Here is a 72089-nt window from a genome sequence, read left to right as displayed (position 1 = left end):
CAAGATCCGGCAGGGGAGGAAGATCACAACCAGACCACGGGGCCTCTCAGGTCGTCAACACACGAAAACCCCGTGTCGTGGAAATCCACAAGATAGCTACATGGAACGTAACAACTATGTTTGAAGGTGCGAAATTACAAAATATTCAGCTAGAAATGGCCAGACTAGACATTCCTATCCTAGGTATATGCGAGACGAAATGGCTAGGGTCAAACATATTTGAGAGTAATGGATACATTGTATACCACTCGGGAAAGGCAGATGGACCCAGACGTAACGGAGTCGCAATCATTGTCAAAGAAGAAATTCGTAACTGTATCCGAAATTTCGTCCCCTTCAATGATCGTATCATGATGATTCAGCTGCAAAATAAACTACTGAATATTAATATAATACAAGTCTATGCACCAACAGCTGACAAACCTGATGAAGAAATTGAGCAATTCTACAGCCAAATTAAACAAATTCTCCGGAGCACAAAAAAACATGAAGCTACAATTATTATGGGAGACTTCAATTCAAAAGTCGGTGCCGAAATCACACAAGATATAACCGGAAAGTATGGACTTGGAGAAAGGAACGAAAGAGGGCAAAGACTAATACAGTTCTGCCAAGAAGAGAAATGCATTATAGCAAACACTTTGTTTCAGCAACCTAAAAGACGACTATATACCTGGAAATCTCCAGCTGATCAAGAGGGAAAGATAGTCAGAAATCAAATTGACTACATTATCATTAATAGAAGGTTTAGAAACAGTATTACATCTGCAAAAACATACCCAAGTGCAGACGCAGCAACTAACCATAATCTGCTCTGTGCTGGATTCAAACTAAAACTAAAAAGAATAAAAGCCCCCACAACGCAGAAGAAACCTAATGCTCGACTCCTAAGAAATGCCGTAATAGCAGATGAGTTCGGAAATAAGATAAATCGTGAGATTAAAAAACAGTTAGAAAGATCTGAACAAGAAAATATCGGTCAAAATCTAGATATCATGAATTCCGCCATGGTCACCATAGCAAACGAAGTTTTGAAACTAGAAAAAGACCCAATAAAGAAAAAGGATTGGATGACCGATAAAATACTAGACCTTATTCAACAAAGAAGAAATTGGAAAAACAAAGACGAGATTCGGTATAGAGAGATATATCGACAAATAAGATACGAGGTTAAGCGAGCAAAAGAGGACTGGATGGAACAAAGATGTCATGAAATGGAAGAACTGCAAAGAAAACATGACGAGTTTAATATACATAAAAAGCTTAAAGAAATTACCTACACTCAGAGAAAAAGAACTCCTCACTTTATGAGAAACTCCAAAGGTAAAATAATTCTTGACTTGGATGAAAAAAAGGAAGAATGGACTAACTATATAAAAGAGCTCTTCCTGGATACGAGGCCACCACTTAACACCACAAAGTATACGAATACTGCTCCTAGTGTTTTAAAAGCGGAAGTAGAGAAAGCCATCAAACAGAGCAAAAATGGGAAATCTCCAGGCCCTGACCAAATACCATCAGACTGGCTCAAACTTCTGGATGACGACAATGTCTCACAACTAACAAACATTTATAACCATATATACGAGACTGGAATGATGCCACAGATATGGTTAGAGTCTACATTTATTCCACTCCCAAAAAAACCTAATACATCATCATGTAAAGACTTTAGACTCATTAGTCTCATGAGCCACTCTCTCAAACTACTTCTTAAGATAATTCTTAATAGAATCAAGCAGAAATGTGAAGAGACAATGGGAAACAAACAATTCGGTTTCAGAGAAGGATTGGGAACAAGGGAAGCTTTGTTCTCAATGTTAACATTACTTCAACGAGCATGGGAAGTACAGAAACCAATTTACGTCTGCTTTATAGATTTTGAGAAGGCGTTTGATAGGGTTCAACATGATAGGTTGTTTCAATATCTAGAAATTTTTACAACATCTATATTGGAATCAAGAAGCTTCTATTCTGGTAGACGGCAAAGAAACAGACAAAATTTGCATTCAAAGAGGTGTCAGACAGGGTTGTGTGTTATCCCCAACTTTGTTTAACGTATACTCAGAAATAATTTTTAATGAAGCCTTGGAAGACAATGTGGAGTTCGAATCGGGGGTGAAACTATTAACAACATCAGATATGCAGACGACACCGCGATCATGGCTGAAAACATCGAAGATCTTCAATTCCTTATAGATCGAGTCACTAGAGAATGCTCCAATAACGGACTTAACATACCCTAATAGCACAAGGACGTCCAATGGACGTCCATTGGACGACCTTCACGGACTTTAGGGACGTCCATTGGACGTCCGTTTTCGTCCGAGGAACGTCCTTTATACGTCCTATTTTGGTCCAAATGTCGCGCTACCGAACGTCCATTGGACGTCCATCTAAGGTCCGAGGGGACGTATATTGGACCTTAATCGGACGTAATTTGGACCTTGATCGGACGTCCTAGGGGACGTAAATTGGACCTTAATCGGACGTAAATTGGACCTTAATCGGACATAAATTGGACCTTAATCGGACGTAAATTGGACCTTAATCGGACATAAATTGGACCTTAATCGGACGTAAATTGGACCTTAATCGGACGTAAATTGGACCTTAATCGGGCGTAAATTGGACCTTAACCGGACGTAAATTGGACTTTAATAGGACGTAAATTGGACCTTAATCGGACGTAAATGGGACCTTAATCGGACGTAAATTGGACCTTAATCGGACGTAAATTGGACCTTAATCGGACGTAAATTGGACCTTAATCGGACGTAAATTGGACCTTAATAGGACGTAAATTGGACCTTAATCGGACGTAAATGGGACCTTAATCGGACGTAAATTGGACCTTAATCGGAAGTAAATTGGACCTTAACCGGACGTTCTAGGGGACGTGAATTGGACCTTAACAGGACGTCCAATTTTGGTCCAAATGCCACGTTACCAAACGCCCAATGGAGGTCCACTTAACATCCGAAGGGACGTTCGGTGGACGTCAATTGGGCCTTCATAGGACGTCCCAGTTTGGTCCAATGTCTTGCTGCCGAACATCCATCTAATGTCGTGGGAAATAAAAAATATATTTTTTAAGAAACTTATATTACATCTTATATTAAATTACAATTATTGGATATTACATTATTTACATTAAATTACAATACACTTCTCCAAGAAATTAACGCACCACCTTAAATATGGGGTATTTTTTATGTCTCGTATTTCCTAAACCTGTTGTTTCATCTAAGTGATTTTTTTATAATATTATAGCCTAGGCTATAGGTTACCTCCTTAAGCTTGTCATGCACAGGGAGCTATGCTGTAATATATGTACATTATATCATATCGCTCTCTATAGTAATGAGTGAGCCTGCAGACAGAAAACAAATGGTTCCATATGTGCAGGCTCACTCATTACTATAGAGTGTGATGTGATATAATATATATTACAGTATAGCTCCCCGTGCATGACAAGCATAAGGAGGTACTTAACCTATAGCCTAGGGCCTAGGCTAGAATATTATAAAAAAATCACTTAGATGCAACAACAGGTTTAGGAAATTCGAGACATCAAAAATGCCCAATTTTTAAGGTGGTGCGTAATCGGCTGTATATACAGGGTGTAACAAAAATACACGTCATAAATTAAATCACATATTCTGGGACCAAAAATAGTTTGAATGAACCTAACTTACCTTAGTACAAATATGCACATAAAAAAAGTTACAGCCCTTTGAAATTACAAAATGAAAATCGATTTTTTCGATTATATCGAAAACTATTAGCGATTTTTTATTGAAAATGGACATGTGGCAGTATTATGGCAGGAATATCTTAAAGAAAAATTATGGTGAAATTTGTGCACCCCATAAAAATTTTATGGGGGTTTTGATCCCTTAGATCCTCCCAAACTTTTGTGTATGTTCCAATTCAATTTTATTATTGTGGTACCATTAGTTAAATTCAATATTTTTGTTTCTTAGTATTTTTCAGATAAGGCAGTTTTTATCGAGTTGCGACTTCTTTTTTAACATGTCTACATAAAAATTTTATGGCGGTTTTGTTCCTTTAAACCCCCCAAATGTTTGTGTACGTTCCAATTAAACTATTACTGAGGTACCATTAGTTAAACAGAATGTTTTTAAAACTTTTTTGCCTCTTTGTATTTTTTCGATAAGGCACATTTTATCGAGATCTGGCTTCTTTTTTAATATGGTTCAAAATATCCCTAAAAATGTAAAGCATAAATAAGTCTGCATATTATTACCAAGTCTCCATAATCGTACTTAACCATATACAAATATGTGGTGGATTTGACAAATATTCAAAATATTTCGATAAAAATTGACTTTTCGAAAAAGCAATAAGAGGCAAAAAAGTTTTTAAAACGTGTTTAAATGGTACTACAATAATAATTAAATTGAAACGTGCACAAAAGTTTGGGGGGGTTTAAAGGAACAAAACCCCCATAAAATTTTTATGGGGTGTCCAAATTTTACTATAGTTTTTTCGTAAGATACTGCTGCCATAATAATGCCACATGTCCATTTTCAATAAAAAATCTCTAATAGTTTTCGATATATTGGAAAAAATCACTTCATCTTGTAACTTCAAATGAATGATAAAGGCACAGAGACTTAGATGGCGAGGTCACATTGAAAGGATGCCAAACACGAGGACTCCAAAAATGGTACTAAACTACACTACAGCTTCAAGAAAGAGAAGAGGAAGGCCGAAAAATAGATGGAAGCAAGAGGTCGAAAAAGATTTGGAAAGAATGGTGCTACAGGGTCAGAAAAGAAAAATGAATAACAGGAAGGAATGGAGAAAAATCACATATCAAGCCAGAGAAGATCTCAGTACATAAAGAAACGTGAAAATGAAGAAAAAAAACAAACTTTTCAAGCCATGTACCTCTAAGACCCTTGGTGCTATTATATATATATATATAACTTCAAAGGGCTGTAACTTTTCTTGTGTGCACATTTGTACTAAGGTAAGTTAGGTCCAATCAAACTATTTTTGGTCCCAGAATATGTGATTAAATTTATGACCTGTATTTTTGTTACACCCTGTATATATCTACATACTTCATCTAATTTACTAACTGTTGCGCGTCATCCGCGTCGTAGCCTGTGAGGTTGCATGATACCAACACGAAATATTTAGGCGGTAGGTGTGTTCTTTTTTAGAATCACTTTGCCGAGTACACTGGAATTACAGCCACTAGACATATTTTATTATATACGCGTAGAAATAATATTTGAAGATTTCTATTAATGTTAACCTAAAGAAATACACAATAATATGTTTCATTTAATTTGTATAAATGGATTATAAAGCGTTTTTATGAAGCAGATTTGTTCGGATCACACTGTAACTGTAATCGAACGAAGGTGATATTTTAGAATAAATTGGTAACAATTATTTGACAGTTACAGTGATGACACTTCATATTTTGTTAATATTCTTTACTATAAGTATCTGTTTTATTTATTATATTTACTGTTTTTATTATTTACTTTACTATAAAAAGATCCTCTACTATAAAAATATAAATTTCACCTAATTTTATAACGACTTGGAATAATCGAGGTATCTGACAACTTCTTTAGTTGTTATTGTAGACATACTTATACAAAGAAACCTACCGGCTTTTTGCCAAGAGTTCGGAGCCGTTTTTTAATTATTAACAATGCAGTGCAAAAACTCTTGCACTGCAAATCTTAAAAGATTATAACTTAATTCTTGTTCTCTATTTCTTAAGTTTTTACTTATTTACATTGAATATTAATTTGTTTTGTTGTATAATCCACGTTTACAATAATTATGTGACATATTTGATTTAAAATGGATTCAGGATCTTTTTATACTTTGGCAACTATGTCAACTTAGATCTCTGGCGTAGATAATGACGTGCAACAGTAAGTAAATTAGATGGACTGTAGGTTATATTTGGTTCTTGGGACATCAAAGTATATTTTTTAGACATTCTTAGTCACTGATGTGACATACCTCCGATTTGTTTTTTCATGAGTTTTGTAAGAGAGACTAAAAACTTTTTTTATAGTCACCTCCTGTTTTCATATATTTTTTGACATGTTTTGTAGTAAATTCAACTATCTATTTACTACAAAACATGTGAAAGCAGATGATCCTAAAAATGGTTTTTCGTCTCCTACAAAATTCATGAAAAAGCAGATAGGAGAATTATTGTACATTACAATTCTCTGATGTTTGGGAAAAAGGGCTTAAGTCAGAATTGCACATCGATAATGTTTTGATGATTTCTACAGTACTGTAGTAGATTCTACTGTACATACAGTTTTTTTCTGGTCCAGAAATCATCAAAACATTATCAATGTGCAATTCTGACTTAAGTCCTTTTTGCCAAACATAAAAAAACAATCTGGTCATAACTGACCAATGAGCAATTTTAATTTAGCCTAAATTACTACTGTTTCTTAAAATGAAGAGCTTACCCCATAGCTTCTCTTATCTAATCTAACAAGATCGTGCACTATTCTAACATACACAGGCACAGCACACAAGCACTATGCTCCGTTTTTCACTATCACCTATTACTCAAACTAGTTCAAAAGGATTTGTCCTCTTCAATCTTCTAGTTTGCCCAGTAGTATCGAGGAGCTGGATTTCCTCGATATTCTTGAACTCATGAAGTTGATGCTCGTGACCCTGCTATCTTCTTGATATTTGTTGATAATGTAATAACTTATTATGCATGGACAATGTGGACTTTCGTCCAACTAGCCAATACACTTTTTATATCTCTCTTTTGCCTTTCATAGCCACAAGGCTATACATTTCCTTCTTGGTTTTTTTTTGTAGGCCACTTTCAGCTGATTCTAAAAAAAATTAAAATGAACGGTAATTTTTCTATTCTTTACAATTAAAAATCAAAAGAAATAGGTACCTATTTACAGGTAATAATATGCATGTATAAATGATTCGTTTCATAAAGAATAAAGAAAATTGAAAACGGATTTTATAATACTTACAAAATTGTTTAAACAAGAGATCTAGCCAGTGCCCAGAGCAAAAACTAGCAGACAGTACAGCAAAAAAGCCACTAATTTCCATTTCCCACACCCCCTTATCGATGCATTTTTTTCCAATCAAAATTTTTACTTTTTTACTAAATTTTTAGGTTATCGGTTATGTTATGAAAATGAAATGTGATGACCAATGACCACGAGACGCTACATAGATACTCGCGCGGCAAATTTGAAAATGAACGCAAATTGAACAGTACAATAAATGGCCTCTCTTAAAATCTTGTAATGGAAAATTTTACCCCTCCAGGAAGACATTGTACTATGTTCATAGAATATCTTGTGGTAACTTTCCACCCATAATTTAATCAGATAGATGTTCAGGGAATAGAACGGTAGTACCTACATTCCTGGAATGTTTTGTGTTGTTAGGATTAAACTTTTATTTTATTTATTCTTGAATATTTCCTATTGTTAAACATTGTAACCAATAATTTACAAATAAGATTTTCATTACATTACATAAAATCAAAAACATTTTTTGGATATTAAACTATATAGTTTGTTTATAATTGTAATAATTGTATATACAATTTTGAATTAAGATTTAATCTTTTCGATTTAAACTACAGTAAAACCTGTGTTACCGGCCCCCTGCAAACACCGGCCACCTGTACTAACGGTCAGTTTAAAAATTCCCCAAACCAATTACAGTAAAACCTGTCAGTAACGGCCACTAAAAATGAAAAAGCTATTGGCCGATATAGAAAGGTGACCGGTATTGCCAGTTTTTGTAGTCTAGATATAATTGGTTTGGGGAATATTTAAACTGGCCGTTAGTACAGGTGGCCGATTTTATCAGGTGGCCAGTAACACAAGTTTTACTGTATATCTAGACTACAAAAACTGGCAATAACGGCCACCTTTCTATATCGGCCAATAGTTCTTTCATTTTAGTGGCCGTTACTGACAGGTTTGACTGTATTTCATTAACGTAAAGTTAACGAGTAAGTTAATATTTTATTGAATTATTTTGCTATTTGATCCCGTAATTGGTATAATGTGTCCAATATAATATATACGCGTTCATAAAACGTCCGTATTTCGTCCAGTATGGACGTCCAAAGGACGTTCAACGTCGGACGTCCAAAGGACGTCCATATTTATTCCGTCCGAAGGACGTCCATATTTATTCCTTCCGAAGGACGTCCAAAATGGGACGTCCGTTTATAGTCCATGGACGTAAGGACCAAAAATGGACCTATTTTGGACGTCCAACGGACGTCGTGTGCTATTAGGGTAAATGCAACAAAGACAAAGTTACTTGTGGTTAGTAAACAAGACGTCGGCCCTATGCAACTAATTGTCAGTGATGAATCAATAACAAAAGTTAACCATTTTAAATACCTAGGATGTTGGATAAACGAGACACGAAATCCGGATGAAGAAATTAAAACTTGTATAGAAATTGCAAGAGGAGCATTTATGAAACTTAGATCTATTCTGAGCAACTCTCAGCTGAACTTACAACTAAGAATCAAGTTCCTAAAATGTTATGTGTATCCTGTATTACTAATGGATGTGAAACCTGGATCATGAAGGTTAACATGATGAACAAATTAGAAGCCTTTGAGATGTGGTCGTATCGTAGAATGCTCAGAATATCTTGGGTTCAACGCATTTCTAACAGAGAAGTCTTAAACAGAGTAGGTCAAGGTGAAGGTGACTTAATAAAGATGATAAAAAAGAGAAAGCTTGAATATCTGGGGCATATAATGAGAGGTAGCAGATACAGGATGCTGCAGTTAATACTCAATGGAAAGATGGACGGAAAAAGAGGAATTGGTCGAAAGAAATATTCATGGCTCCGAAACCTTCGTCAATGGACTGGCTTATCGGCAGATCAATTGTTACATGCCGCACAAGATCGAGAACGATATCGGCAAATTGTTATGGAAGCTACCCACGCCTAAATTTGGGCACGGTACTTAAAGAAGAAGAAGAACCCATAAAAATTTTATGGGGTTTTGTTCCCTTAAACCCCCCAAACTTTTTTGTACGTTCCAATTAAATTACTATTGGGGAACCATTAGTTAAACACAGTAGCGTACTGATAGACCCGCGGGCCCTGGTTCCAGTTTTGATGCGGGCCCCCGCCCATTAATGCGCCCCCCCCCCCAATTATGCAGGCCCCCCGCCCAATAAAAACACATTGTATATTAAAAGTTTTTATTAAACATTAAATATAAATCATCATATATTTTTTATAAAAACTCAGCTAATTTAAAACAGTAAATTAATATTAATCCTATCGTTTTTCATACCAACGGAAGAGTTCTGATACGTACCTGTTAGTTCAGTTGTCCTTACTTTTGTTTTAGACCAGGGCGCATCTGTAAAAATATTAGTACATTTGGACGTTGAGAGGTGACTCAAACTTTTTGGCAGAAATTGCTTGAAAGTAGCTCAAATAATAACATTTGAGTTATCCTCCCACTCAAAAAGGTCCGGAACATTGTTTAAATAATCAAAATGTCAAAAAATGAAGGAAAAATTCGATTTTTTCTTCATTTTTTGTTCATAACATTAAACATATTCATTTCCATTTCCGAGAAAAGTTGTACTGACATAAAAGTTGCGTAATTAAATTTCCTACAATATAGGATTGGTTAAAAATTTTAAAAATTGTCACCCTTGTTGCAAAATAGCAATAATAGCGAAAAAACCATAAAAAAACAAGTATTTGCATTTCACGTTTTTCAACCATATTATGCTACACTTAGGACCTTCATATTTTACCTAAAAAACTTTATGATATAATAAAATAATACTGTGAATTTCAGTAAGACCGGGTCAATAGATTTTGCAAAATAAATTTTGCAATCCAGCTTTGGCAAAAAAAATTATTTTTTCAAAATGTTACAGGACCAAAAATAAAGCAAACAGCAAGTTGAATTTTCTACTACTTATAGAACAATACTTTACCTTTCATCTGCAATTTGCAAAATTAAAATCGGGTAACTACCAAGGCGTCAGGAATTTTTTTAAATAAACAATAATTTTTGGTGCTACGCGTAGGACAGCGGATAGTTTGCTCTGATTGGGCATTCCAATGACCTTTGATAATTATTGATACATTTTAAATTTTAGTACATTTCGATATAAATAAATGATACCAAAAAAATGATTTTATTAACGTTTCGACGCCCAAGTCATTTTTTTGGTAAAATTGTGACTTATTTCCCATTAAAAGTAATTTATTATAAAAATGCCACAAGAAAATAGCTTCAGAACAATAAATAAATAAATTTGTTTATTGCAAAATAAAAACACATACTCTGTCTTTTGAAATAACACTTTTTTAGCAATTTTTTACCTTTTTTTTGTTCATATATTTTAACTTAGAGAATAAAAGTTTATTATTTTTAAACATATGCAATTGTTTAAACAATATTTCACAAACAATAATCAAATCAGTTTGATTTTTGTGGAATTAAAATATTAAAATACAACAAACTATAGAGGAACAAAATATAGAGGAAGAAAATAATATAATAGATAAAGATTGGAAGAAATTTTGGTGGAAATCAACTTGTGTGAATCGAACACCGCTATCCTGCGTGTAGCACCAAAAATTAATGTTTATTTAAAGAAATTCCTGACGCCGTGGTAGTTAATCGATTTTAATTTTGCAAATTGCAAATGAAAGGTACAGTACTCTTCTATATGTAAAAAAAATTTAACTTGTTATCTCCTTTATTTTCAGTCCTGCGACATTTTGAAAAAATGAATTTTTTTGCGAAAGCTGGATTGCAAAATTTATTTTTCAAAACCTATTGAACCGATCTTAATGAAATTTACAGTAATGTTTTATTATATTATACAGTTTTTCTGAATAAAATATGAAGTGTAGCATAAATGGTTGAAAACGTAAAATGCGAACACTTGTTTTTTTATGGTTTTTTCGCCATTTACTGCTATTTTGCAACAAGAGTGACAATTTTTAAAGTTTTTAACCAATCCTATGCTGTAGGAAATTTAATTACGCAACTTTTATGTCAGTGCAACATTTCTCGAAAATGAATACTTTTAAAGTTATAATCAAAAAACGAAGAAAAAAATCCAATTTTTTCTTAATTTTTTGACATTTTGATTATTTAAACAATGTTCCGGACCTTTTTAAGTGGGAGGATAACTCAAATATTATTATTTGAGTTATTTTAAAGCAAATTCTGCAAAAAAAAATTGAGTCATCTCTCAACGTCCATCTCAAAACAGATGCGCCCTAGACTATTTATATTTATTTCAGTTATCAAGAATTATTAATTAAAAGTAAAAGCTAAAGAATGATGATGCTATAAATACAAACAAAAGAAGCATCTTTCGTCGAGTTTATTGACTGGGGATTAGGCATTTTTATAACCCTGCCAAAAGTATAAAACTTGCAATGACTGTGTCAATTTGCAAAATTTTACAACTTTCTAGTTTACAACTAATCCGTGAAACGTGCAGATATAAATATAAGTTTTTGAGTAAAACTGTACCTACAGGCGGTAATTCTTTACATGTGTTGAAACCAGAACTTGCGTTTTAGTCACTTTGTTTTAGTAGGTAAAACAAGTACAGAACCTTCCAAAAATTAGTTTTCCTTGTGTCTATTATTAATTTTGTTTTCAAATTTTTTGATAAATAGGTATTCTTCGTTTTTATTTATAAATAACTACACAAAAATAAAAATTTATTAAGGAGTTACATTTTCTATTGTGTACTTGAGTAGTGCAAAATGTCCCTATCAAATTAGAAAAAAAAAGCAAACAGCGCGCTAGAGCGGGCCCCTGCGGGACCCCGGCCCTGGTTCCGCGGAACCCTGCTCAGTACGCCACTGGTTAAACACAATGTTTTTAAAACTTTTTTGCCTCTTAGTACTTTTCAAAAAAGCTAGTTTTTATCTAGATATTTTGAATATTTGTCAAATCCACCACATATTTGTATACTGTTACGTACGATTGTAGAGACCTGGTAATATTATGAATTTTTTTTTATAAATTATAGTTTGAGGTATATTTTGAACCAAATTAGAAAAGAAGCCACATCTCGATAAAAGGTGCCTCATCGGAAAAATACTAAGAGACAAAAAAGTTTTAAAAACATCCTGTTTAACTAATGGTACCGCAATAATAGTTTAATTGGAGCGTACACAAACATTTGGGGGGGTTCAAAGGCACAGAACCCCCATAAAATTTTTATGTAAACATATTAAAAAAGAAGCCGTATCTCGATTAAAACTGGTATATCGAAAAAATATTAAGAAACAAAAAAGTTTTAATAACATTGTGTTTAACTAAGGATACCACAATAATAATTTAATTGGAACGTACAAAAAAGTTTGGGGGGGTTTAAGGGATTAAAACCCCCATAAAATTTTTATGGGGTGTACAAATTTAACTATAATTTATTTTTAAAATGTTACTGCCATAAGAATGCCACGTGTTCATTTTCATTAAAAAATCTATAATAGTTTTCGATATATCGGAAAAAATCTATTTTTATCGTGTAACTTCAAAGGGCTGCATATTTGTACTAAGGTAAGTTAGGTTCAATCGAACTATTTTTAGTCCCAGAAGATGTGATTTAATTTATGACCTGTATTTTTGTTACACCCTGTAGTGCTGTCGCCAATAGCAGGACTCGTTATTCCATCAGCGGAATAACGAGCTCCACGATTGGCCGGTGCGCGCGCCGAGAACCTATTTAAACTCGCGCAACTGGAGCACCGGCTCCCCGAACAGGGAGAAGTTGGTTTTCTGCGGTTTCCCAACTTCATTGCACAATTATACCTGTTCGCCCCAAGAAAATAGCCGCAACTATTTTCTAACATTCGAACCACCTCCTGACCGCCGACGAGGGCCGCTGGCTTGCCAGTTGGCGTACAATGGTTTCTAGGGAGACTGGTCGAGGATAAAGCATGGACAGTACACACATATGTCCATAAGAACCACCACCAACGGTCAAACCCCTTTCTCTGACTTCTGATGGCTGGCTGAACCAACACCGTCCGGCATCGCAGAGCGCCACCACACCTTGCCCCAGAGTTTTTTCGGACTGTTTGCTTTTACGGCTCACAAAAAACATCCAACACGAACCCTGAAGAGGACTAACGTCCTAAACGGGGACCATTGTAATATAAATCCTCACGAAATAAACAATCCTTACCCTATCCCAAATATTACATTGATGTATGTATACAAACCACATCGAGAACCGGCATCAGACACTTAGCGATCCTCGGTGCTGACAAACCTTATTGGTGCAATTTACTTTCACTGAGACAATCGTTATCATTTGAGCTCCTAGTCCGATCCTTTCTCTTTCAGGTGTTTTCATGAATGTAAGAAATTGAGAATTGGTCTGGGCATAGCCAAATTTCTCTCGGTGTTTTCACAACGCCATTTACTGACTTGTGTTTTATTTCAGCATATTTAAAACATATTCACATTAACTTGTACTTTATTTCAGCATTTATCTCTCTCGTTGTTTTCACAACGCCATTCTATTAACTTGTGTTTTATTTCAGCGTTTCAAAACATATTTTATTAACTTATGTTTTATTTCAGCATTTTATATATATATATATAGTGACTGTACACTCCGATATGGGGCTAAGTCGCGAAAGCCTTCTAGATCCTATTACTTAGGAGGATCAGTCCCTTTTGCTTATGTTATCTTCTTAACGATTTCTCTCCATTTTTTCCTATCTCTAGTTTTTCCCCGCCATTCTCTGACTCCTGCGTTTTTTAAGTCTTCTTCAACTTCTTGCAACCACTTTGATCTTGGTCTTCCTCTTTTCTTTCTTCCTCCTGGATTCCATTCTATCATAGCATATGTCACTGCTTCATCTCCTGCCCGCCAGATGTGACCTAACCATCTAACTCTGCATTGCTTTATTTTAGTCACGATATCTTCTTTTAGTACTTTCTTAATCTCTGCATTTGTTCGGCTTCGATATTCATTTTGCTCTGTTCTGATTGGTCCCAGTATGGTTCTCATGATCTTTCTCTCCACTATTCTTAAGTTTTCTTCATTTTTTTTTAGTCATCGTCATTGTTTCTGCTGCATATAATAATACTGGTCTAATTATGGTGTTATACATTCTCATCTTGGTTTTAATAGACAGTATTTTGCTTTTAAGTAGTGTTTTATTTGCAAAATAAACTTTATTCGCTGCCAATATTTTTTCTTTTATTTCTGGTATTCTTTCACCCGTTTTGCTTATTGTCACTCCTAGGTATTTGAAATGTTCTACATCTTCAAACTCTGAATTTCCTATTTTGGTTTTTCCTTTTATTGCTGGTTTCCCTAGTCTTAATATTTTCGTCTTCTCTTCATTTAATCTGAGTCCCATTGTCTCCCATTTCTCTTTTATTTCTTCTAGCATTTCTTTACAGACATTTACTAAAAAACAGAGATATAGACAGACGAGATTTACGAATTATCATCAATCTGTATTGGAATCAAAAGGCCAATATAAAGATAGAAGAACAGGAGTCCGAGAATATTGATATAAAGAGAGGAGTAAGACAGGGTTGTGTTCTGTCGCCGCTACTGTTTAACCTGTACAGTGAAGCCATATTTCAGGAAGCGATAGCGGAGCTAAGTGATGGAATCTCTATAAACGGAACAATAGTAAATAACATAAGATTCGCTGATGACACCGTTATAATGGCAGATACCCTGGAATCACTACAAGAATTGCTAAATAGAATTAACGATTATTGCATTCGATACGGACTAAAAATAAACAAGAAAAAAACTAAATTTATGATTGTCTCAAAAACAGAACATGGAAATGAAAGGTTAATGATAGAGCAAACCCAAATAGAAAAAGTTAAGACATACAAATATCTGGGAACCTGGGTTGATGACAAAATTACCAAAGCAAAGAAATCAAAGTCCGAATTGAAACTGCAAGGCAAGCATTTATAAAAATGAAGACACTGCTTACAAACAAAGACCTTCAGTTGCCTCTCAGATTGAGGGCTCTAAGATGCTACATATTTTCTATATTGCTATACGGAATGGAAGCTTGGACATTGAAGAGACAACACATAAGAAGAATAGAAGCGTTCGAAATGTGGTGTTACAGAAGAATATTGAAAATTCAGTGGGTTCAAAGGATTACCAATGTTGAAGTGCTACGACGTTTAAATAAGGAGATAGAAATTATGAAAAGTATAAAAACTAGAAAACTGGAATATTTGGGTCACATTACCAGAGGAGAAAAATATGAGTTGCTGAGAATTATTATGCAAGGAAGGATCCAAGGAAGAAGAGGCATAGGAAGAAGACGCATCTCCTGGCTGAGGAACCTTAGAGAATGGTTTAACTGTAGTTCATTACAACTATTCAGAGCAGCAGCCAACAAAGTGACCATAGCCATTATGATATCCAACCTCCGATAGGAGAGGGAACTTTAAGAAGAAGAAGCATTTCTTTCATTATGTTTCTATTTTTGGCAATAATAACAATGTCGTCTGCATATGCGATTATTTGTCCACCTCTTGTTCTTAGGTTTCCTTTGTTTATATTTCGTAGTACATATTCTAAAGCTAGATTAAACAGTGTCGTGGATAAGGCATCCCCTTGTTTCACTCCTTTATTTATAATGAATTCATCTGTCTCGCCTCTTTGCGTCTTTATGCTAATTTTGGTAGTTCTCATTGTCATATTTATTAATTTTCTGAGTTTATGTGGGATTTTTAATTTTTCCAGGGCAATCATTAGTTGTTTTCTCTTAATCGAATCAAATGCTTGTTTGAAATCGATGAATAGCATTTCTAATTGCAGTTTGTATTCATATGCTTTTTCCATTATTTGTTTTATTGTGTGTATAGCATCTATTGTTGATCTTCCTTCTGTGAATCCACATTGGTACTGTCCCACTCTCTTCTTCGTGATCTTTGACAATCTTTTTTTTATTATTGAAGTCAATATTTTATATGTTATGCTTAGTAGTGTTATTCCTCTATAATTTTCACAAATTTGTTGGTCTCCCTTTTTATGTATTGTTATTACCTGCCCTATCTCCCAGTCCTCTGGCATCTTCTCTTCCTTCCATATATTTTTCAATAGTGATAGTATTTTTTCTTTCAGTTCCTTTCCTCCATATTTTATAAGTTCCATGTTAATTTCGTCTTTTCCTGGAGCTTTTCCATTTTTGCTCTTCTGTATTACTTCCTCGAGTTCATCTATTGTTGGCTCTTTTAAGACTTCAATGTGTATTTCGTCTGCTTCTTCGTCCACCGTTTCCTCTTCTTCGTGCATTTCTTCTCCATTGTATTCCTCCGTCAAGAGTTCTCTGTAATGATCTGCCCATACCTGCCTATATTCATTGTCTTCTACAATGACTATTCCCTCTTTATTTTTTATTCCGTTTGTTTTACCTTTGTATTTTTTGGTTTGTTCTTTAATATTTTTATAGAAATGTTTCGTGTTTCTATTTGTTCTTTCCTGTTCTATTTCTTGCATCTTTTCATCTGCCCATCTTCTTTTATTTTGTCTTATAATTTTCTTAGCATCCTTTCTTAATTTTTCATAACTTTCTCTGTCTTCCTCTTTATCCGTTATCAGCCATTTAATTCTTGCTTGCACCTTTTGTGCTGTTAGCTCTTTACATTCGTTGTTATACCATTCGTTTTTTGTTTTCTTCTGGTGTTTGCCTACCTGCTTTTTTGCAGCTTCTTCTATTGACTTTTTGATCATGTCCCATTCTGATTTGATGTCCTCTGCTTTATATTTCTCTCTTATTTGCACTGTTACTTCTTCTTCATATTTTTTTCTAATATCTGCATTCTACAATTTATTGACATTCCATTTTTTCTGTTGATTTTTCTGTTTAGTTTGGATTTTAACTTTTTGTCTTATGGTGGCTGTGACCATATAGTGGTCTGAATCCGCACACGCACCTCTGAATGTTCTCACGTCCTTCATTGAAGATTGTTTTCTTTTGTTTATTAGTATGTGATCAATTTGGCTATACGTTTTCTGATCAGGTGACCTCCATGTTACTTTATGCATTTTAGGGTGTTCAAATTTTGTTGAGCTTATTATCATGTTTGTTTTTGTTGCTAGGTTACATAGTCTTAGACCATTATCATTAGTGTTTTTGTGTACGGTGTGTTTTCCTGCAATTTGCTATAAAAAATCTTCTTTTCCAACCTGGGCATTGAGGTCTCCTAGTATAATGATAACATCTTCTTTGGGTATTTTTTTCCATCTCTTCTTCTATCTTATCATAAAAATTGTCTTTATCGTCTTCTGTATTGCTTGTTTCTGTAAGTGCGTATAGGTTTAATAGTGATATATTGAAGGGTTTATTAATTATTCTTACATACGCAATTCTTTCACATATCGGTTTAAAGTTTATGACTTTTTCTCTTAGCTGTCCTAGAATCATGAATCCCACTCCTTTTTGTCCTTGCTTCTTTCCTCCTGAGTATAATAGTGTAAAGTCTTGTTTATCAATCTGTCCTTGTCCCTCCCACCGTATCTCTTGCAGTGCTGCAATATCTATTTTATACTTCTTTGATTATTTCTAGCATTTTTCCTGGTGCCAACATCGTTCTTATAATCCATGTGCTTATTTTCAGTTCTTTATGTTTTTTATTTTTTTGTTTTCGTCTTGTATTTTTGTTTCCTTGTCTGCTCTTATTTATTTCTTTTCTGTGATACATCAATTTATCTGCACTCCTTTCCTTTTTATTTGCCTCGTCCGTCACCAAATAAGTATTGTCTTGTATTCTCTCATCAGTTGCTAGTTTTTTGAAACGTTTTGAAAAACCTCATCCAACTGATTCTTGTTCTTATTCCATTTCCTCTCCCGTCCATCTATTATCAATTTGTTGTGCTTAATTTGGACGCGTTTTCCTTTCTTTATTTCATCATTTGCTATTTTGACTATTTCTTTTTGTATTTGTAATTCCTCTTTCGTTAAATCATTGTTTATATATTATATATATATATATATATATATATATATATATATATATATATATATTGTTATATTTCTATTTGATATGAAAATTAAATTTTGATAATTATAAACAAAATTCAATTTAATATAAAATATTTTCAATTTTCTCAACCACGGGCATATAAATTTAAAACAACCTGTATACAACAAATTGTTATATTTAATTTTAAGAAGTGATTAGAATAAGCGTACGAAACTCGGAACAATGTGCTTAGATAAACAAAGTGAATGACGCGTACCATTATCGTTCTTCTCGGAAGGTCGATCATTAGCCTATGCTAAATAAAACTCAGTGAAATAGATGATAGTTCATTATCGTTTTTCGCGGAAGGTTTCGATCATTAGCCTATGCTAAATAAGACTCATTTGAAAGAGAGAATAGGTCATTAAAATTTGTAAATAGTTAGAAAGTATTTTAGAATGGGAATTAAATATTTTCTTTTGAAATCCATTAAGCATATTTAGAAAGATTAAAAATTGGTTTTGAGGAATATTACGAATGAGAGTTGGTGGTGGAAGATTGATTTGTGAATCTGGAAGGGATATTTAGAAAGTAGGGGAATGGATGACAAAGTGAGAGCAGAATGTTTTGAGCTGTGGAGAAGTGAAGTCGAGTAGTAGACGGTAGTGTACGGAGAGTGAGAAAGCCGGTAGTTCCGTGAGTGTGGAGTATCTATCGTGGAACGAGAAGTAGGCCAGGTCGAGAGTAAAAGAACCTCCTTGAGCCAAGAGTGTCCCGGTAGCTGATAGCAGTTTCGAAAAAGGTAGAACACAGCATCACGACCGAAGCAGGAACGAGAGCTATTCGAGCTAGTTTTTCAAAGGAGTACATTACTGGAAGCCAGGACGAGGTTTGATCGCAGCCAAGGATAGCAGGAACGGGTTTTGTGTGAGGACATTTTCAGTTCACCAGGAAAAGGTCAGTCTCATTTGTTTGGACATGAATGTATGGGTTTTTCGTATTAAATTCCACATAAAAAATTGAATAACATAATCAATTATATCAGAAAAGCTTCATCAAACTTGAATAGAGTTGTTCCTAATAACTCCTAATAGTTAAATGTTAATAAAAACTTTCAATTGAAAACCAAAAGGAAATAAGATTCCCATTTGTAAATGTTATGTTTAAGAATAATAAGAAATAGCAAATATTAAGCATTGATTGCCTTTTAAATAAAATAAAAAATATTTTGATTATAATTGTAACCCATATGTGTATTTTTTTTACTCTTTTCTTTTCTATCCCGATTAGGAACCATTAAGAAATATTTAGAAGCCACGAAAGTAAGTAATTAATTTATAATTCGCCCTGAGATTGAAAACATATTGATATGTGATCTGGTTAATTAATTAGATTAGTATTAATACATTGATTAAATTAAGTGACATATAAGAATATTATCTCATATCAATAATCAAGATCACATCAACTGGCGCCCAACGTGGGGCATTGTAAAGTATTTCTAGTGGCAAATTTGAAGGATAGAAAGAGTAAAGCCGGTATTTGAAAATTTATATGCCTGTGGTAAAAAGTGAGATACTTACATTTGATAACATAAAATTTTAGATCTCTTTAGGTACAAATTTTACATAACTGATTTAATATTTTATTTTTACGATATTTACATTTGATATTTATTGACAATTTATAATATTTGGGTGAGAAAAAGTCGTTTTGGTAACATACTAGTAAAATTTCACATTTGGCGGGGATAGTACTTCTTGAAAACAAATGTCTGTGACAAGAAGCCAAAGCAAGGACAACAAAAAACAAAAAGAATATTCAGACCAAGAAGATATTTTAGACACGACAATCATGGCATCAGAACAGCAAGAATTATCAGGAATAGATAAACTATTACAACTGATGCAACTCCAGTCACAAAAAATGGATGAAACACAACAAAAACTGGATGACAATCAAAGAGAAACAAAACAAGCAATAGATGAAACAAAAAGAATAATGCAAGAAAATCAGAAGGAAACAAAACAAGCAATAGAAGAGAACAACAAGAAAATGGAGGAACGCATAGGAAAGTATGAAAAGGAAATAAAAGGATGTTTGACAACAATGAAAAACGAGATGAAAGAACAAGAAATGAAAATTCAAAATAAAATAAAGGAGATAACGAACTGCCAGAAAAAGGAAATAGAAAATTTGGAAAACAAGTTTGAAAACGCTATTCAAGCAATCAGAGAAGAAATGGAAAGAAAGATTGCGGAAATCAATATTCAACAAAATGGAGGAGAAAGAAGAGAAATGGTTATACATAGCACAGATGACGTGAAGATAAGGTTTGGCGGGGATGTAAGAAGATTACACCCAGTGCCGTTCATAAATAGCCTGAAAAAGAAAATACAGCACATCGGAAATTTCGAAACAGCAAAAGAAACTATCAGAAACCATCTAAAAAATGAAGCAAGCCTATGGTTCGATTGCAAAGAAGAAGAATTTGACAGTTGGCAAGAATTTGAACAAAAATTTTTGAATTATTTCTGGGGAAAAGTCCAACAATTGGAAATTAACAAGGAATTGCAAAATGGGAAATACAATGATAGGATGGGTATATCAGAAAGGACATATGCATTACAAATTTACTATAACGCAAAACATTTACAATATAATTGCTCATCGGAACAATTAGTCGAACTGATTGCAAGACATTTCGAAGAAACGCTGGAAGACCATATCACATTGCAAAACTACAAAGACATAGATAGTTTATGCCAATTCCTACAAATAAGAGAATTGCGTTTAAGAGAAAGAAAATCAAGAAGGTCGCGAGAAGATTACAGGCCCCGAGAAACACAGGAGTACAGAGATAGAAATGAAAATAGGAGGGACGATACAAGACGAGATTTTAATCCCAGAAGGGAAAACGAAAATAGAGACAACGGAAGAGGAAATTATGAACAAAGAAATAGGCAATGGAATGAGGACAGAAATCGAGAATACCAGAATAGAAACACCACACGCTCAAATCAAGAAAACAGAAATAATGGTAGACAAAATGAACAGGGATATCGAGAAAACCGAAACAGATCCGACAGACCAAGAGAAAATAGAAGAGAAGTAAATAATACCCAGACAGATGAATATGACGGAGAGAGACATTATGACGAAAATATAAACAACGATGAGCAACCGGCGTTTTTTCACGACGGCGCTCACTAAAAACCAAAAATCAAACAGGAATTTTTTGTAACCCCAAGGAGTTTATTAAATTGGCAAGAAACAACGAAAAGAAAAATGGAGTTAATTTAAAATTTGTGGATGGATTTATCAACGAGAAACCAATTAAAATTATGATAGACACTGGATCTGAAATAACATTGGTCAACAGAAAACTAATAGAAGAAGTTAACTTAACAAATTTAATTTACAAAATACCTAGGGTAAATTTAGTGGGCGCAAACAAACGGACATTGGCAACTATAAATGAAGGCATACGAGTAATGGTACGACTGGGTAAGAAGATGTATGCACTACAATGTGTAATAATGCCAAACATGTCACATGACATGATAGTAGGAGTTGACGAATTGGCAGAAAAACATGTAGTGATAGATTTTAAAAATAATACGATGAATCTAACAGAAGAAAAAGAAGAAGAACAGGACAAGGAACAGGAGAAACAAAATACGGACGAATCAGGTAAAGAACAAACAGTGGAAATGAATTTGGCAACGAAGCAAGGACAAAGAAGAAAAGGGAGAAAAAGTCAGAAAAAGACAAAAGAAAATGAAACCTGTGGCTCCTCAAAAGAAGAGTTGAGCCCAGAAGAAGAAAATTTGAGAGTATCAGAAACAAAGGAAACCTGGGATTCCTCAAAAGAAGAGACGAGCTCAGGAGAAGAAGAAATAAAGCAAAAAAATGAAAGCGAAAAAGATATGATCGAAACAGTGGCATTTGAAGAGGAGGCATATGAAAACGTGGATGCAGAATACACGGTAAAAGTATGTGAAAAATCTGAGGAAAAAGACAGAAGATTAATATGGGAAAAAGGGAAAGACAACATAATAGCCGACACTCTAACACAGGATGAGGACACTGAAAATAAGGAAACAATTACTCTACAGGTGGGACTAATTAGAGTAATACAAGAAGAAGGGGTATAAGACGTAGATTAAAGTAAGGAAATATACAGGGAGTTGGTTTTGCCTCGAGAAAATTTATTTAAAAATGCAGATAAATTTTATCGAATACAAGGCGGGGATTTGTTATATTTCTATTTGATATGAAAATTAAATTTTGATAATTATAAACATAATTCAATTTAATATAAAATATTTTCAATTTTCTCAACCACGGGCATATAAATTTAAAACAACCTGTATACAACAAATTGTTATATTTAATTTTAAGAAGTGATTAGAATAAGCGTACGAAACTCGGAACAATGTGCTTAGATAAACAAAGTGAATGACGCGTACCATTATCGTTCTTCTCGGAAGGTCGATCATTAGCCTATGCTAAATAAAACTCAGTGAAATAGATGATAGTTCATTATCGTTTTTCGCGGAAGGTTTCGATCATTAGCCTATGCTAAATAAGACTCATTTGAAAGAGAGAATAGGTCATTAAAATTTGTAAATAGTTAGAAAGTATTTTAGAATGGGAATTAAATATTTTCTTTTGAAATCCATTAAGCATATTTAGAAAGATTAAAAATTGGTTTTGAGGAATATTACGAATGAGAGTTGGTGGTGGAAGATTGATTTGTGAATCTGGAAGGGATATTTAGAAAGTAGGGGAATGGATGACAAAGTGAGAGCAGAATGTTTTGAGCTGTGGAGAAGTGAAGTCGAGTAGTAGACGGTAGTGTACGGAGAGTGAGAAAGCCGGTAGTTCCGTGAGTGTGGAGTATCTATCGTGGAACGAGAAGTAGGCCAGGTCGAGAGTAAAAGAACCTCCTTGAGCCAAGAGTGTCCCGGTAGCTGATAGCAGTTTCGAAAAAGGTAGAACACAGCATCACGACCGAAGCAGGAACGAGAGCTATTCGAGCTAGTTTTTCAAAGGAGTACATTACTGGAAGCCAGGACGAGGTTTGATCGCAGCCAAGGATAGCAGGAACGGGTTTTGTGTGAGGACATTTTCAGTTCACCAGGAAAAGGTCAGTCTCATTTGTTTGGACATGAATGTATGGGTTTTTCGTATTAAATTCCACATAAAAAATTGAATAACATAATCAATTATATCAGAAAAGCTTCATCAAACTTGAATAGAGTTGTTCCTAATAACTCCTAATAGTTAAATGTTAATAAAAACTTTCAATTGAAAACCAAAAGGAAATAAGATTCCCATTTGTAAATGTTATGTTTAAGAATAATAAGAAATAGCAAATATTAAGCATTGATTGCCTTTTAAATAAAATAAAAAATATTTTGATTATAATTGTAACCCATATGTGTATTTTTTTTACTCTTTTCTTTTCTATCCCGATTAGGAACCATTAAGAAATATTTAGAAGCCACGAAAGTAAGTAATTAATTTATAATTCGCCCTGAGATTGAAAACATATTGATATGTGATCTGGTTAATTAATTAGATTAGTATTAATACATTGATTAAATTAAGTGACATATAAGAATATTATCTCATATCAATAATCAAGATCACATCAATATATGCAACCATAGACACGTGTTTCTGACTTATTAGTCGTCATCAGTATGATATAGCTAAACAGGAGCAATGCAATTGCTCCTGTTTAGCTATATCATACTGATGACGACTAATAAGTCAGAAACACGTGTCTATGGTTGCATTCCACCTTGTGCATATTTTGTTTTTCATACTTATTGCGAGCCATGCCGATATTTATTAACTCGCGCTAACCTCTCCTTGTTATATATATATATGTTACACTTGAAGTTTCCGCGGGAGCTATATGTGCTTTGTTCTTTTCCGGGTTTGACTCCGCGTTGAATAATTTTGGTTTTGAGAAAAACCATTATTTTGACGACGTTTCGGCAAGATCTCACTTGCCATTGTCAAGTCAGGTGGTTCCGCTTCTCGCTGCTGCTTGAAGTAAACTTCAAGTAGTAATAACTGTACTTCTAGTAAACTTCAAGTAGTAGTAAACTTCAAGTAGTCAAACTGCAGTTTACTTCAAGCAGCAGCGAGAAGCGGAACCACCTGACTTGACAATGGCAAGTGAGATCTTGCCGAAACGTCGTCAAAATAATGGTTTTTCTCAAAACCAAAATTATTCAACGCGGAGTCAAACCCGGAAAAGAATAGAAAGCATATATATATATATATATATATATATATATATATATATATATTCTTTCTTCTTTTACTTCTTTAAGTTTTCTTTTATTTTCCATTACTTTTATTTTTTCCTCTTTGTTTGGCAATCTGACTAAACATGTTTTGTTTCCTAATTTCACAGCTTCTTCTATTTTTATATAATTATCCAGTTCTTTTTTCATAAAGTTCTCCATTGTTTCTTTTAGTAATCTTCTATCTCCCGTATCTATTGTCATTCCCTGTACTATAACATTATTTTCTTTTCTTGCTCTATCGAGTCTTTCAAGGCGCACTTTTACATCTTCCAGTTCCTTTTTCATATGTTCATTTTCTCTTCGCACTTCACTATTCTTTTGTCTTAATTCTTCTAATTCAATTCGTAGTTCCCTCATTTCTTCTCTGTATTGCCTTTGCTCCTCTTTAATTTCATTTACGTGAATTTTCAGATCTTGTGTCTCTTTCGTTAAGTTTGCCATCATATTTAATATTTGGTCTATTTTGTCTTCCTCTGTGTTCCTTTTATCTGGAGTTCTTGATACTTTTTTGCTTTTCGAAAAAGACTGCTCTTCATTTTCTCTATATCTTTTCCGATTATCGTCGGATTTGTAATCGTCGAGGTTCATTTTCTTACCGAAATTGCTCGCGATAAAATCACCCTTCCCACCTATCGCGTCGGAGGAAGATGATTTTCTCAAGCAATATGTTTCTCTTTCGAATGTGTTACCCCTAAATTGAATTAAATTAAATTAAATTATTTTACGTTATTTTGGAGCAGTTTGATTCAACAGTTCCCACCTTTAACTTTCAAAATTCCAGTTTCTGGAGCTTGTAATCAACGTTCTAATGATCTACTTTTTTAGGCTTGATGTTGAATTAAATTTTATTTGTTTTTTTAAGTTTATGTATTGTATTTAATATTATTGTACTTACAGTCTGTTTCAAAAGTTTATTTCTATAACTTCACTTAACACTGATCGACTTTGACACACTGTAACTAAAATCACTTTAGAAACTATTTCTTATTCGCCAAAAAATTGAATTTTTAGAGAGCCTGATTTTTCACGTGTGGCTCTGCCCACACTAGAGATGGGAATCCTTTCAGCATTTTAGTATATCTTTATTAACTTGTCTTTTATTTCAGCATATGTTGCTTGTCAGCATGTTCTGTCGACACAGAAGCACGTTGATTCTATTTAATAGGTGTATTACTTGATATTATTTGCTTTCTTCCTAGGTAGAATAATTGATAACTTTTATTTCTGAATTTTTGAACATATTTTATTTTACTTTCTTTATGTTGATACACCCATACCTTGCTTTACGGCCTAGATACGTTCCACAAAACTTGGCCGCAAAGCGAAAAGCCGTATAACGAATCAATTATTCTAATACAAATTCATATAAATTCAATGGGATCGGTTCCAAATTTGTTAAATATGTTAAATGTAACATACTCCAAAAACCAACAAAAATCTATGAACAAAAATGAAACAACTTCATGTTACATAAAATGTGTATGTATGCACACATTTTTTTTAAATGGCTTTAATCTGAAGAACGATGAAGAAATGGTAACCTGCAGATGACTGCCGTCGTCATTTTTCACTGGTAAAGGTGGACCTGGCTTAAAAAAACTGTCCAACATTATTTGTGTTGACATGTTGTCTATTTCGTTCTTCAGTGGTTTATAACAGCTAATTCCTAGAGAAACTTTCGCGATACATTCGACGTCAGGGCCCAGAGCACGCCAAATAGAATTCTATTTTGCTGACGTCACAAAATAGAATTTTATAATGGGAGAAACGTGACAACACTAAAATAGAATTATATTTTAGTGACGTCACGTTCCCTAGCAACCGTCGATTCTCCCAATATGAAATTCTATTTTGTGACGTCAGCAAAATAAAATTCTATTTCCCAGGCAACCAAGAGACGTCATATAACGTTGAGGAAACGTCAGTTTATGGTTGAATATACACACGTGGTTGAACATTACGTCATATTGACGTCTTTTGTAGGTGATTTTAAATACGTAAGATTAATGACGTTAAAATACGTCTAAAAGACGTTTTCATTTCAGACAGCCGAAGTCTGACGTCACGAAATTGGTAGAAGCTTAACTTCATTCAAACAAAAAAAGAAGAAAAGAAGGTTATAGAGGTTATGTTTGTATTTGTATCTTAGACAAGGAAAAAAGAGAGGACGGGTAACACTCATTTAAAACACACGTTCCAAAAGTGAAGCCAGTTTTTGGTTTGTTTGTCACCAGAAACATGGCGGTCACGTCAAAAATAACAATGGGTTGCCAGTGGTGGGTGTTCGTTGAAGGTTAAAATTTCATAAAAAATAAAGTAAATCATCATCTAAAATTCGTAATAAAAACATATGTATGTATTGAAACATATGTACGTAATATGAGCAACTTAATAAAACATTTACCGTACACAAATTCTTCATTTTAAATACATTTCATGTTTTTATTTTAAATACTCAATGCATAACAATACCCCAAAGATACGTCGATGATCAAAATCTCTGGTGTCAGTTTGGCTTCACTTTTGGTCAAGGATTACTCGTCCTCTCTCTTTCCTTGTCTAAGATTTGTATCGTCGTTTCATTTCATTGTTTTGTTTGATGTCGCATTTTTTATTTTGGATTCATTTGGATTTTGTTGGCTGTGTTTTTGTGTATTTTTTAAAACTTTTGTTTGTCATTTGTGAATTTTATTAATTTACCACAATGCAAAGTGATTATTTAAGGAAATTATTATTGGAAACTCCAAATGTTGGAGAAAAAGGTAGGTGAAACAATTTTTATTTACTGTTCATTTTTCCCTGATATTTATCAATAATGATGAATTTTGCAAGCAATTTATTTCTTTTATTGTTTTAGATATTCATATTGAAGCTGAAAATAATTGGAGATTTAGATCCATATACAATTCAGTCATCATATCTGGTAGAGTCTCACAGTTACTACTTTAAGCAGCAGATGAAAGCATACAAAAGCCTTTAGGCACATAAAAGCCTTCACAACTGAATCTGTTTTGAAAGTTGGAGTAAAAATTGTTAATGATTTCTATATTATTGTTGGAAAGGTATGCCTTTATTTTATTTATTCACCATGAAGAAATATAATAACAGTATTAGTGTCTTTTGGATAAATTGGTTTTAAATATTAGATTTATTTACGTTTATATATCTGTATGAAACCAGACATATTGTCGTCCTAATTTGTAAACTGTGTAACTCCATATTTCTATGAAAATGAGTTATTACTACCATTTATTTGAAAAAATCCCTACTCGTTTAAAAAACGATGCACATGCATATTTGTACCAGAAGATTAAATAGTGACCTCTTCATATACACCATATCTCCCTTGCGGCAAATTTATTACGAAAAATATGTTCTAAAATTATATTATATGAATGTCTGATTTTAAAATATTCTCAATCGTTGTAAAGAATGCAAATATGTACTCTAATAAAAATAAATTTGTGTAGTTGAAGCATTACCACAAAGATAAAATATTTTTTTAGGTGAAGCATTCTCAAAAAGCTGATGCTAAACCACTAGATGCTTGGGTGATAGCCAGTTCCAATGGCATAGAAAATGCACATTGTATGTGTATGGCCGGTAATAGTGAAGTTTGCAGCCATATTGCAGCAATCTTATTTGCAGATGAGTATGCCCACAGCAAGACAGAAGACGAAGAACCCAATGCATGTACAGATGTTATAGCTATGTACATTATCTGATGAAAAACTAATGAGTTTTGAAACTGTTTGCTCAGAGTGCTTGTTGCGCTCTCTAAACCAACAGAAATATAAGACGGTTTTGGCTTGATGTTGCAGCGATATGAAAATGGTTATTCATTTTTAATTATAATGTACTTCTTCATCATGAGTATTTATGTATTAGTCTTTTAAGTGTGTATTATCAGATATAACGTGTAAGTTGTTTTTATCATTTTAATTTGGTCATTACAGTCCCTTAATCAAAAAATATATTTTTCAGGTGTCTGTAGATCTTTTTGTATGCAAAAATGTATAATAATTATTTGAAATCAATTTGAGGATTATAAGAGTATGGAAATATATGTGAGAACACAGACTATTATAGTTTTGTCCTATGTTTTATCATTCAATCGTCTTCCTTAAAATTTATAAATATAAAGCAGATAGTTTTCATTGAAATTCGATATATTGGGACTAAAGGTACAATTCGTATCTTTGATTCGTACGATTCGTAATTGATGTTTGCAACTGCAAACATCAGTTGCAGTTGTCAGCGTTACGGACGTTATTACTTTGCACTATTTATTTGTATGAGACTGATTCCGACATCTGACTGCAACTGCTGTCCGGCAGAATGTCAGTTGCTAATAATTATGCAAAATAATAGTACAAAATAATGACGTCTGTCATGGTGACAACTGTAACTGCCATCTGCAGTCGTTGTCGGAATCGTACCTTTAAAGTGTGTGGTATAATTATATATATTATATAACTTAAATGGTTTAAACTTCAGTTTGTTATTAAATTGTGACTTAAATGTTTAATTTGTTAATAAATGATTTATTAGTTTATATGTCGTTTCAGTTTTGACATAGTAAATTTAATTAGTGATGAGCGAGACTGGTCTTGGTCTTGGTCTTGCAGCAAGACCAAGACCAAGACCAAGATCGCCTTTTGGTTGCAAGACCAAGACCAAGACTAAGCTTGCAAGAACAAGACCAAGACTGAACCTTGCAAGACCACGCAAGACCAAGACCAACCTGCAACACTCTTGCACTTTTTTGAGAAAAATTGGTTTTTATTATTTAACTTTATTTTTTTAGTTCAATAATATATACTGACATTGTAAGATACCTTAAACAATATCGCATTTTTAAAATACATAATATTTTGGTTATATTTTTAAGTCGTTTTGATTCAAACGGTTTGCATTTTCTCAACCTTCAAAGTGTCCAGAAGGCAAGTCTTCAAACGGCGACAGTTCAAGTACAATTGAAATTACTTGTAAGACAAAAAAATGTAATTATAGATAGGGTAACCCATTAAAAAAAAATGCAATTAAAAACGGTTTTTATGTACTAGTAGTTTTCGCTTTTTTGTCTAATAAAAATACTGACACTTATTTCAATTCTTTTCGCATAATCGAGGAAAAATGTAGGTCGTTAAATTTAAAATGAATACAAAAAATATCATAATAGATTTTGAAAAGGGATTCACAATGCTGTGAAAGCATTGTGGCCTGAATAAAAAATAACTGGTTGTCTATTGTAATGTGTCAAGCTTGGTATCGCAAAATCCAAAGCTTAGGTTCAGTTTCTGAATATAATGACAAAAATTCCGATACAGGGAAATTTTTAAAATTATTTTTTGGATTATTTTTTACAATCAACGAAAGTTGGAAGTTGAATTATTTATGAAAATCCAGGATGACAAACGTGTAAAGAATTTTACTGATTTCATAGTTGAAAACTATTTGGAAGAATCTAGGTTTTCCCCAGAAAGGGCCAGTGGTACAAATAGTATGTGCCGCACTTGAAATGCATGCGCATCATTTCAGTGTGTTTTAAATTCTAGTTTTTACTACACACATCCGAATATTTTCAACTTTTTAAATGTCATAATGGGTATTCAATCCAAAAATATGTGAAAATAAAAAGTGCGAATAACTCGTGTTACGAGAGCAATGTAGTTTAAATAAAATTAAAGAACTGCAAGATAACAAATTACAGAATTAAGCGTTTAAAACTCCCCATTAGGTTTAGTTATTATGTTATAGTATTAGGTCTATAAATAGGTATGGTAAATATGTACGTATTTACTAAAAAGTATGTTTTAGTTAGTTTATAAAAAAATTAATTATATTAATGATTAAATAGATTAAAAAATATTTGATTTTTGTGTTCTCCTAAAAAAATTTAATTTATGTTCTTAAATTTGACCCTCGTAGGATAAATACTACAGTGTTCGAGTGAAAGGAGCAGATCATTATCTGTTAACAACTATAAACCGTTTATCCCTTTTCGTAAAATCCGTGAATTGAAGGTCCCCGACCATTTGTGGCACCTTAAATAAGATCTTTTTCTTTAACATTTTATTAAACTACAGGGGAAATAAACAATAATCCAGACTCAAGACGTGGTCTGAAGTCAGGCGGCAGGTATCGACAGCCTGCAAAACACAACGTGACACAACCTAAGGCCGGCAATTGCAACAAGGGTTGTAAATGCAGGTTTTTCCTACTGATAAACATTACCATTATAAAAATATACTCTAATCTCTTTATATAGAGAGAAATAATTAGGTCATTAGGTGAATGTATAATGTTAAAATTGGTATCCGTTTGAAACTACATTTTACATTCTGTTAAAATTTTAAAGCAAAAAATATAGTTTCATTCTTCACATCTTTATTTATTTCAATGTACATTTTATTCGAAATTGTTTGGTTCAAATTATTACTACCAAAAAAGCAAGACTCTTGCAGCAAGATCAAGACCAAGAACAAGACCGGCTAGTGCAAGACCAAGACCAAGACCAAGACTGCCTTTTAGCTGCAAGACCAAGACCAAGCTTGCAAGAACAAGAACAAGACCAAGACTAGCCTGGTCTTGGTCTTGTTCTTGTTTTGCTCATCACTAAATATAATATAAAAAGCGAAAATTCTATGTAAGTTATATATGTTGCATTGAGGATATTGTAACTCTATGCATTTTAACGAGACTTCCATTTGGTTTTATATACCAACAATGCCCATACCTTAATTCAGGAGTGGTGGCACTTAGATCACTTAAAGAATTTTTATTCTTTTAAGGAATATTTCAGAGACTGAAATGACAACATCTGAGAAATTTAGGAATCTAAAATTTTATCGTTATTATAGATCACTTCATCATTCAAGTCAGAGGCTTTCTGCATATGAATCCATTCATTCCAATTTTGGATTTTTACATTATTTGGAAAATTTAACTCCCAATGAAATTAGAGCTCACTCACTAAAGGTGACCGACATTTATAGCAATGATTTAGATGAAAACCTAGGTGTCGAACTGGTACAATTTGTAGAAATTTTCAGTTCATCTAAAGGGGAAATTGGCTCATGAAATATAACTAAAGAAGACTAAGTTTTCACTCTAATGGCATATAAAACAACATAATGCTATTCTACACCCCACCAGAATGGAAACAATGGGAACCTTCTCTGGTGGGGTGTAGAATAGCATTATGTTGTTTTATATGCCATTAGAGTGAAAACTTAGTCTTGTTGTAGCAGTTGCAATCCGGGACTGCACGCTGGGGTTTGTTTTGGTTGGATCGGGGAGAGCAGCATATGTGCCTCCTGATGAGAGACTAATAAGTTTCGAAACCGGTAGGGGTGCTTGCTGCACTTTCTGATTGGACTGGAATATGGCTCGGCTGTATTTTCGTTTTGCAACGAAATTGGAAATGGTTATTCATTTTTGATAACTAAAGAACTTCAAATATACCGACTGCTAAAAGAAAAGAATGTGAATGATGCGTTTCCAAACGTTGTGGTGACACTTCGTTTATATTTAGTTCTGATTCCAGCTAACTACAGTGGAGAGAGATCATTCTCAAAATTTAAGTTAATTAAAAATCGACTTCGGTCTATGATGGGCCAAGAGCGTTTAAATCATCTCTCTATAAGGACCATTGAACACGATGTCTTAAAGCAACTAGACATGTCCGACATAATCAATGAATTTTCAATTAAAAAATCTCGAAAGGTACCCGGACTTTAACCATACATTTTACTATGTTTATTTTGAATATTTAACTGTAACAAGATAAAGCTTTTGTATTTTATTATTTAAAAATATATTTATAAAAGTAGATCAATATTTTTTTTATTTCTAAAAGGAAAAACCCTGTAGTTGGCTGTATACCATAGTTACAACATTTTTTTAATGGTAGAAGGTAGGGCCCCACACCAATTTTGCCCAGGGGCCACCACTGCCTTAAATCCGGCTCTGAGTGGCACCATCTATTGGTAATGTCTCGAACTACAGATTAATCTCCGTTTATACAATTTGCTTTTCGTTTTAAAATTTAGAAACACGTCCGTTGCATATGCCCACCCGCCCTACTCTTAGCTCATATTTTCTAAACATTACTTAAGCAACTTATCAGTTGAAGCACATTGTAATTTGAAATGGGCGTATCACTTACTTTCCTAGACTGCTTACGTCAGACCCACGTGACTCCCTGCTTAAAATTGATTTGAATGAAGTAGGGAGTGCGACCGACAATTCGATCTTTACTCAGTGGCGCCGGCGGACAAGTATTTTATGACAACAAAATGCATTATTCTCCATTCAAATTAGTTTTGTCGGGAATACCTTTTTAGATTGATTTTATGGTAGATAATATTTTAAAAAGAATTATCACATTTTTAATTTATATCTTAGCTAAATATAGTACAGTGGAACCTCGATAACTCGGATTAATCGGGACCGCGGCCGATCCGGGTTATCGAAAATCCGGGTTATCCGGAGAGTATGGTAAAAATTAATAAAATACGGTATACTTATAGATAAAGTCAGTTATAATTGAAATAACATGAAATATATATATGCAGAGTACACATATCTAACTTACCTATAGTTGTATAGAGTGTAGTATAGACAATATAGAATAGAGTATTGTTCATTTCTAGGTAAAAAAACTAAGTCAGTTTCGGTTGTGTCAATTTCATCTGCCATGGAACGATGTTATGTTATTTAAGAACAGTGGCTCTTTCATTTTTTAAATGACCATTGTTTGAAAAATAATTTTTTATATAGTCTTTTTCTTTAAACAATGCTAAGACAATTGGAAATAAATAAAGGAATAACAGGTGCCTGTTGTTTTTGATAGCCTGAGATAATATACGTCGCTCTGCCGCCGCGTGCCATAAGACATTTTTACTATCGTACAGTTCAAATTACACAAATACCCATTATCTCTCAAATATTATATTATGGTCGAAGCGAAGGTGGGATATTTTATCAATGAAATTCGATATTTTTAAGACATTCCAGAAGCAGCTACAGATAAAATGTTTTAACATAATACATACATTTTTATTGTTGAAATGTTTGTCTGATGAAAATCGGTCCGGATTAGCCGGACTTCCGGGTTATCGGGGCCGACTTATCGGGGTTCCACTGTATTGAATAAAAATTTGTGAAACGTGAGTCCAAAAAACATCATGGTGTTGATTTATAATAAATTCAAAATAACATAAAAATATCATTATAAAAAAATTACAATTTGTTGTCACAAACAAATAACCAATTTTGCAGTTATAGGTTGAAAATGATCTCAAGAAGTTATTTATTTGTTAGAGAAAACTGATATTAGCCTAGTAAAAATTAAAATATTTTTATTTATCTATAAAAAATTGGTACCTGCCAAACCATCATAATAGTAAATGTATTTATCTGGCAAGTATTTCGAGGCGACGCGACGCACTGTGAGGAAAAAGTCCTCTGAATGGAATATGTATATGTTACCGGCCAAACCCGATTTCAGGACAAACTAGTTTGGCCTGGCCAAACCCGATTTCAGGACAAACTAGTTTGGCCTAGGCCAAACTAGATTGTCCTAACCGCGTTATTATAAACTAGTATGGCCTAGGCCAAACTAGTTTGTCCTAACCGCGTTATGATGTGAGAAATTTGAGCTAGGCTGTCGGTCCGTCCGACCGCGAAAATAACTACTCCGTCACTATACCAGGTAGAATGAAAAATGAGGTGTCAAATATATGCTTTTAATCCAAAGATGTTATTAAAGGTGAGAAATCTTAGCGAGGCTGTCTGTCCGTCTTTCCGTCCGATCGGGAATGTAATTCTTCCGTCAATATACCAGATATAATGACAAATGAGGTGTCAAATGAAAGCTTATAATTCAAGGCTGGTACTAAAGGTGAGAAAGGACCCCGCAGAAACCTTATGGGAAATGGATCTCTGTCAAATACTCTGATACTTTGGATTCTGGTAGTCCTTGATATGTAGAACAAAAGACTTCATGGGCGCGTAGATCCAAAAAATTATAGTTCTAAGATATAAGCCTCTGAAGTTATAGGTACAATGAGGACGTTTGAGTTGAAATAAATTCATTTTCTCGAGAATGGGAGACTCTGGAGATAAATTACGAATCAGCTCGATTTTTATTTTTAAATAATAATTTTTTGGCATATATATCATACTAGTGACGTCATCCATCTGGGCGTGATGACGCAATGGGTGATTTTTTTTAAATAGGAATAGGGGTCGTGTGATAGCTCATTTGAAAGGTAATTCTCTATTCACTAATGTAAACGTTAACATAATTATTTATACAGGGTGGCCAAAACTTTTTTTTAATTAAATTAATTGAGACAAAAAGAAGAATGTATATAATTTATTTATTTCGAAATACATTTTACTGCTATCAGAAAACAGAAAAAAATGGTAATTTGAAAAATAAACATTGCCTTTCGCTTAAATCAAATGTTCAAACTGCTAAGAGGCAGGTGGGTGGCAGCTTTAATATTGAATTTAAGCGAAAAACAATATTTATTTATCAAATAAACATTTTTTCTGTTTTCTGACAGCAGTAAAATGTATTTCGAATTAAATAAATTATATACATTCTTCTTTTTGTCTCAATTCATTTAATTAAAAAAAAAATGGGCACCCAGTATAAATGATTATGTTGATGTTTATATTATTGAATAGAGAATTAAATAGCCTTTCAAATGAGCTATCACACGACCCCTATTCCTATTTAAAAATATCATCGATTGCGTCATCACGCCCAGATGGATGACGTCACTAGTATGATATATATGCCAAAAAATTATAATTTAAAAATAAAAATTGACCTGATTCGTACTTATCTCCAGAGTCGCCCATTCTCGAAAAAATGAATTTATTCCAACTCAAACATCCTCACTATACCTATATCTTCAGAGGCTTATATCTTAGAACTATGATTTTTGGAGCTACGCGTCCATGGAGTCTTTTGTTCTACACATCAAGAACTACCAGAATCCAAAGTTTCAGAGCATTTGACAGAGAGCCATTTCCCATAAAGTTTCTGCGGGGTCCTTTGTTCTAGGACTTCCGGTTCTAGACGCTCACTTCAGGCCAAACTAGTTTGGGCTTATTAACATCCTTGGATTATAAGCTTTTATTTGACACCTCATTTTTCATTCTACCTGGTATAGTGACAGAACAGTTATATTCGTGGTCGGACGGACCGACAGACAGACAGCCTAGGTCAATTTTTTTACTTTTAGTACCATCCTTGGATTATAAGCTTTCATTTGACACCTCATTTGTCATTCTACCTGGTATAGTGACGGAGCAGTTATATTCGCGGTCGGACAGACCGACAGACAGACAGCCTAGGTCAAATCCCTAACTTTTAGTACCATCCTTGGATTATAAGCTTTTATTTAACACCTGGCTGAAAAATCTACGTACGTGGTTCAACACAACCACTACAAGTCTTTTCAGAGCAGCAGTGTGAAAAGTAGAGATTGCCATGATGGTCGCCAACATCCGAAACGGATAGGCACTACAAGAAGAATAAGAAGAAGGCCGTACTAGTTTATCCTGAAGTGTGAATCTTTATTATATCAGGATAAACTAGTTTGGCCTGAAGTGTCCGTCTTTATATCAGGATAAACTAGTTTGGCCTGAAGTGTGCGTCTTTATATCAGGATAAACTAGTTTGGCCTAGGCTAAACTAGTTTGGCCTGAAGTGTGTTTATTTATATCAGGATAAACTAGTTTAGCCTACGCGTGATAGGATAAACTAGTTTGACCTAGGTCATACTAGTTTATCCTGGGCGGTTAGGACAAAGTAGTTTGGCCTAGGCCAAACTAGTTTGACCTGAAAGCGGGTTTGGCCGGTAACAAATACATTATTTTAATATATTTATAGGTTGCAGTTACATAACAAAAGTATCCAATTGATGAATAAAACACAAATCGTGGATAGTAGTATAATTTTCTGTCTTATTTTAAAACACCCTGGACTCATTTCTAATCTTGTCAACTTATGTCACTAAACTAATGTAATACTTAAAAATACGCGAAACTAAAGAACTTGTAACTTATACCACTAAACTAATAATATATTACTTAAAAATACCCGTAAACTAAAGAAGTTTAATGTTTTCAAAATAACTAAGAATACTGTAAAATGTAAACACTAAGCAAGTTGATGAAGAATATACAAGAATGAATAACTGGAAATGGATTCTGATTCAAGCGAACTGACCGACTGACCGTACGTTCATGAGATTTGACGTCACGAAGGCGATAACGATGAAACTAAGCGCCAATGATGAGTAACACGTTTCATTATTAGATTTCAATATTTTTAGCAATTTTCTTCAAAGTTGGAACACGCTTTTCTCGATTATTACTGGACACAGAAAGGTTAAAAAAATCAACGATTACAGAAAAAAAACTTTTTCAAGTGATGGGAGTAAAAAGTTTGGTTATAATAGAACGTTAAACACTATAATCTAATTTTTCAACAGAATTTTCAAAAAAATAAAAAAAAGTAAAACCATCATTTTAAAGGCAACATAATTTCGAATAACGTGTCCACATTTCGAGACATTCTGTCGGTAAATAACCGAGAAAACACTGTCCCTAGGTTTTGGTGCACCGATAAAACAGCCTTAAGTAATTCGCTACCCCCTTCCAACTCGTAAGTGGCACAATCTATTGGTAATGTCTCGAACTACAGATTAATTTCCGTTAATACAATTTGCTTTTCATTTTAAAATTTTGAAACACGTCCGTTGCATATGACCACCCTTCCTATCCTTAGCCCATATTTTCTAGACATCATCATCATCATCCGCCTCTCTCAATCCACTGCTGGACGTAGGTCTCCCCTGTTTGTCTCCAAAGTGTTCTATCTTGTGCTTTCTGCATCCAGTTTTTTGTTTTCTTTCGTAAGTCGTCTTGCCATCGTGTTGGTGGTCTTCCTCTGCTACGTTTATCGGCTCTTGGTCTCCATTCAACTAGTTTGCGAGTCCATCTTCCGTCCTTCATTCTGGCAACGTGTCCAGCCCATTTCCACTTTAAGTTACAACTTCTTTCAATGACGTCTATGACTTTGGTCTTAGCTCGTAGATCTTCGTTTCTAATCCTGTCTCGCAGAGTGGCCCCTATCATTGATCGCTCCATTCTTTGCGCTACTCTTAGTTTTTGTGCGTTTTTCTTTGTGAGTGATAATGTTTCTGCACCATAGGTCATCACCGGTAGCACGCATTGGTCGAAAACTTTTTTCTACATGTTAGTTGGAATGTCGTCACTCTTAAAAATGTTCCTAAGAGCTCCGTATGCTGCGCATCTTTGTATTATTCTTCTGGATACTTCGGTTTTTTTATTGTCCTTACCTATCTTAATTTCGTGACCCAGATATATATATTTGTCTACCAGTTCTATTTGTTCATTTTGTATTTCAAGGTGTTTACTTGGTACTAAGTTCTTCATATATTTTGTTTTTGATATATTATTCATTTTAAACCTATTTTATGACATGCTGTACTAAGATCTTCCAACATTTTCTTTAGTTGTCCCAAATCGTCTGCAATCAGGACTATATCGTCTGCGTAGCTTAGGTGGTGTAGCATCTCTCCGTCCACATTTATTCCTTTATCACCCCATTCGAGGGTTTTGATCGCTTTTTCTAGAGCCGATATGAAAAGTTTAGATGACAATGTATCCCCTTGACGGATACCTCTTTGGATTTTTATTTGGTTGCTGTTAGCGTGTAGTTGTATCGAGCTTGTCGCATTTTTATATATATTACATATTAGCTTCGAATATCGGCTATCAATGCGGGTCTCGTATAGTGCTTCTATAACACTGTCGAGTTCTACTGAGTCGAATGCTTTGTGGAAATCTACGAATGCTAAAACTAAGGGCTTGTTATATCCTATGGATTTTTCGATGAGTTGTTTTATTGTTTGGAGATGATCGTTGATTCCAAAGTTTGCTCTGAATCCAGCTTGTTCTCTACTTCGATATAGGTCTAATTTCTTGTCTAATCTTGTGGTGATTACCCTCGTGAAAAGTTTATAAAGATGGTTTAACAGACTGATTGGTCGGTAATTTTCAAGATCAGTTTTTTCTTCTTTTTTGTGCAGAAGAATTGTTTTGGCTCTATTCCATTCAGATGGTATGGATTTCTTTGTCAAACATAGATTAAAGAGATCTTTTGTTTTTCTCATTAGAGGTTCACCGCCATTCTTAACAGCCTCGATCACTATTCCATCGTCTCCTGGTGATTTATTGGATTTTATTTTATTCATCGCTTGTCTAATTTCACTAAGGCCGTCCGCACATGGGTCGATCGAAGACACGTCTCTAAGTTCGCGCGTCTTGCTCGTCTTGTACGAACCCTGCGGCACAAGCGATTGCTCTCCGCACACTTGTCGATTCAGTTTGCTCACATCTTTCAACCAGGAAGAACGCATTTTTATATATTAACCAAAACGACTATTTCGATCTGAAAAAAGTACGGTATTGTTACATTTTTAGTACAATTTGTATACAATAAGCATTATACAATTGAGGGTATTTTTCTACTTCCCCAACGAATTTTATATTAAACACCTAGAAACAGAAGTTCAATGTTTTCAGAATTTTACATTACAAACAATATATTTATATACTTCCACAAAGCTAATAATAGTATTACAATCAACGAACATAACATGCACCGATCTTTAAATAAAAGTAAAATTTCATTCAGCGCAAAAAACAACAAAAAACGAAGGAAACAAATAAGATAAACTACCTATTATCACTAAAAACGTTCGTCTCACTCGAACTTTCTCGTGCACTACGGATCGTATGCGACGAGAGCCGTACAAGACGAGGAGATTTGCAATCCTAAACGCTGCGTGTACGGAGCTCAATGCCACAACGAAGGAACTTTACTGGCGGGGAGAGACCTACGTGACTGGAATCGAGTCGAGTAGTTCGAGCGTCGCCCCATGTGCGGACGGTCTAAGAGTTATTTCTGGCATGAGTTCAGAGCCTTGATTTAATATTGTTTTGCTTATTGCATCTTTTAGCTGTGTTTGGTTCATTCGTCTGCTTTTATAAAGTTCTCCATAGAAATCTTCCACTATTGTTAAAAGCTCCTCTCTATTTGTTGTTATTTCGCCCTTTTTGTTTTTTAATTTAATAATCTGACTTTTTCCATTATTTAGTTTTCTTCGCAGACTTTTTAGGCCTTTATGATTTTCTATGGTTTCTTCGATTTTTAGTGTATTATACTTTCTCAAGTCTTTTCTTATTGCTTTCTTGACTTCTCTGTTTATCTCTCTCTTTTGCTCTCCATTTGGATCATTTCTTTCTGTAATAAGATTTCTTTGAAAAAAGTAAGAAATTTTCTAGACATTACTTCGCGACCCCCTTCCAACTCGTAGGTGGCACCATCTATTGGTAATGTCTCGAACTACAGATTAATTTCCGTTTAATACAATTTGCTTTTCGTTTTAAAATTTAGAAACATGTCCATTGCATATGCCCGCCCCCCTACTCTTAACCCATATTTTCTAGACATTACTTAAGTAATTCGCAACCCCCTTTCAACTCATAAGTTGCACCGTCCATTGGTAATATCTCGAACTACAGATTAATTTCCGTTTAATACAATTTCTAACCTCGTACAATACCTCGACACCGTAAGGTACAAGAGGACGGCTTAAGTAAGTACAATTTGCTTTTCGTTTTAAATTTTAGAAACACGTCCGTTGCATAAGATTAGCACAGACAAGAACATGTATCAAAACAAATGAACGGGGTACTGTGGGATAGATAGATTACCAGAAATACAAAGAAGAGAATGTAACACCTTGAGACGTAGTGTAATGACCTATGGAGCAGAGAACTGAGTAATAAATAAACGAAATACAGTATGCGGCAAAATAAACAGTACTGAAATGAATATTGAAATGTTTATGATTATTTATATATCTATATTACATGATATAGCCTTGTAAACATCATTGACGACGACAAGCATTCCCGATAAAACAGATGTTAAAGATGCCCTCTGGCCAGTGGCGGATCTACGGGGAGGTAAAATGAGGAAATTTCCACCCTAACAAGGTTCAAAATTAAAGAAAAAAAATTGTTCAAACATAAAAATATATTAGCTCACATGAAACCGAAACCACAGAAAGACAAATTCAACCCAATAAACATGCTAGTTAGGAAAATGAAGGGAACTTAATGCCTATAAGTTAATATTTATGTCCTTTATTTCATTTCAAATTTTGGTTTTTCATTGGAAGTTCCCCCTAAGGCAAATTTCTAGATTCGCCACTGCCTCTGGCACGAAAAAAATCTTTAATTCTAGACCTCAATTCCGAAGTGGCAGAAAGTGACCCCTTCAGCATTCTCCATATGTACGCAACTGGTGGCGTTAGTTCTGATGGGTGGCAGCTCCAAAAATGATCGCACAGTATTCGAAGAGACTCCCTGGCAGTGTGGCAGGTTATCCCGTTCTGCTAAAACTATTGTTGATTTTAAGCTTGGACCGTTTTCGTGACCTTTTCCGTATGACCGAAAATAGTACTCCACTATACAAATTTTTTCTGCAAAACTGAGAATCATCCTGAAGGAGCTATCATTAACATGATATAGATAAACGTTATTACAACGTTCAGAAACCACTCATACGTTTCGGCACATGACACATATAAATTTGAGGCATACGAATTTCAGTACTGTTTATTTTGCCGCATACCGTAGGTCAAAAATTATAGAAACTGAAATGGAGTTCATGAGAACAAGCTGCAGAGTTACAAGAATTAATAGATCGCATTAGAAATGAGGAGATAAAACGAAGAATGGCACGTAGAACAAGACATACTCAGCTATATCGAAGAAAAACGTTTAATTTGGTATGGACACGTGAGAAGAGCAGATCGTACAAGGTGGATATCAAAGATTACGGATTGGAGACCAATAGGAAAGAGAAGAAGAGGTAGATCCCGAAGATCATGGAGGGGTAAAGTGGACGAGGCCATGAAAAGACGAGACCTTAGAGATGGAGAATGACAGAACAGAAAGACTTACAAAGGACTGGAGACGTTGGCTGAAAGAAGGAAGGCGTCGACAGCTATAAAATCCTTATATAGAAAGGTCGCTACCCACATCTGCTGAGTTGAGGCATCTTACGTTGCTTATTTTTGATGGCAGTATATCCCTATAGATTATAACATAATCTAACATAGATCTTTGTCCAATGGTGTTATTAAATGTATATTTTTGTGTTGATGTTTTGTTTTAAATAAATGTGTTGTTTAATCTAAGTTCGTTATTCGTGCAGAAGTTTATCATCAGTTGTTCATTTTCGTTTTTAATATTCTAATTATAGTTTTTCTTAATTTTAAGTGGTAAAAAAACGCAAAGAAGTAAAATAATTTTATTCATTTAAATATCGTTAACAATTATTTCACTTAAGGACAGTTATCATAATTTAATAATGACCATAATTTCATGAGTATAGAAAAAATTGTTAATTAATTCGAAACAATCTCACTAATGGGTAACAACGTTATCGAGGTTTACACGTGTTTCTAAATTATTGTGTTTATACGTGTTTCATTATTAATTGGAAATATTTTAACTGTAAATTGCTGAATATTACAAGACCCCACGATGGCGTCTTGCAATTAGTTTTTTTTTAATAACTCCAGAACGCTTCTATTTAGAAGAACGAAAACTGGTACGCCATTTTATCTTCCAGAGATAAATCGATTTCATAAATTTCGAATTTCTAGCACCGATCATAGGCGTCCGTTTTGGGTAGGGCAACGGTTATTTTATCGCATAACTTTTTTGTCTTCAACTTTTAAGCATATTTGACACTGGAATATTACATTTTTAAGTATTCTGGTACTATATGGCACTCTTGAAGTCGGTAGGATACACCGTTTTCCAGAAAACTTGATTTGAAAATTTAGCATTTTTGGAATTTGAAAAAAATTTGCAAAAAAACACTATTTAGAAAAACGAAAACTTGTACGTGTATGAGAGATGAATCGATTTCATCAATTTCAAATTTATATTACCGGTCACATGCGTCCGCTTTGGGTAAGTCAACGGTTATTTTATCGCATTATTTTTGTGTCTTTAATTCTTAAGCATTTTTGATACTAGACTATTTAATTATGAGGTATTCTAGTACTTAAAGTTATTCTTGCTCTTTAAATCAGTAAAATACACTGTTTTTTTTTTGAAAATTTTTTCAAATTTTGCTCAAATCAAAAAAACTAAAAATTTTCAAATCGATTTTTCTAGAAAACTGTGTATCGTACTGACTTAAAGCAAGAGTACCTTTTAGTACAACAATATCTCATAATTTAATAATCCAGTGTCAAAAATTCTTAAAAGATGCGATAAAATAACCGTTGCCCTACCCAAAAGGGACACCTATGAGCGGTACTAGAAATTCGCAATTTATGGAACGGAATTATAACTGGAAGATAAATAGACGTACCAGTTTTCGTTTTTCTAAATAGAAGCAGTCTAGAGGTATTTAAAAAAAACTAATTAAAAGACGCCATCTTCAAAGAGCTCTATCTCCCTTAGGAAGCATTTTCGGACTAGGTAATTTGGGTTAAACCTCAATATTTTTAGTCCAGGAATCTATAGTTAAAATATTTCTAATTATTAATTAAACCCCCTGTATGTTATTGAAGTTTTGACTTCAACTTCAGTAGATATTCTCAAAGGCGCTTCGGGAGCGGGCGTAGACGAAATCTCATATCGTTCACCTCAACCATTAATTAATAAGATCAAATACACCACTTCGATAACCATGTTCCTTTACCAATCACTGGCTGTGCAAGCCTACACTCCTTCATGATCACTGATACAAATAACGCTGTAGTTACACCTATAAAACTTAATGGTACGTAGAAAACAGTTATAACAATCACGAAATTCTAAAACGTAACAGTGAGAACAGTTCATAAAGTAGGTATATAATTCTGTAAAAAGCTCATCTATTGAATCGATATGTAAAAAGTTCAATTAAAATCAGCTAATTTTGTTTGTTCAAAGTTTAGGTTGGACTGGTACTACTTGCAGATTGGCATTGGCTTTTTGCCTTTACACTATTATAAATAGCTTCGAGTTGGGGTTGTACGTAACCTAACAAAGGTCTGTCTACAGGATCTGCCGCCCAGCACTGTTCCATGAGACTCCAGCATTCTTCCTCAAAGTTTGGCAAAAATTCAGGCCGAATCCCTACAACATTTTACAACATAAAATATAGATTATTACAAAAAAAATTAGTTGGGTCAATCCAAGCCAAGTGGTCCGCTTGACTATTTTTAATATTTTTTATTTTTCTACCTTTTAAACTTCAGTCTATAGAGAGTACAAAATTGTATTCATTTTATTTTTAAAAAACATATTTTGCCTATGACGGCCATTTTTGTTAAAGCGTATCAATCATTTTCACGAAAAATATGTTCAGCCAATATTTTCACTGAGGCTTGTCCTAGAACAATAAATCAAAAACCAAACTTTTTAACCAAAAGTAATTTTTTTATATTTGGCAATAGTTACCTATTAGACTTTAAGAAAATGCCGAAATAGGTCCATTTTTATTTTTAAATTGCAATTTATTAGCATATATTTCATACTACGTAACGTCATCCATTAGAGCGTGATGACGTAATCGATGATTTTTTTTTTAAATGGGAATAGGGGTCGTGTGTAGCTCATTTGAAAGCGTGTTCAATTCTCTATTCAGTAATATAAACATTACTATCATTATTTATACAAAGTGACAAAAAAAATATTTTTTGAATTAAATTAGGTAATTGGCAAAAAAGAAGAATGTGTGTAATTTATTTAACTCAAAATACATTGTACTGCTGTCAGAAAATAGAAAAAATGTTTATTTCACAAATAAACATTTCTTTTCGCTTAAAATAAATCACAAACAGCCTCCCACCTACCTATCGACAGTTTGAACATTGAATTTAAGCGAAAAGCAATGTTTATTTGCCAAATAATTTTTAATAGTATAATTAATTTGATTTCTATATTTTGAGTTAAATAAATTACATACATTCTTCTTTTTGCATCAATTAATTTATTTCAAAAATGACTTTTTTGGCCACCCTGTATAAATAATGATATTATTGCTTATATTACTGAACAGAGAATTGAACACTCTTTCAAATGAGGTAACACACGACCCCTATTCCCATTTAAAAAAATCATCGATTACGTCATCACGCCCAGATGGATGACGTCACTAGTATGAAATATATTTAAAACAATAATTGTAATTTAAAAATAAAAATCGACCTGTTTCGGCATTACCTTAAAATCTAATAACTGCCAAATATCAAGGTGAACTCTATTCTTTCACCACCCTGTATAAATTTGTATTCATTGTGAAATCTGGTGAAAATAGATTAATTTTTGATAGGTTATACTTCTTTAGGCACGAGAGATTTTTATGGAGATTATATATAAACAAATGTTGTGTATATTAGTATTTATTGTTGTGATGGCAGAGAAAAAAGCAAGTTTATAATTATTGTAGTGACTTTTAAATAGTTTTTAAAAGCGACAGGTACGTAATAATTGTAAATGTTTCAGTATCCTAATAAAAAATTACATAGGTACCTACCTATTTGGAAAATTTAAAATGAACCTACCAAAATAGTATGTAATGCTTTGATTTACATAATTTGATTACCATCAAAATTTCTACCAATATTCACCTAATATATTGTTATTCCACAAAATATTCCTTTAATTCCACAAAAATCAAACTAATTTGATTATTCATGTAAGTAATACACAACTGTCAAAAGTTTATGGTGTAAACGTTCAGTTGGTGTATATTCCCACATGACAGATACGTGAAGGTGGCGCAATGGGAAGCACTTTGATTTTCGATCGACGGGAAGTGGGTTCGATCCCCAATGCAAGTTACTATGTTTTTTATTTTTTTTTATACATTGTATTGTAAGTATATTATTATATAATTTTTTTCAGAAAATACGTATTTAGTTAAAATTTTTGGCAACAATTATTGCTCAGAAATCATTTCTTTGTGACATTTTTCAATGTGTTTGTGTGTGTTTTATTCTTTTATTTTTTTAATTTTTGGTATTGTTTTAATGGAAAATTTTTGAAAAGTAGTAAGTATTAAAATTAGTTTAATACTTAAATTAAACATAAATAAACTGTTTAAGGGCACCCAAAGTCCGAAAATTGAATTTTTTAAGTTTGTTTGGGTTATGATTGAAAATGATTCTCTGAAATCTTCTCTTTTCAACGATATATAACACATTATAGTATAAAATATCCATGGTTACAAAATTATTTGTTTTTTGGACGGCCGCACTCAACTTACCGTGAACTGGTAGCTTTATAGCGTATTAGAGTGTTTTATGTTTTTGCGATTTCCCGAATACTAGTTTTTTAATTTTTGATGTCAAATATCTCTGGATCCTTAGAAGATAGAAGGTTTAAATTTTTACAGTAGTTGTAGATGGACAATATCAAGTGCCGCGTAAAGTTTTATTGAAAAATATACAAAAACAAGTAAAATAAAATCTGAACTTTTTTGGGTTTTTTTGTAAGAGTATTTTAAAAAATTTTAAAATAAATGTTTCTTTCACTCTAACTTTACAAAAATCTACGAGGCACTAAAAAATACATCTAATTTCAAAATAAAACAAAAATTAGGTCTCTAAATGCTTTGGTTACAGAGCTATGTGACATAATGTTAACATTGTCGTTAAATGGGACTTCGGGGGCCCTTAAAGTATATTGATTTCGTTGAAATCATATAATAGAAGTATAACTTGTTACGTGCGTACAAAGTACACCCATACCTCGCTTTACGGCCTAGATACGTTCCACGAAACATGGCCGCAAAGCGAAATGCCGTATAACGAATAAATTATTCTAATACAAATTCATAAAAATTTAATTGGATCGGTTCCAAATTTGTTAAATATGTTACATGGTTTGTCGTTAAAAATGCATTTTATCTGTTTATTTTATTTAAATCAAAAATACATACAAAAAAAGCACATACACTGGTATATAAAATAATAATAGATTCCAAAATCCAAAAATAATCTACAAACTCCAAGCTTTCTTGTTGTATTTCCATATAACGGGTAAATGATTTTTATTTAGTCCTGTAATAGGCCTTGGATTTTTGGACAAATTAGAAGTGGTTTTAGCTTAAAATCGCCAGTGGCATTTGCACCAAGTAGCAAAGTTAATCGTTCTTTAGACCATTTATAACCAGGCGCAGATTTTTCGGTTTTTAAAATGTACGTGCGATCAGACATTTGCTTCCAACAAAGTCCTGTTTTGTCTACGTCAAACACTTGTTCAAGTTTATAACCACCTTTTTCTATAATTCCCTTTAAAATGATAAGATATTCCTTAGATGCGGCCTCATCTCATTTTATTTTGAAATTATGCATAAACAAGTGGAAATAGAAAAGAGTGTGCATCGAGATTGTATTTGCTCGAGAATGACAACATGGGGCCGTAATAGTGAAACATTTTAGGCCGTAAATCGAAACCGTGCCGTAATTGAACAGAGCCGTTATAGCGAAATGCCGTATACAGAGCGGCCGTATAGCGAGGTATGGGTGTACACACATTTTTTTTTATTTTATTAGACAGTTTATTTGAATTTTAATTGTCCTCCCACAAACGCTCAAATTAATGATTTTTGAGCATTTTCTCAGGCCTGTCACTCCTATATGACGTAAGTCTACAACTCCAAATTTTTACTCCTTATTCTACTTGCTAGGGGCTAAAATTCAGCAAAATTTCAATTTTTTCCATGCGTACCCATTAGAGATATAAGGGGTCAAACTTTGAGATTTTTCAAAAAATTACATTTTTGAGATTTTTTTTGAAAAAATTTATTTAAGTCTCAAAGCTCAAACTTTTTTTATTTAAAGTATGTACGTATGTTTTTTCCAGAAAAAAATTACAAACCATTATCGGCTTGCCTTATGCTGTTAAAAAAATGCTGAAAATGGAATTTTATCAGATTTTTATCAGTTTATAGTTGTATCGCTAAAGATCGAAGTCATGTTTTCCGTGAAAATGATCGATACGCATTAACAAAAATGGCCGTCATCGGCAAAATAAATTTTTTAAAAACAAAATGAGTGCAATTTTGTACTCTCTATAGACTGAAGTTTATTATTTATATATTGGACCACTTGGCATGGATTGACCCTGGTGCATTAATATACACTTTCGAGCAAAAAAACGACTCGAAAGTAAAATAAATTATATTTTTTTACAACGCTTTTTGGCAACTTCTTCTTCTTGTAGTGCCTATCCGTGTCGGATGTTGGCGACCATCATGGCAATCTGTACTTTGCACACTGCTGCTCTAAAAAGATTTGTGGTTGTTGTGTTGAAACACGTACGTAGATTTTTCAGCCAGGAAATCCTTCGCCTTCCTGGTCCTCATTTTCTTTCTACTTTTCCTTGCAAGATTAGTTGCAGCATTCCATGTCTTTCACTGTTCCTCATGATGTGACCGAGGTATTCGGTTTTGGCTGTTTTTATTGTGATTAACAGCTCTTTTTCTTTTTGCATTCTCAGCAAAACACCCTGCTTCGATAAAGCCACATTTCAAAAGCCTCAATTTTCTTGCAGGTGGCGTCTGTGAGAGTCCACGACTCAACTCCGTACAACAGTATAGTAAAGATATAACATCCTAGTATCCTGATTTTTATGGGTATCGACAACTGATGTTTGGCAACTAGGAACGTTTTTATAATCAGATTGTCAAAATCGTTCCTAGTTGGACTCGATTAAAAATTATTGTTGTGAAATTTAAAAAGTGACCAAATCAAGTTTCAAACCCCTTCTTCAAGGTGTCATAAATATGTGTGATGTTAATGCCGTCTGCTCCCAATTAATTAAAACTCACTTTATTCGATAACATATTTAAATCGAACTCTCGGTGATTTAACCATAAGTTATTTACAATAAAAACGCGACCTGTCGTAACCGTGAATATTTGTTAAATACAACAATAATCATAATATCTTTCTCACCCGAGTTAATGTTTATATACACCTTTAAATAATAACAAACATGACAATCCAATGTTACTCGCAGTTATTGAATCCAAGAACAGATACTACATCGAGTAATGACTTTGAATGAGTTTTAAACATATGTTATACAGAATGTCCTACTTTATAATACATGCCCGCCGTTTTTTTTTTAAATCTTAAGAAGAGAAGAAGAATATCTGACGATATATTCCTCTTTCCCTTTTACAAAATGTTTATGGTTACCTAATACTAACTATGTATAGACCTTTTTACCGTTTACTAACTACAGACCGTTTCTTTTCCTAACTATAGACCTAACTAAATGAAAACTTGGAAAAGGGATTCTGTAAGCTAACTGTAATCCTAATATATACAAAATATAATCGCAAAATATTTACATTTTTCCCTATTTAAATAAACTGTCTTTTCTAAAACTCTCACTAATTCACGTACTTCCACGTCGTGTCTTTTCATCTTTTTTTCGTTCACTAATTCACTTCATCAAAACAGTGTCCACAATGAATAAAATTAATTCTAACTTTTACATAGTCTTTAAGTGCATATAAGTCGTAAATACTCTAATTGTACTAATAATAAAATTTCGAATCTAATACTTCCTATCCTAAACTAAGCTAAATATTACCTAAACCTCTATTAAGTGATATATATAAAAAATTAACGTTACTTTACTAGTTCATCTTATTATTTCAGTCTTATTTTGATTTATTTATATTCGCCTTACTAACTTTAAAGTATTGTACCTATAATAAATATTTAATCTCTCTAAAAACTTCACTTTTTGTGTCTCTTTGCTTACTATCTACTAACACTTATTGTAAGATATTGTCGATCCTTAATTCAAACACTTCCATTATTTCCCGCGAAAATTTAACCTGAATTCATTATCTACATTTAAAATTTTTGAGTTATTTATAATAATCCTGAAGAGATTTTTGTTATTATTTTATTACAAAGCTGCTATTTTTAATTATTAACAATTAGCGCTACAACTGTATCGTCGCCCCCGTTAGCGAAACTATTTCGATTAGATTTTTTTGCACAAACTTACTCAAAAAGAGGTCCTTATAACACATCCACATGATGCCGGGCGGTGTCGTGGTCGAAAAATTGTTTAAACAATTTTCTTTAAACAAATTCACAAAAATAATTTTTTCATTGCGAACGATTTTTTTTAGATAATTTGGATTATTCTGAGCAAAAAATGTCTCTTGTGATTTTTCTCTAAAATTGATTGTTGTCGAGTTATATGGCCATTTTCGCATTTTTCAAATTTAAAATCGCGAAAAACTCGACAACAATCAATTTTAGAGAAAACTCACAAGAGACCTTTTTTGCTCATAATGTCCCAAATTATCTTAAAAAAAATTGTTCGAAGTGAAAAAATTATTTTTGTGAATTTGTTTAAAAAAATTGTTTAAACAATTTTTCCACCACGGCACCGCCCGGCACCCTGTTGATATGTTATAAGAACTTGTTTTTGAGTAAGTTTGTGCCTGTGCAAAAAAATCGAATCGGAATAATTTCACTAACGGGGGCGACGATACATCTTGGACTATAGCGCTAATTGTTAATAATTAAAAATAACAGCTGTGTAATAAAATAATGACAAAAATCTCTTCGGGACCTTAAAGAAGGAGTTTGAAACTTGATTTGGTTACTTTTTGAATTTTATAATAATAATTTTTAATCGAGTTATTAAAATGGCCATTTTCGCATTTTTCAAATTTTTAATCGCATATAACTCGACAACAATCAATTTTAGAGAAAAATGACAAGATCCCTTTTTTGCTCAGAATGACCCAAATTATCGAAAAAAAAATTGTTCGAAATGAAAAAATTATTTTCGTGAATTTGTTTAAAATAATTGTTTAAACAAATTTTTCGACCACGGCACCCTGTGGATATATTATAAGGACCTCTTTTTGAGTAAGTTTTTGCAAAAAAATCGAATCGGAATAATTTCGCTAGCGGGGGGCGACGATACTGCTTGGTCTATTATGAATGAGATATATGTAATGAACACAAAGCAAATTAACATAATAAAAAGCAAAATTAATAGTGAGTATCTCCTCCTCTGAGTTGTGTTACATTTTTCATGCGAGATCTTAAGGGCCTTATTAAGTTTCTGACTGATTGCCGAAGAATCACTTCCCACTCTTTATCTAATGCAGTTTTAGCTCCGCCACTGTCGTTGGTGCTGGATTACGGACCCGAACCTTGCGACTGAGCTCATCCCATATGTGTTCGATAGGATTCATGTCCGGACTCAATGGAAACCAGTCCATTATTGTTATATTGGTGTTAGCCATAAACGTTAGTAATCCGCCTTGTGTGACATCGAGCGTTATCATGCATTAGCATGAAGCCGTCGCCTATATAGACGGCGTAAGGAACAACAAGGTCTTGGAGAATACAAGTAGTATAACGATCCGCTGTCAAATCCCCTCCGCGACCACCACTGGGCACGAGCACACGCTCTGTTTTTCCTTGTAACGTTACAAACGTCACATCTTTGATATTTTATTTTTAAATAATTATTTTGTTCTATTTTCTTTAATATTTCATTAATAATTATCTTCTATTCGTTTTAACTTGCTTTTTCGTTAAAAACTTGTTTGGCGCCCTCTTTTATTATCCTTTTTTATTATTTTATATTTAATATATCTCTTTTCATCTAAAATCTAAATCATCATACTGAACGTACCCCGTATATTCTTACTCTGTAAGTATCTGTCTTAATACGGAACATGCCTGCTACTGCCTACGTCGCACTGTCATGAAAGTGACACTTCATCCCTACCCGCTGACACAAAATGAAAATGGAAGGGAAAAATGAATCTATTTAAAGAGATGAGCCCATAAGGCCCCATCTACTTCCAGACTTAATATTCTCTTGGGGTAAGAATACATATTATCATATTTTAATTACATTTCTACATCTAGCAGTTTTTCTAATATTTTTTATATCTAACCTAACCTCCCATCTAAAAGCATGGTTTCTGATATTTTAGTTTTAAATATATCTTTTTAATTTACATATATGCACGTTTAGTAATCAAATTTTAACTAGTAATAGTCCAGAGAAATAAGGTTTTTGTCGGGACACTTGAGCAGCCAGGTTGCAAATGTGATTTTTGGGTACTATATACCTAATACATTATAAATACAAAAATGCCCGTCACAGTTCGCACGAGAATTTTAGTTATTAACAAATAAGTGTCAATAATGGCAGTTTTTTCGTTTAAATCGCTACAGGTAAAAATAGGGTAATTAAATATCTTATATAGAGTATTTATATTTTAGTAGGTGAGTAAAGGTTCAAAATGGCAGTTTTCGAATTTTGGTCCGATCATTTGTTGCTTCGCTAATTGCAAAATAAAACTAAAATTTCGAAAATAAAAAATTTGCTATAACTTTTGCGAAAATGAACTTAAGACTTTGATATTGCATGAAAAGTTGAGACAACCAGTATGTATCATGCACAAAAAATTTCAAGACAATTCGTTAATTAGTTTAAATTTTATTCAATTTGTTTATCCCAAAGAGTTTTTTTTGCAATGTTATTGTTCAGAAAATAATAACGATACAGCAATTATGTGGAAACCACATGAAAGAAAAACAATTTAATATTTAAATTATTTAAAAAAATTAATAAGAAGTTATTTTTATCATTCCGAAAACATTTTACTAAAGTAGTCATTTTTTACTTAAAAACAATTTGAATAAATAGCTTTGTTAATATTGACTATAGAGTAAATCTACTTTGGGATTTCAAAAGCTGGTATTTTAACACGAATTTTCAAAAAAAAACTTTTTGCCTAGGTTAATTGCGGTCAAAGTTAGCCACTTTTATTATTTAATTCACAGTTACTTCTATATACATAAAATTCTCATATAACAGTGTTAGTTACCATAATCCTCCGAAACGGCTTGACCGATTTTTATGAAATTTTACACGTATATCCTGTAGGACTGAGAATAGGTTTTAATCTATTTTTCATACCCATAAATTATAAGGGGGGTTGCACCCCTGACATTTTTTTTTATTTTCTTGGACAAAATTATCTACCTTAATTTTATATGGTGTATAATTAAAAAATACATACAACCCTTAATTTTCACTCTTCTATCACCAACCCCTATTTTTTAATAGCCATCTATATATTTACATCTACAAAATTCTTCTGTCACAGTGTTAGTTGCAGTACTTCTCCGAGACCGCTTGACCGATTTTTATGAAATTATATATGTATATTCGCTAGATCTTAGGATCGGTCTTAATGTATTTTTTATATCCCTGAGTGATAAGGGGGGTTCCCCCTAACATTTTGTAATGTTAGGTGGGGATATGTGTACATAACGTACTCTACAAGACTACGAGTACATACAAATTAAAAAAATTATGATCAAAATCCATCAACAAGCTCTGGAGATATTAATCGCAGCATATGTTTGAAGAATCAATTTCATGTTTTGAGTGCACGGTTTTTAATAATTCCCCTCCACCGACCACGAATCGATTTCGTTAGGCCGTCATTTTTAAAGCTTTATTAACCACTTCATTGAAGTTCAAAGTTTACTCAAACTTTTACACATAAACTATATACCTTGAACTTCAAAGTGGCGCTAGTTAAGTTGCTTAATTATTATACACAAAGTAGCTGTGAATTAAATAAAAAAAGTGGCTAACTTTGACTATAATTAACCTAGGCGAATAGTTTTTTTTTGAAAATTCGTGTAAAAATACCAGCTTTGCAAATCCCAAAGTAGTTTTAGTCTAGAGTTAATATTAACAAAGTTATTCAAATTGTTTATAAGCCAAAAATGACTCTACTTTAGTAAAATGTTTTCGGAATGGTAAAACTGACTTTTAAATGATTTTTTGTATATACTTTAAAAACATAACTATTCTTCTTTCACGCAGTTTCCACAGAATAGCTATATCATTATTATTTTCTGAACAATAACATTGCAAAAAATTGCTCTTTGGGATAAACAAATTTAATAAAATTTAAACTAATTGACGAATCGCCTTAAAAAATTTTTTGTGCATTATATAAACTGCTTGACTCAACTTTTCGTGTAATATGAAAGTCTTTAGGTCATTTTCGCAAAAGTTATATCAAATTTTTTATTTTCGAAATTTGTTTTATTTTGAAATTTCTGAAGCAACAAATGATCAGACCAAAATTCAAAAACTGCCATTTTAAACATTTGCTCATCTACTAAAAGAAGGATACTATAAATAAGATTATTAATTACCCTATTTTTACCTGTGGCGATTTAAACGAAAAAACTGCCATTTTTGACACTTATTTGTTAATAACCAAAATTCTCGTGCGAACTGTGACGGGCATTTTTGTATTTATAATGTATTAGGTATATAGTACCCAAAAAACCCATTTGCAACCTGGCTGCTGAAGTGTCCCGAACATGGTATATTTTTATCTTATTTCCCTGGCGTATAATATTCAATCTTAATTCCATTTAATTATTCCTTTGCCAATAACTACTTTTTACGATTGTTTGGCAAAGGCTCGTTTTTGGTTTTTCTTATTGATGATTGATATGTGTCTTTATCTTATAGTTTTTGGGAATAAAAATCAACTTTTCTCCCTTCGGGAGCCACCAGCTTCCATCACCAGTGATGCAACTTTAAGGCGAAGAATGAGACCATGACATCCAGACTACAGCACCCAACATCTTCAGCTGCAGGGGCCTAGGGCCACAACATCTGCCCAGATCTACAAGTCTACAGCTGTACCATTTGACATCAAGAAGTTACCATCGAACCAGATACCAAAACCATAAGTATAATCTACAAATTGTTAGTTTTTGGCAAGAATTTGAATATATTTGTTAATGCACTTAATAAGTCACAGTTTTATTATATTTTTATGAACAATAAACATGATTGGTTAAAAATACTGTTTTGTTTGCTTCCATTCCGAATTTTCATAGTTCATTTCTAAGATTAGGACAAGACGAACACACACCTTGAGAGACTGAGCTAAGCTAAGGGTGTAGCGATGGCTATCTTGGATGATTGAGGTAACATTTTCGAATATTATTTCAATTAGATGGGGTAGTCTATCGCCTTTTTTCGTCTTATCCTTATAAATATATACCACCCCAAACCATACATGAACCACCTCCATAGCTCACTGTTTTGATACTGCAGTACTGGGCAAATGGTTCTCCGGGCCTTCGATAGACGCGTAGATGACCAAAACATCTTAACCTATGCTCTCTCTTAATTTTATCCTTTTTTGTCACTTCATTCCTCCACCTAAACATTCTCATTTCGACCTCTTCATTCCTTGTTCCTCTTTATTTTTAACTGTCAAACGTTCAGTTCCGTACAACATACCTGGTCTTTTGGGTATTTTATAGAATTTTCTCTTCAGTCTCATTGGAACTTTTCTGTCACAGAACACTCCACTCGCTTCCTTCCACTTCATCCATCCAACCCTAATTCTACTGCTTGCATCTCCACCTACTTCTCCATTACTCTATAATACCTGTACTAGGTACTTAAAACCATTACTTTTTACAGCATACATTAAGCCCCAAGGAATGTTACTCTGTAGTTCTTAATTTTTTTTTTATTTTATGTTCTTGTGGTGGTCCCCAGTAACTACGAAATTTAGAAAAATCATAAAGAACTTAACGATCATGTGTTTTTTCTTTACGTTTCACAAATATATAATCTTCACCGCGCCATCAAAACGCGTGTTGTAGATCTTTCAAGAAGCAAAAATAATTAAATAGTAAACTCACCTCTTCTAACACTGTTCCACAACTGTTCCTTGTTCTGAAATTGATCAAAATGTGTTGGAAGTTTAACTTGTCCGGCACAAATGTACCAAAAGAGTATTCCAAATGCGTATACGTCTACTTTGGAGTCATATCGTCCACTTAGTAATTCTGGAGCCATGTGAACTGGAGTGCCAACTATACTTCCAGACATCATTGCTTCTGGTATACAGAATCCAAAGTCTGTTAGTTTTGCTCTATCTTTTGAATCCAACTGAAAAAGTTTAAACGGTAATAAGTCAAAGACAAGTATGTTTTTAATTGACTATAAATATAAAAAAATATATATACAGGTGAGCTTTTAGTGCGACATTGGTCGATAATTTCATTATGGTATAAAATATCCTAATATCAACGTTTGTAACCCTTCCAAAAAATAATAATGCCAAGAGTTGCTCTGATTATTATCGTACAATAAGTGTGATGAGCCACGCACTGAAAATCCTGCTAAAAGTGATTCACAATACAATATGCAGGAAACTAGATATAGACATAGCGATTCACTATTTGGATTCTGTAGAGGCCTAGGAACAAGGGAGGCACTATTCGCATTTAACGTCGTGTCGCAAAGATGTCTAGATATGAACCAAGAATTGTACGTTTGTTTTATAGACTTAACAGACTATAATAAGGCTTTTGATAGGGTTAAACAAGACATAATTAAAAAGTTAGAATGGAAAACATAATGGAATAAGAATAAATGGAGAGCTCTTGAACCACTTGAGATATGCAGACGACATAGTCCTGATCACAGAGAAGAGGGAAGAATATGCATTTACAGAAGATGGTTGAGGAACTAGATAGAACAGCGATAGAGGTAGGTCTAGAGATGAACTATAGTAAAACCAAGACTATGACAAACTAAGAAGACAAATTAGAAATAGTAGTCAAACATATTCCCAGTTATAACATATGGCTCACAAACATGGACTTTCACAAAGGAGAACATCGACAGGATATCCAAAGCACAAAGAGCAATAGAAAGACAGATGCTGGGTATCGATCTTAAAGACAGGTAAAGAAACTCATGGATCAGAGAAAAAACAAAGGTGAACGATGTATCAAGACAGGTTGCAAAACTTAGATGGAACTTCGCCGGTCACATTCTGCAGCAAAAAGATGAAAGATAGAATAAGCGAATTCTACACTGGCGACCATGGGAACAGAAAAAACAGGAAGACCACAGGTGGGATGGACGGAGAGACCAATGGAGATCAGCAGGCGAGGCATATGCCCAGAAACGGGCGTTTAAGGCTGATTAGATAGATATATGTAGATAAGAATAACTGTCTGAAGCATTAGAAAAAAAAAGTTTAGACATCAGAGATATAAAAATAATTTCAAACTGGCCAAAAAGCAGTAATGAGAATAGAAATAACATCAGAAGAAATATAAATACAAAGAGGTGTTCGACAAGGGTGTATACTTTCACCAATAATATTTAATATATACTCGGAAGACATATTAAGGAAGGCAGTAGATGGAGAAAACATAAGCATTAGAATTAATGGCATGATCATAAATAACCTGAGATACGCTGATAATACAGTCCTTTTTATCAGAATACATAATACAGAATACATAATAGTCATACAGTTTTTTAAAAAGTAACTTGCGTTGTTTTCATGCGAAATGGTTAATTATAATCTTAAAATCATCATGGCGTCAAAAAGTAATTTTACCCCAAATATGGACTTGTGTTGTTTTCGAAATAACACGGATTCAATTATAATAAAATTATTAGGCAGAGTTTCTGATATCAGGATACAGATAAAATAGAAAAAGCAAGGATATCTCAAAGAATTTAAAAAATCTAGTATTACTCACAAGAACGTTTTTCAATTTGATGTCTCTATGAACCAAACCCTGTGAATGAAGATATCGAATTCCTTCGATAACGTCAATAGCAATTCGAAGTCTTGCAAGCCATGTAAGTCCACTACGAAGTCCACAATACAGATCTCTTGTCATCCGTTCCATAATTAATAACACAGCCGGTGAGCTACCTCCTCCATAAGTATAATCTATCACAGACCCACGAAGTTTTACTATCCTTGGATGCCCGGGAATCGTCCTGATAACAAACATTATTGAAGAATTATTGAATATTATAAACGTGCACATAAACCTGCATCAAAAGATTGTGTGAATATCACAAAATTAATATTTTTCATATGTTGGCTACAGTTAGGTCAAGCCTACTACCAAAATCCACATATTTTTGGCACAATTTGACTTTTTCCATCAACCTAGTCTTCTTCCAGACTGATAAGTTGATTCCAATACTTCCCTAACAATTAGATGTATTTTTTGTAAAACGATTTATGATTAGTCTCAATATACGTCTCAGTTTCCGTATTAGCCAGCAAATTTTATACAAATCTATTTCATTGAAGCATCCTTCTCAGGTCAGCAAAGATTCAGTGGTCACTAAGAGTCCATGCAGAATAAAAAGGGGAGCAGAGCCAATTCTAAATTAAAATTCAACTATTTTCTCATTTCTCATTGCACGATCTACCTATGACATATTGTAGATTATATAAAAGGAAGAGAAGTTTTGTCGTCTCCATGTGTGGCTCTTCGCAATGTCTTCCTTCAAATGTACAAATACCGTAGCACGTGGTATTCATGGCTGTTGCTTTCTCAAGGTAATCTATCAACAAAATATCTTGCGTACTTCATAATATGTACACCAAAGCTTCCAACCTGTTGTCAATTCTCATATACCCACAATCTTTTGAAGCCCGACCTTTGCACATATTATAAGAAGACTCAAAGTAACGTCAGACACCTACCTAGTGTAAAAGAATTCCATGGCGAGATCATTCCAATGCCTATCATCTGGTGGCACAACAGACTTAAATGCACATGGATTGATCCCAGCCCAAGGCTCACACGATGATACAACACCATATTGACCCCTGCCTATCTCCTTAATCTGCTTTGGCATACCATATCTAATTAAATCACACAAAGACGTACTCTCTAGAGCTAACCTCGCAAACTTTGGAGCATGCCTCTTGCGTATAGCTATTCTTTGTTCTTCAGTTTGTTCTAATTGGTCAGAAAGCTGATGGTCCAACGAACGAATGGCTGACAGGAAGGACTCGTGTGATGATTTTATGTGTTCTTTGCACTAGATAAAAAAAAAACAAGAAATATTAACTATTATTTATTATAAATTATTAAAAAAAATTATAAAGTAAAATTATTTATTGCACATACATATATCTGTCATATAATAGACATATACAATACGTTTAGTTTTCTATTACGTATAGGCGACTGAAGGAAGCGCTAAAATCGGCAACATTGCTTAGTCCACCATCGTTGCTTAATGCGGAGGACGAAGTTAAATCGGCGAGAATATTTTTTTGTGTCTTTTTGGGTAATTTTAAAATACGCACTTTGAAAACTCATAGTATATAAATTACTATTTTTGAGGTTGCCAAGTGTCTAAATTGAAGTTTAAACATTCAATTTCACGATTCTGACGAGTAATCGGGACTTATTTCAATTTAGACCGTTGTTTTTTAATTTTTAATTATGCGCGTCCACTCGACGCCCAACAAATACATTTATTAAAATTTTATAATTTATTAACATATTTTTTTAATTAGTTCTCTATTCAATTAATTATTTTCAACGTGCTAATTAAATACGCCAATCATATAGCGCAACAAAGATGCACCATATAGTGTGACGCGTGACTGGGCGGGCGGCGTTAAATAGTCGAGTGGATGTGCTTAATTAACAATTTAAAAATAACGATATAAATTAAAATAACATCCGATTATAGTTCATAATATTGAAATTGAGTGTTTAAACTTCAATTTAGGCACTTAGCAATAAGAAAAATAATAAAATTCACATATCAGTTTTCGAGCCTCGAAAATGTGTATTCTCGCATTTTTCAGATTTAAATTTGCTTATAACTCGAAAACTACCAACTTTTGAAAAAAATGAGAAGTGGTCCTTTTTGTTAAAAATGACCCAAAAAATGTAAAAAAAATATTTTTCCGTAGCCAAATGATAATCTTTTGAATTTATTTAAAAAAACTTTTTTAAAGAATTTTTGCTCAAAAATTTTGCCCGGCGTCCTTCTGATTTGTTTAAAATTTTTAAACAGGAATCCGCAAAGACACCGAATCAGAAAATTTTCCAAACGGGAGCGACCTTACAACATAAACTACTAGGCAAAACTAGAATAAATTCTTGCCTTGTGTTGTGCCTTCCTCAACAAAAACAAAAAGATAAATACAAATATCGAATGTGATACGAAAGAATACAGACAGGAGTCAATGGTGCGTTGAAGCATTTAGATTTTATTAATTTAGATAAAGAAATGAAATGTGTGTAGGGGTTAAATGAATTTGTTTAGAGGCGTTTACAAGCCTGTACAAAAAATTTACTATTTTACTTGTGAAATAAGCTACATTTTAAGCTGGAAATTAAATTAATTGAAATTATTCAGAACAATATGTACAAGAAAATACAAAAAATACGAATATCTTAATTTAACTCTGTGTATGTATACATAGGTATAAGTACATAAGTATATGTACATAGTTTTCTGAAAAAATTTCCATTATTACGTTTTATTTAATAGTATTTTTTTTATTTTTATATTTTTTGATATTTAGCAGTGCCTAATTATTATGGTATCTACTAAATACGGAAACGGATAATAATGCTTGCTAACAAAGCATAGTTCTCTCTGTCGCAGGTATTTGGATCCAAAGACATCATGGGAAGTAAAGTTTAAAATACACCACTATAAGAAATTAACCCACCACCTTAAAAATGGGTCATTTTTGATGTCTCGAATTTCCTAAACCTGTTGTCCGATTTAAGTAATTTTTTTAATATGTTATAACCTTATTCTTTAATAATATCGCTGTAATAATATTGTTGCTAGACAGGTAAATTGTCATTGTATACCGGACCGGGAGTACCAATCAAATTGCTATTTTTTCTCAAAGTTCGCGTGACCCTGTGGAATATTGTAGCATTCATAAAATACTGAAATTAAAACCTAATTATAGCATCATGTTTTCCTAACATTTTGTTTTTTGATTCATTCGCTTATGTTGGATAATAAAAAAGTTAGGTAGTAGGTAAACAATTAAACATTAAGAATACAAACGTACCCGGTAATTTCGCCAAACTTTCAAAAAAAATCTGAAATTTTTAAAAGTTTGGCGAAGGTGCCGGGCAAGTTTGTATTCTTGATGGGAATTATTAATTTTGTGTCTCTCCTTTCAATTTTTAATGGTTTGCTGAATGACCCCGATTGTTTAATACAATTTATTAAATATTTTATCTTATTTTATCTGATTTTTAAAAGCTTGGTGAATGTGTCGAATCAATATTTGAATCATTAAGACGATTAATTAAATTATTTAGATTATTCCTTCGATTTTTAAAAAATTTACAAAGGTGTGGAATCAAAGGTCAGGTGTTTTTACACCAAAAAGTATTTTCAAATCTCTAAGTCAGAACTTAGAGATTTCAATGAATAAAAAGCGTCTTTTCGATTGAAAATTAGACTGCTTTTTGATATTATATCGAAATCATAAATAGTGTGTTTGAAGGTACGTATCCATACGTTGGTGTTCCGTGCTCCGTGTAGCATCTCCACATAGTGGATACGTTGGTGCTCGCCGCTCACCCTCTTCGATTCAACCGGTTTGCGATTTATATGAAGAGCATGTCATATCCATTTGAGCAGCTACACGGAGCACTGAGAACCAACGTATGGATACGTACCTTGAATCATACCGATGTGTGTGACCGATAAGTGGACATGTGAGTTTTACATTCATCACCTGTCTACTTATCTACACTTTTCCAAGAAATTAACGCACCACCTTAAAAATTGGACATTTTTAATGTCTCGAATTTCCTAAACCTGTTGTACGATTTAAGTGATTTTTTTTAAATGTTATAGCCTTATTCTTTAACAATATCGCTGTAATAAAATTGTTGCTAGACAGGTAAATTGTCACTATATACGTGATGTACCAATCAAACTGTGTTTTTTTCAAATTTGGAGTAGAGTATTTAGAATCAACAATAACATGATCCATCATGCTTACTGTGACAAGAGAAAGAAGCAGAGAAACAAAATCAAACTGTAGAACTTACAAGAACAATACGAATGACTTGGGTAGCAGTAGGTAGATCCCAATTAAGTTAAAACGAAAGTTTTTCGACACATGTATTTTTACACTTACTAATCAATCTCTCAATAGACTTAAAACAAGTCAGAGATATTGAGAATAGTAAACTAAAGAAATACTATGTGAAACGAAGATCTAAGAAGAAAACCCAAAGTAGAAGTTTTTATCGAAGCTAACGCAAAATCTAAATGGAAATGGGCAGGATATATATGGCAAGAGAGAGCGAAGAGAAGTGGACAAATAGACTAATACAATGATGACCAAGAGCTCATAAAAGAACATGGAGAAAAGATGGATCGACGGCACTAAAGAAAAGGTAGGGAGAAACTGACACCAGATAGTTCAAGACGGACGAACATGGAAAAGACCAGAGGATGTCTATTTCCAGGAGTGGACCAAAAGAAGAATAAAGAATATGAAGAACAACAAATCCTGTAGGGGATGTAGGACTAATAGGACTTGTTTATATCGCTGATAGAACAGCATCACATAAATATATAAAAAATAGAGAAGTAAAACAGAATGAGACTTACTTGCACGCCTATGGTTCTAGCCAACTTGGAAGCACTCAGTTTTTCTATCATATTCGTAGCAACCTGCAGTTGCCACTGAAAGTTGCTGCACTGGATCTGGGAAGATGAAGACCAAGGAGGCGCAAATGACGAAAGAAGTTGCCTCAATCGATCCATTAATGTAGATACAATCGAAAAAGAAGAAGAATGATTCAAATCTATGTTGTAGGCGGCACTAACGATTTGTCGAACTGCATCAGAAGCGGAAAGGTTGTGTTCTTGTTCATGGCAGCTTTTTTCTAGGTTTTCTAAACACCTTTGGAGGGTTCCGGTGAAGCTTTCTTGCAGACAACCTACTGACTGAACAATTTGAGTGGCTACTGATGTGTTTAACCTCTTTAGTACAAGCTGTTGGATCTCCATCGTCGCTGTTTTGGAGGTACGCTGATGACCAATGTCTATAAAACAAATTAAATAATCATTCATTATTCATAAAAAAGCATCAGAAGCTATCAAAACGGGTAATAGAATATGCAGTCCATTTAAGACGACAATGGGACTACTGCAGGGCTGCTCCATGTCCCCTACGGTGTTCAAAATATTCCTGGAAAAAACTCCGAAACCATGGAAAAGAAAGTGCGAAGGAATGGGTATACCAGTAAGGAACGAATATATAGAAATATTACCATAACCACGCTACTGAACCCTTTATCAAGAGGACTTGGACCACGGTCATTAAGATAATGTAAACTTATAAAAAGACATTTTAGTTAGTAAACAAGCATTCATGTTTTAGTCATCATTTACTTTTCATTGTATCAAAGTTAATATTTTGTTGTAAAAGTTTTATTTTGTATTATAAAAGTAATTTTTTAAAAAGTGCTTTGTGATCAAGATCACAAAGCTCAAAGATCAAAAAGTGCTTTGTGATCAGTCTGCACAGAATCTTTCGCAATTTCTGGTCAATCTCAATTGTTTAGCAGAGTATCCACCTGTTAGAGAAGAACAACAGATGTTATCAACAGTGATCATCATACTGTAAGTCTTTCCATTTTTTCACATTTTCCTTATCACTTATGAGCACATATTTTGATACGGTCGAAGAAATTAACGCAATTCTCTCTCAGCCACCTTCAAATGATTTTCGCGACAGAAGTCCTATTAGTAGATCTGAAAGAACAATGCCCATTACCAATGCCGACATTTCTAGCCTCTATGCTACGCTTCCAGAATTTACTGCTGGACAAAATCTTTCTTCTTTTATTAAATCCGTAGATAATCTATTAATATTTTTGCAACAACAGAATACTACTGCACCGCAAGAATTTATTATTAACGCTTACATTTTATCACGTATTAAAGGTGAACCACGAGATTTTCTAAATTACTCCAATAAAACTAACTGGACAGATGTACGTCCAGCTTTACTTACGAAATACGGCGACAGGAGATCTGAAGAGATCCTTGTTACCCAATTAACGACAACGGTACAGAAAACTTCCGAAAGTTATGACGACTATCACCATCGAATCATAGATAATTTAAACGATTTATTACAGCATATATCGCTACATAATACTCCAGAAAATTTAAATTTTAAAACCCCTTACTTTAGAAAATTAGCACTAAAAACCTTTTGTACTGGTCTTAACAATCCTTACTGCGAACACCTGTCGCACTTTCAGTTAGATTCGTTAGACGAGGCCCTACAAAAATGTATAGCTTTAGACAATCATAAAAATCAAGTATCTTATATGAATTTCTTAAAATCCCAACAAAAACGGAAAAACCAAAAACAAATTATTCTTTTCCAACCGCGTTCAAATCGAATTTTAACGCTAGAGCCCCAAATAATTTTAGTAATAATCAATTTAGACCTTATGCACAAAATAATTATAATTTTAGTAACCAAAGAAATCAATTTATTCCACAAAATCCTAATTTTCATAATGTAAGACCTGTCTTTAATCAAAACAATTCAAGACCCGTCTTCACTCAGAATAATTCAAGACCTGCTTTCACTTCGAATAATTCTCATAATAGGGATGTTCACTAATTTTTAAATATAGTTAAATTCAATAGATTACAAGGTATATAAAAACGTAACAATCATAAAACTGTTTAAAAATGTATATTTTTAAAGATAAATGAGTTCATAATGTTGATTTTCTTGGAGGCTAGAAAAACGGTACTCTGCAGCGAGGCTACGGTCTGTGACGTCAGCAGTCGTAACGTCTTTGATCGACGACTAGTTTTGTATAATTATTTACTCAGTGTATTTGAATGTGCGCAGTTTTTTACGTATTTAATTATTAAAAATAAAGCCAAATAAGTGGTTTTTTGTTCCTGGGTGTGTAAATACATCAAAAAACAGTTCTGACAAGATTTTTATTACCGTTCCAGCCAATTTAAAACAGAAAAAGAAATGGTTTGTTGCAGCTAGAACTTAAAATAACTAACTTAAAGGACTAACTTAATAAAATAAACATTATAGAAGTTTTCCAGAGACTTTCGGCCCTTGGTAATAATGTATTTGTTCTTTCTGCATTTACATTTTTCAAAAATACTTCTTAGTTTTCTCAGGATTCGAAAAAAATGAATGAATTTAAATAGCATTGGACCAAGATCTTGCACCTACCCCCTTAAAGAGTAAATTAAAAAGTTTCGGGACCTCAAATTTGTATTCCTTAAACTGGGATATTCCTAAAAACGGGATTCTCATAATACATACAGTAAAAGTAAACCTTGAAATAACTACATGTGTATGTAGGTATGACTTTATATTATATTAAAATCATTAATAATTTAGTGAAAAGATTGGTTGAAATGAAAATGTATAATACCCAAGTTCAAAAATATTTTTTACCTTGGAACAGTTGTCAACTCGAAATACGAAAGAACCGAAATAAGATCTAGAGTTGAAAAGGACATAGCAACATTTAACAACATGCATGAGAAATATTTTCACCAATTGCGACATAATATCTCTCCCACTAAAAATGCGGCTGCTAAAATGTTATTATTTCCGGTCTTGCTATATGGCGCAGAGGCCTGGAAAATAATGGAAACATTAATGAAAAAGCTAGAGGCATTCGAGATGTGGGTGCACCCACGTATCCTCAAAATATCCTGGGCGACCCACACCAACGTACAGGTATTGCGTCGAATGGGAAAACATAAAGAAATCTCTTTTACAATTAAGAAACGAAATCTTAAATATTTCGGTCATATCATGAGGCATGATAAATATCGTATACTCCAACTGATAACGCAAGGTAAAATAGAGAGCAAACGCGGACCCGGAAGAAAAGAAACTCATGACTTAAAAACTTACACGCCAATGATTTGGACAAAAATCGATCGAGTTATTCAGAAACGCCTCAAATGAAATTAAAATTGCCATGATGATAGCCAACGTCCACAACGGACAAGGCACATGAAGAAGAATAAAAATATTTTTAATACACCTAACCAAGGTAAAGTAATAACCAGCCAATGTATGTATACAATATGCATGCGTACAATGCATGCATACAACTTTCTCTATTTTTTTTTTGTCGAGTATTAAGCATTTATTTTTTTAGCTTAAAGAAGACATGGAAAATTATATGGAATATACACTCAGTAAAGCTGTGGTAGATTTATTTTTTTACAAGATGCCAATAAATCATACACCATTGTTACATCTACACTACAGTCGGTAGTTTATACGAATCGGCTTTCTGAAAACCTTCTTCCATTTTATTTGTTTATTTTTGTAAAACCCAAAATATGTCCTTACAAACAGTCTATCCACTTTAAACTAAACAAATTCACTATAAAACTCCACTTTAACCCTGATAAAACAAGAAGAGAACAAAATAAAAGGACCTGAAACGTCAAACAGGTAAACAGTAACACTATGAGAATGGCGCGCGCGCTTGGGGTATGCAACTAGTGACGTCAGGCCAATAGAAAAGCGTTCTTGAAATTTAAAATAATGCTAGATTTCTAATAAAGATTTTTTATAGAAAGGCTTTTTCGATTTTGTTGAAATTTTGGACAATTATTCCTAGGGTGTTTCTTAATCGTTTTACATGTCTGACTTTTTAATTTTTTGTGAACATCCCTATTATAGGAACAATTTCGCTAATAATAAAACCCCTTATAGAAGCCCTATGCTAAGACACCAACAGATTAATACCCCTACGCCTATGAGTGGTGTGCAATCTATAAATACGGAAACGAGACCTATGACAATTTCAACACAAAATTTTAATGTAGAAACCGATTATTATAACGAGCCGCATACACAACATAATAATGTAGAGGAAGAATTTACAGACAATTTAGTGTCTGATGAAGCTTCAGAATATGTCGAGCAAAATTTTCACGACCTCGCATTAGACGAACACCCCCCTCCTCTGTAGTATTAAATAATTTACGAAGTGATCCAAAACTTCCGTTTTTCATCCTACCAAAAAGTCGACTTAAGGTATTAATCGACACTGGAGGATCGGATACAATTATTACGCCTAATGCCGCAAAATATTTCAATTCACAACATGTTTATAAAAAAGATTTCACTTTAGTCAAAGTCAAAGTCAAATTTATTCATCACATGCGACATTATACAAAGTTGTACATGTATGAGACAAGTCAAAGTTACAGACATATAATGTACATATTAAAAGAATATAAATTAATAAATACGACAAAACATACTTAAAAGTTATTTTTAGAATATGGCTCTAGCTCACAAATGTATTGATGTACACACCTCCGAAAGTTTGTCTGATGTAAATTCATTCGTATATATATTGGCAATTTGTTAAAGAAACTTATGGCTGCATAATGTGTGCTACCTTCCAACAAAACAGAACGATGTTGTGGAAGCATAAAGTGATTGTCTCTGAATCTTGTTGAATAAACATGGTTAAATTGAAATTTATTGAATTCATAAATTTTGCAATGTAAATATATTATACACGAAAATATATACAGACCAGGAATTGTAAGAATATTATTTTGTCTAAAGATACCTCTACAAGAATCTCTAAATTTCATTTTATATATTATCCTAATAGCTCTTTTCTGAAGTACGAATATCTGCTCTAATTCAGAGGTACAACCCCAGACTTCAATGCCATATTTGGCTATTGAGTAAAAATGGGCAAAGTATACTGTTTTTAATATTGATGTATTAAAGAGACGTGAAAGAATTCTCAATGCATAACATGCGCTACTTAATCTGGATTTCAAATTAGAAATGTGGTTTGACCATTTAAAATTACTGTCTAACAGGACCCCCAGCAACTTCGTGCAGTCTGTTTTATCTATTGCTGCTTGTATAGTGGCTTGATGGTTTAATAAATTATTTGACGTGAAAATCATATACTTTGATTTCTCTTCATTTAAAACTAGTTTGTTGGATAAGAAATAACTGTTGATGGTGGATAGTATCTGTGTAGTTTTATTTTGCAAATTTTGATCGGATGTTGCTGTGACTAGAATGTTGGTATCATCCGCATAACTGATGATGTTAACTCCACTCAGTGAATTAGTTATCAAAGCTATATCATTAATATATACTATAAAAAGTGGAGGACCCAATACACTACCCTGAGGGACACCATAATGGATATCCAACGTGTTTGATTCGTATTTAAGTCCATTAGATGTTATCCTTACTTTTTGTCTTCTATTTTCTAGGTAGGAAGTAAACCATTTTAGAACTACACCACGAATACCAATCCCCTCAAGTTTTATTAGCAACAAATTATGATCCAAAGTATCAAAAGCCTTGGACAAATCGAGAAATAAACCACATGCTTTCTCTCGTCTGTCCAAAGCATCCAACACTAAGCTGACGAAATTTGCAAGAGCTGTAGTTGTAGACTTAGAGGATGTAAAACCATGTTGAAAATTATACAAGACACTATGCTTTTTTAGGAATGCGTTTATTCTAGTATAAACCAGAGTTTCAATTATCTTTGAAAACACAGATAAGAGACTTATGGGACGGTAGTTGTTAAGGTCATCTTTATCACCACTTTTGAATAAAAGGATTACAATAGATAGTTTAAACATACTAGGAAATATTCCTTGTTGAAAAGAGGCATTACAAATATCCGTCAGTGGATCTGCGAAAGCGTGAATGCATTGTTTTAATAACTTAGGGGAAATCTGATCAAAACCACAACTGTGTTTGGATTTAAAACTTCCGACTACACTAGTTATTTCCTGTGGGTTAGTTGGATATAAAAACATAGAACAACTATTACGGTTTTTTGATGCTGATGTAAACCCACCTATTTTAGTAGGATCCAAAGCAGCAAGTAACTTTGGAGCCATTTCAACAAAATGGTGGTTAAATTTGTCTGCTAAATTATTATTATTATCACTAGGTACTTTTGAGTTGTTTTGTTTCCCGACTGTTAAGTTTACTAAATGCCAAATACATTTCATTTTATTTGATGATTCGTTTAACTGTCTCATGAAGTGACTACTTTTAGCTGCTTTTAATTTAATTGAATATTCTGTCTTTGCCAAATGAAGGACTGGCCTAAGATTACTATTTTGCTGACAGATCGTTTCTAAAAGTTTTAGCTGATCCCTTAAATTGTACAGTTCCTGCGTAAACCAATTCGAACGTGTACATTTTTTAGGTTTACATTGAAGTTGTGGAAAATGGGACCGAAAGTAATTTTGGATAGTATTTAAAAAAGCTAATGATTTATCCTCAGCAGAAATTGTATTAAATACCTCTGACCAATTTGTTGACTCAAGGGTTTGAACAAAACGATTTATGTTCCTTTCACTATATGAACGGATGAATATATAGGCATCATTGTCTGTGTTAATGCTACATTGGAACAATTGCGCACGATGATCAGAGATAAAACCTTCCACAACCATTGTTTTATGTTGGTGATTTATGTTTGTAGCAATATAATCAATTTGAGTTTTACTAGTTGCAGTTACTCTTGTATAATCATTTACAGTTACGGTTAAGCCATAAGAATCTAAAACATTTACCAAGTTCTGCTTACTTAGTGAATTTGATTTGAAATCTATATTAAAATCACCTGTTAATATTATAGCCTTACCTTCGGAGACTAGCACATCAAGTATTAGATCCAGTTTTGACATAAAAACATCAATAGAGCCACGTCCAGGCAGATAAATACACAACACAACACAATTAAAAAGGCAATAGTCTATTTCAACAGCACTCACTTCAAAATTATATTTCTCAGATTGAGAACATATATTAGTACGTTCCTTCCAAACCACACCCTCTTTCACATAGATTGAAGACCCTCCATGTTCCCCTTGGTCACGGCAGAAAGATGAAGCCAGAGAAAATCCATTTATATGGTGTAGTTCTAGTTGTTCTTTAGATTTCCAGTGCTCAGTTAAACAGACACATACATTATGTAGACCTTCGCACTGCAGGAAGAACTCTAGTTTTTCAATGCTTGTTGATACACATTGTATATTTTGATGAAGCAAGCCAAAACTTTTTTGATTGATAGTTGAAGAATTTTTACCAACTGTGTCAAAATTAGGAGAATTGAATACTTCTAACTTATCCAATTTAAAACCAGTCTTCTGACTAACACTTGGGATATTTAATAATGGAATATCTGGATCAAAAACTAAGCTTCTTCTGTCTGTTTCTTCTTGTGGTAAAAAAAACGGCTTACAACAGCTCCGTGAGGCCAAACTTCGGGATTCATGGCCTTGTTGAAGTTCCCTGAACATATATTTACTTTGAACGATGAGTAAATTGTTGGATGTTTCGATTGAATCATTTCACATGTTGCTTCAGGAAAATTCACTTTAATTAACTCGGTTAGAGAGTCAGTTGTAGTTTCTTTATTAATTCTTGTAACATGTAGAGTTGAAATTTTTGGAACACCCTTAACCTCATCGCTATTTCAATTGCTACCTACTATAATTTTTCTTCGTCCGTTAAACTGATGTCGCCTACGCCTAATAGTTTTCCATTCTTGATCATTTTCTGCTTCATTTATAGGTATTTCATCGTTAGTAGGTTTTTCGTCCTCTACTAAATTAATGAACTGATCCATTTTTAATCTGCTTTGTTCAAAAAGCAGTCCTTTCGAAACATCTGTTTTTGTTATTGTTTGGGAATTCCCTTGTTTATTTACGTCAGGTTTTTTCTGAGTAATTACCAGTTCACTTTTTGCTGCTCTGTCCATAAAATTTTGTTTGTGTTCTTCTTTCTTTTTTTCGGCAATATTTAAATTGGTCTTATAATGTGTTTTGGAGTTCGCAATAGTACTAGTAGATGGCGTTGTATGTATCTTTGGTGAATCTGAATTCTCTTTTAATTGTTTTAGGAGAAAAATTAGATCTTCTTGTTCTTGGCACCTTTTTTCTAGATGATATGTAAGTTTACTTACAGCGTCAAGTTCCTTTTTAATGGTAATGGTCCTGTCTGATAACGTGTCACAGTGAGAACAGGTTATGGTATCTACCAAATCACAAGATTTATTGTCGCTCTTGCTGTTTATAAATTCACCAATTTTATTTATATAGGTAATCACTTGTGGATTTGCAACATTCACTGGTACTTTTAACGTCACAATTATGTCAATTAGTTCATTTTTCTTTAATTTATTTAACTCAGTCGTTAACGTGGTTGTATCACGCGCCGCCATCTTTAACTTCCATGAAACAGACAACTAAACACTTGTTAAACATAAAAACAAATTTACTTAAGGAAATTAAAATAAATGACTTCATCGATGCACGTATTCCAGATTGGAGCCATGATTTTGACATATTATTAGGAAATCACGATTTAGAAAAATTTCAAGCGATATTAAAATATAAATCAAAAAATTTAACATTTAATTTATTTAGAATAAGTATACCAGTTCAAACTCTATTTAATAAGATCCCAGTAAGTATCTTAAACGGAGAAATATTACTACCTGAAATAAAATTAAATAATTTAGTAATACATGAGTCAATTCATTCGGTAGCAAACGGATTTTTAAATAACGTTTCGTTAGATGAACCGATTCAAATTGATCCTATACAAGTAGAACCCATCAATGATTACGATCTGCATTCTAACCTACCGTCGAACTTTGACCCAAATAAAATTCGCACCCAACATTTAAACGAAGAAGAAAAGCAAAAAATTCTAAATCTTTGTCATAAATATAAAGATATTTTTTATGATGAAAAAACAAACTTAAGTTTCACTTCAGCTATAAAACACGAAATACGAACAAAAGACGAAAACCCTATTTATGCACGTAGTTTTAGACATCCTAAAAGTATGCAAGAAGAGATAACTAGACAAATAAATAAATTATTAGAAAATAAAATTATTCACCCTAGTAAATCCCCGTTTTCGGCGCCTGTGTGGGTGGTTCCCAAAAAAGCAGACGCTTCCAGAAAGCGAAAATGTAGAATGGTTATAGATTATAGAAAGCTCAATGAAAACACAATAGAAGATAAATACCCACTTCCGAGAATAGATGAGATTCTCGACAATCTAGGTAAAGCTACTTATTTCACGACACTCGATCTTGCCCAAGGATTTCATCAAATTGAAATGCATCCCTCTTCAATTGAAAAAACTGCCTTTACTGTCCTCCATGGAAATTTTGAATTCCTTAGATTACCGTTTGGTCTGAAAAACAGCCCATCAACCTTTTCTAAATTAATGGACAATATTTTATGACCTTTTCTATACAAATATTGTTTCGTATACATGGATGACGTCATAATATTTTCCAAATCCCTTCAAGAACATCTAATACATATTAAAACTATCTTCCAAACCTTTCAAGAAAATAATCTTAAAGTCCAACTCGACAAATCAGAATTTCTAACAAAAGAAGTCGCTTTCTTAGGCCACATCGTGACTCCCCAAGGTATCATGCCAAATCCAGCAAAACTCGAAGCAATTCAACATTATCCAATTCCCAAAACTTTAAAAGAAATTAAGTCATTTCTAGGCTTAATTGGATATTACCGCAGATTCATTCCAAACTTTGCAAAAATTACTTCACCCCTTACGAGATGCACACGAAAAAATTCCATCATCGATCACACTAACGCCACATACATTGAAAAATGCAAAGAACTACTTTCTAATA

General features: G+C 33.3%; 1 protein-coding gene and 1 long non-coding RNA gene across 2 annotated transcripts; both read right to left on the bottom strand.

Annotated features, from left to right (window-relative positions):
* Window positions 1–4523: 4523 nt before the first annotated feature.
* LOC114342620 (uncharacterized) lies at window positions 4524–7502 on the bottom strand. Its single transcript, XR_003654399.2, has 2 exons — window positions 7023–7502; window positions 4524–6869 (listed from the first exon to the last, which is right to left on the bottom strand). It is a non-coding gene; the product is annotated as an uncharacterized LOC114342620 (long non-coding RNA).
* A 34257-nt stretch (window positions 7503–41759) lies between these two features.
* On the bottom strand, window positions 41760–69711 carry LOC114345897 (dual serine/threonine and tyrosine protein kinase). The gene is made up of 6 exons (XM_050663030.1): window positions 69054–69711; window positions 61987–62423; window positions 58067–58407; window positions 57099–57345; window positions 55236–55485; window positions 41760–43602 (listed from the first exon to the last, which is right to left on the bottom strand). The coding sequence occupies exons 1-6, from the start codon at window positions 69709–69711 to the stop codon at window positions 43418–43420; spliced, it is 2118 nt and encodes a 705-aa protein (XP_050518987.1). The 3' UTR covers window positions 41760–43417.
* Between the last annotated feature and the right edge of the window lie 2378 nt (window positions 69712–72089).

Source organism: Diabrotica virgifera, chromosome 10 (assembly GCF_917563875.1).
Source record: "Diabrotica virgifera virgifera chromosome 10, PGI_DIABVI_V3a".
In the NCBI taxonomy this organism is placed as follows: Eukaryota; Metazoa; Arthropoda; class Insecta; order Coleoptera; family Chrysomelidae; genus Diabrotica; species Diabrotica virgifera.
Note: the sequence above shows the minus strand (reverse complement) of the source record. Positions and strands in the feature narration are given on the sequence as shown.

Excerpts from the sequence above, each read along its gene's own strand:
- LOC114345897 (XM_050663030.1), bottom strand. The coding sequence starts at position 69,711 with ATGTTCAGGGAACTTCAACAAGGCCATGAATCCCGAAGTTTGGCCTCA. Across the intron at positions 57,346-58,066 it reads ATGGAATTCTTTTACACTAG|GACGATTCCCGGGCATCCAA; the intron begins GTAGGTGTCTGA and ends GTTTGTTATCAG. Across the intron at positions 55,486-57,098 it reads TCAAATTGAAAAACGTTCTT|TTGGATTCAAAAGATAGAGC; the intron begins GTGAGTAATACT and ends AAACTTTTTCAG.